The sequence below is a fragment of the Manduca sexta genome, chromosome 15 (genome assembly GCF_014839805.1).
Source record: "Manduca sexta isolate Smith_Timp_Sample1 chromosome 15, JHU_Msex_v1.0, whole genome shotgun sequence".
In the NCBI taxonomy this organism is placed as follows: Eukaryota; Metazoa; Arthropoda; class Insecta; order Lepidoptera; family Sphingidae; genus Manduca; species Manduca sexta.
The window spans coordinates 11,267,151-11,336,846 of NC_051129.1; the positions used below are offsets into that span (position 1 = coordinate 11,267,151).

The 69,696-nt window shown below is 36.0% G+C and overlaps 4 protein-coding genes across 5 annotated transcripts in view; 2 read left to right on the plus strand and 2 right to left on the minus strand.

Moving 5' to 3' along the window:
- The window catches only part of LOC115450106 (F-box only protein 32), a 62,566-nt gene extending 54,610 nt beyond the window's left edge, over positions 1-7,956 (minus strand). The window contains exons 1-2 of one of the 2 annotated variants that reach the window (XM_037438996.1): positions 7,689-7,954; positions 7,471-7,524 (exon numbers count right to left, since the gene is read on the minus strand). In XM_037438996.1, the coding sequence (XP_037294893.1) occupies positions 7,471-7,524; positions 7,689-7,789 (155 nt within the window). In that variant the 5' untranslated portion in view covers positions 7,790-7,954. Of the gene's footprint in view, positions 1-7,470; positions 7,525-7,688 lie in introns of both variants that reach the window. The other variant, XM_037438997.1, reaches the window with a different exon arrangement.
- Positions 7,957-8,358: 402 nt separating this feature from the next.
- Positions 8,359-8,871, plus strand: LOC115450093 (cytochrome c oxidase assembly factor 3, mitochondrial). The gene has a single exon (XM_030178067.2). The coding sequence runs from the start codon at positions 8,442-8,444 to the stop codon at positions 8,703-8,705; it is 264 nt and encodes an 87-aa protein (XP_030033927.1). The 5' UTR covers positions 8,359-8,441; the 3' UTR covers positions 8,706-8,871.
- LOC115450092 (dimethyladenosine transferase 1, mitochondrial) lies at positions 8,596-9,795 on the plus strand. The gene has a single exon (XM_030178066.1). The coding sequence runs from the start codon at positions 8,705-8,707 to the stop codon at positions 9,743-9,745; it is 1,041 nt and encodes a 346-aa protein (XP_030033926.1). The 5' UTR covers positions 8,596-8,704; the 3' UTR covers positions 9,746-9,795.
- Positions 9,796-16,545: 6,750 nt separating this feature from the next.
- Positions 16,546-60,370, minus strand: LOC115450099 (tRNA dimethylallyltransferase; the record flags this gene model as incomplete). Its single annotated transcript, XM_037439026.1, is given in 4 exon segments — positions 16,546-17,682; positions 20,044-20,254; positions 26,780-26,895; positions 60,247-60,370. Coding segments are annotated over 4 exon segments (760 nt in total), but the record flags the coding sequence as incomplete, so codon positions are not given.
- Positions 60,371-69,696: the final 9,326 nt, after the last annotated feature.

Sequence of the window (69,696 nt, forward strand, 5' to 3'; positions counted from 1 at the left end):
CCTATCGACTTTCATGAATGTTGCGATGCAATATTTAAAAAAAATAACAAAACAACGAAAATATAAAACTACTCATAAAAGACGATAAATTCGAGGGTATAAACGACATTTAAAAACAAAACGCAAAGATCAGTGTAAACAGAAATAAGTTACGAATGACATTTCCTCCGAGATGACAGGAATGCGATTAGAAAATATTTTGGTCCTTCCTGTAGCATGTTTTGGGCTTTTAAGTCATCACTTCAAAGTCGCGAGGGGACAGAGGAATAGTATACTTTATTTGGTAGTTTGAGGACGCTCGAGCGTCGGATTAGCGTTCCGTTTTACGTTACAAATGCTTTTGTTTACCAAAAGCTATGAATTAATGGTTTATAATTATGGAAGGAATTTAAATTCGAGGCTACTTTAAATTTAAAAAGAAAATATAAATTATCGTTGTGTTTACATTTTATAGAGATTTATCTTAAGATTACAATTCACAAACTAACGTCATAAGCATGTGGCGTACTCTGAATAGACATGACCCAAGATTATGACGATTTCGGACTCACCACACCACCATTGGATCAGACTGGTGGGCAATACCCTTAATAATGACTGTGAGAATTTACATTGGCACATTTGGTTTAGGACAAAAACATTATTCTCCTTGATTTCTAATCTAGGCAGTAAAGAGGTTCTCGATTATTATTTTCATATTTGATTTCTGTTATAGTACCTACTAAGACGTAAGCGTTGTTAACAATGATAATGCATAATTATATTGATGATTCTGGAAACAGATAACGAGATAACGTAACAAGTTCAGTGGGGCAAGAGATATACTAATTTCTCGGTCTATATCAACCATATCAATTACATGATGCACACATGCCCGCAAGATATCAACAAAACAAAAAGAACTTAACAGCAATTCTAAATTTAATTTAAAAACGTTTTCTTCTTTTAAATATTTATTTTATGCCATATATATTTTGTTTTTCGAATCGAGACTTCACTATATGGAAAAAGAAAAAAGTTTATTCCATTTTTGAAAAATTTCCAACACGGAACATGAAACCAACAGTAATTTATTGAAATGTGTCAAGCAAACAGATTGCCTATTCCTCGCCGAGTAAGCACTTTGGGGTAGAGCTTCATCACGATTCAGCCTGACCTAGATACGGGGAAAATGAAATTTATTTTTATTTTATTTAAAACCTCACATTCATACCCTTGAAGGGGTAAAATATTGGACAAAATATTTGTAAATTCATTTTGTATAAATCCTATTGAAATAAATGAATATAGTGATATTTGATTTGGTTTCCGTTTGCACATTCAGAGGTATTTTAGAAATAAATCAATTCTCAAAATATATTTTTTTATGCTCTTTAGTATCAAGGTAATATTAAGGTTTAAAATGGGTTGTTAAAATTTTCTCACTCTTCGCTTCATAAGAACCATCCGGCTTCTATTCTACAAGGAGTCGTCAGTATCTCCCTCCTGAGAGTCCCTTGTTAAAGGCACTAACGTTGAAAAACTACACCTTAAGTTTGCCAAGACCTTGGAAAAACCTATCGCAATATTACTGCCAATTCAATCCTTGTATAATATTCAATTTGTGTACAACCTGATTACCTACACTGTTAGATGTTTTACAACTTATTTGTTTTGCTTCTAGACAACGTATGATATATATATGCCTATAAACTTTGCTTAGTATTGTATGAGTAAGTTAATATTAATTTGCGGCTATCGAAGCGAGTAAACTACGCAAATACGAAACACAAGCATCATTCATTTGAAAAGAGAAACCCAATTAATAAAGAATTGGCATAAATTTGCAATTCAGGAGCAAATATTTATTTTGAGATAAAAAGAAAAATAATTTAAATTTATATTTAGTACAATTTAAAATTTACCCACTATTTCTTTACAAATCATAATTACGAAGCCAACACTGCATCTTATAAAGTATGAATGTTAAAAGTTTAAAATTCAGCGGGTTCTTAACGAAGTAAATATACTCTGCTAAAGATTTTACCAAAATCCGCCACTAAGGAGGTGAAATATACTTTATACTAAATATACTTTTTATTCAGCCTGGAAATTCAAGCAGGCAGCGCCGCAAACTATAGAAACAATGAAATTAATTTCAAGTTTCAATGTGTGCACATGGAAAAGTGATTAACTCCTGAACTTTCGTGAGAGTTTCATTATATTAAGATGTTCTTTATATATAGCAATAGTTTCTACTATTATCGTTATACAGAATCCTAATAATCCAATACCTAGATAATATACTACTTTATTTTAAATACTAATGCGTCGCTAGAGATATCTTTTTCGAAGTGTTAACTTGTATTATCACTATCTCACAGAAGACCGACGCCCGAGGAACGCGGCGTAGTCCGTTTTTGTTTCTATAAGGGCACGACAAATGACGACGACGAACCCTATTGCACCTGATAGTAAGCCAGATAGAATATCGACTGACATAGAGATGACATAGAGGTCATCCTTCACCAGTCGACGCAATTATGCCGGCCACAATAAAACCGGATATAATAATAATAATAATCCGTCCTGTATTATATACTTGCCCACTGCTGAGCACGGGCCTCCTCTACTACTGAGAAGGATTAGGCTTTAGTCCACCACGCTGGCCTAGTGTGGTTTGGTAGACTTCACACACCTTTCGAAATTTCTATAGAGAACTTCTCAGATGTGCAGGTTTCCTCACGATGTTTTCCTTCACCGTTAAAGCGAACGATAAATTCACAAAGAATACACACATGATTTTAGAAAAGTCAGAGGTGTGTGCCCTTGGGATTTGAACCTGCGGACATTCGTCTTGGCAGTCCGTTCCACACCCAACTAAGCTATCGCCGCATTAAAAACGGATATACTGATCTTTTATTCCATATAATTGTTCTACCATCAGTAGTTTTGTCCTAATCGTTGATGTCTCATCTTCCAGAGGCCGTCCTGAGCCGAGGTCAGTAGTGGGTTGCCCTCAACATGGTCGCTTAACTTTCAAGGGTTGCGAGTGTAGGCGCTCGCCCAAAGGTCTGTAAAGGTGTGTATAAACCGACCTTTGTCAGGCTTACGAACATAACTGGTTAGAAATCCTCGCCGAGGGAATTCTTGTGCGCTCGGTCTTCACACCGAATGCACGCCCATGTACGGGGGAACATTATGCCGCGATTCTAGGCACATAGTGTAATGTGTATACCTCTTGGTTGCCAAATACACATTGAGGCCTATAAGGGTTCGCGAACATCTCCCATCCCTCTCCCTTTCAACCATCGTAACAAACTCCTACTCCTTCCTCTTCTTTTCCTTCCCTCTATCCCCCCCTACTTCCTCCCGGGCCCCGCGACAGAATAGCTGCGGGTTGCCAGCGTACCGTCCGCTGGCATCCTCAGTGATAGCGATAGGGCGCACCAAATCTTCATTGGGACTGCCGTGGTTGCTAAGCCGGGGGATCGCTTGTACACCGATAGCAGGGTACCCCAGGTGATAACCGCGGCAGTTCAAAGAAAAACTGGTTAGAAATAAAGTAGCTTTGTTGCTGCATGGTAAGTGAAATGATTGAAAGGATTGCAAACTGTTTCACTTCGCACTTTATTTTACGTGACCACAGGCGGTTTAATTGCAGGAAAAAACTCAATTTACTCTTTCCTTACACATGTAAATTACTCAGCACAATACACTTACAGGTTCGTAGGTACCTATTACCTATTTTGGATTTTCCTTTCATACACATCGAAGACAAAAGTTTCCATCGTGGGTGTCAACTACGAGTGACTTGGAGTTTGTTCACACGACCTTTTCAAACAAGCTGACGACGCGCTTCATACGCAGCTACAACGCGCAGTTAACGCGATGTATAAATAAAATTAAAAAAATAAAATACTTTATTTATCACGTAGGCGAACAAAGTTGCACTTATGATACGTCAAAACAAAGAATAAGAATAATTATTATTTCTAAACAACTATTAAAATCACTTATATAACTATGGAGATTTTAAATTAGGGATAAAGTTTATACAAAAGACTAGGTACAAAAGTACGAAGTAACCAGCTCGGGCTGGCAAGTAGGGGGACATAGAAGGGTAACGCGTCGCGATCCTCACCGGTGAGGACATGAGCCCTAGCCTAGCTAACCTACCAGCCTTTCACTAGCTACCTAATTGATGACTACCCGAAGAAGAAAGGCAGAAAGAAACTCCGGGCTTTCTTTTTTGTCATCAATTGTTCAGTACATCTTTTGTTTTTTTTCCAAGTCTTTCTTGTACATAGTCACAATAGTTATATAAGCTAATGCACGCACATCACCGTTAACATGGGATAAGATGAAATCCAATCGACTAAACCTGGAGCGGCATAAAATAAAATTAGCGATAGCAAATAAAAGAGAACATAGATTCATACTTAAATAACGGCGTACAGCGTGCATTCGCCTACATTTACAATCATAGTTTTCAATCATGAGAAAAGAAAAAAAAATAGTGATATTGAACAGGCAAACACAACATGATCGGGTGGTCGTCTTTCAAAAATTACATTTCATTAAGATATGATATGATTATGTCAAATTAGAACTATAGAAATGTCATTATTACAAAAAAAAAAGCATGTGAGACATGTAACAAAGACATTTTAGGCAGTTAATTAATTACTAATGTGTGCTAACATGGTGGGTCATTGTGTGCAGGACAAACTTTCCAAACCGTCTTATCATTAAGGTAATCAGATACAGTATAGTATCCTTTACACATTAATTCACGCTTAACATAACACTTGAATTTTTGTTCGGTCAAATTGGTAATTTCGAAGGGAAGTTTATTATAGAACTTAATGCTATTAACTAAGAAAGATTTATTGGTTTTACAGAGCCTATGATTAGGGACAACCAATTTATTTTTATTTCTGGTATTTAGACTATGCAAGTCACTGTTTTTAATAAAAGTACTAAGGTTTTTACGTACGTACATTATATTCTGAAAAATATATTCGGCCGGCAAAGTCAGTATATTCACCTCCTTAAACATTTGCCTAAGGGAATCATGAGAGCGAAGGTTGTAAATAGCTCTAATCGCTCGTTTCTGCAAGATAAAAATGGTCTGCAGATCTGCAGAAGAGCCCCACAGAAGAATACAATAGGACATAATGCTGTGGAAGTATGCAAAATACACTAGCCTTGCCGTAGCCACGTCAGTTAATTGTCTAATCTTTCTAATAGCAAACACGGCAGAGCTCAGTTTACTAGAATTTTTTTGGAATATGGGGGCCCCATTGCAATTTACTATCGATTGAAACCCCGAGGAAGACCGTTGAGGGAACTAATTCTAATTTATCCCCATCTAAATCAATATTTAGTTCCTTTTTTTATTCAGTAACGAAAATCTGACACATTTCGTTTTTGCGGCATTTAAAAGTAAATTATTAGAAGAGAACCAGTCAGAAATCAAACTAAGTACTTTATGTGGCTCACCGAGATTCTCATCCCTTCTATTTAACTTAAAAATAATCGAAGTGTCGTCAGCGAACAATACTACATCTGCCATATTATCAACCATGTAAGGCAGGTCATTTATGTAAACTAAGAATAGGAATGGACCCAATATGGAACCCTGGGGAACCCCAATTCTAACTGCGGACCCGGCAGAGGAGACGTTGTCGATAAATACTTTTGATTTCGACCTGATAAATATGAAGATATTAGTTTAAGTCCAATTCCTCTAATACCATAATAATGAAGCTTTAAAATGAGGGTTTTGTGATCGACGCAATCGAATGCCTTGGAAAGATCACAAAAGACCCCCAGTGCATCCTGGGATCCCTCCCAAGCATCTAACACAGCTTTGACTAAAGCACGTCCAGCATCTTGCGTGGATCTGCCTGTGATGTACTTATGAACTGTGTGGCTTGACATAAATTTGTGTGTCGAAAACGCGCTCACAGCGCGCGTACCAAAACCGCGTCATCAGCAGTTAGTAAACGCCGTTAGCATAGATTTTTTGATATCACCCCATTCTGTTCCGGGATTAAGAAGTGGTTAGATATTTGAAGGCAATGGTTCAATTTGTTAAACAGCATCTATAAATAAACATAAATTTGAGAGAATTTTTCCATTCCAAAACAATACTAGATACCTCAGTCTTTAACTATGGTTGGGGGACCCGTTCTGTCTATGGTGAAATTCGTCTTTGCAATTACGAGATTTCTAATCGAAGGACAGCTTTGATAGTTGTTTAGGTAAATAGGGATTTTTTTGACTCTTAAGTAAACGCCTGTTATTGGAAAAAGACGGATTCCCTCCGTTGACGAAATAGGGCTCCACGTACGTATGTAGGTATACACTAAGCACGATGAAACGGAAATAAACAGTAGATATTTAAAGATCTGACTACAGTTACGGGCAAAGAATGTTGTCCCGGGAAATATTTATTTTACAGGGTGACAGTTGTAAAGTTCAACGAACTTTTAAGTCTCATTTGTAAAGATAAAAATAGAAAGAAACAAACTGAACACCATCTTGGAGTCTTACTTTTCTTTTAAAAGAGAACAATACGCACTTTTTCCTCCAAACAGAATAAAAGGACTAGGATGTGTTTAATAAACATCCTCGTATTTATGTTGTTTTTTTTTTTAATATTTTCATCCGACTCCAAAGAAGGTTTATATTCTTAGTGTTGGTGATAATTTATTTCCTCGTGGTCCGAATAAATTATTAATTTTAGCATCGATTTCGTGTAGGAGTGGCCCCATTTTAATTTCATTGGTATACTTAAGCTTTGTACTTTTAGCTGCAGATTTGATCTGCCCAAAATAAAATAGGACTTTGATGCATCTTTGATGGGTTCAATAACACCTTTAAGAAATTACCATATTAAAACAAAAAACACGCCAAAACCTACAACCCTTTTTTTTTACTTTACATGCAGTTTTATTATAAAATATTAAAACACAAGCAATGTGATCTTTCGAATTCATGTTAGTATGATTGTATACGCATTTAAATATTACTTGGAGTAAAAAAATGTTTTATGTTACACTCAATATAAGTCAACAACGTTCGATAAAAATATGAACTATTGTGAGTTGCTAGTGATTTGCTGTTTTTTAAGATGCTAGCTAATTCATTTTCTTACTTGAATATATTTTACGTTTGGTTTTTTTATGGATTGGATTTAATACAAAGAATTGTGCCAAAGGGATCAAGTCCCCATATTTTCCCTATCTTTACATAATAATGAAAATTCATTATATACCATACGCAACAAAAGTACCAACCACTAAAAGATTAACTTTCATGCATCAACATAACACAAGCACGCAACATTTCCACGTCGTTGACTCGGCGACGAGTGGCGACAGGGCGACCGCGAAGGACTTACACACACATGCACGCGGAAAATCAATAACATTGTAACAACAGTAACAGCTGATCATAGCGCATAACATAACAACAACTCACCAAGACTTCTGCGTGCTCTCCTCACTGTTATTAAAGTTAGTTATAGCGGGGTATCTGCAATACAAAACACAAAAAACTATATCAACACACACAAAAATCATTCCAAACAAGCTGGCTTAGGTCCGATGAGTGTTAGTAAGAAAATTAACGTAGGAAATGGTCCGTGGCGTTAGACGACGCGAACAAAGGATCGCGGTTTATTTTGCAACACTACTCACCGTTGCGCCGTACACTCTAAAACTTTTTTCTTTTCCCATCCCTCTTGAGTTTTCACCCATTCTTCGCCAGGAGAACGCCAGTCTTTTGAAATAAAAGGCATGTTTTTAATTACAAAACACAACAAAGTTACGCGTAAAGTGCGTGAACCAACCAACGCACGAGCGAACGGTGGCAACGCGAGATGAAGTTTGACGTCCTCGGCAAGCAGCTGCGCTGTTGCGAGCTAGAACGTTGCAATACTTGCAAAGGTGACAGACAAGGAAGTCTTGTTTAGAAAGGATCGGCTGCGCGCATGGCATTTGTTTTGTTGTTCAACAAATGTCATAAACAGCTGTTTCGTTTATTCTGTTTGCAGCATCGCGCAAACTTAGATGAAGAATTTTTACCAAATCTTTGTATCTATAATTTTATATTATGTCAAACTAACACAATATAATGTATCAAAATGATTATATACCATGCATAATAAAAATATTTTATGTAAATTCCTGTTTTTGTAATGAAACTATTTTAAAACGTCAAATTACAGTAAAAAAATATCAGAATTACAAATACTTTTATGCAAATAATGATGCTTTTCTTATTTGGAACGTTACGGCATTTCTCTATGGCTTTCAATTATTTTCATTTAATTTTCGCTATTCTGTGGTTGCAATGTCATTTAAAATTATCATTCGTTCAATACCTGAGACTGCTTCAGTGACAGCGAGAATTTTAGGTTAGATTGGCGAAAAAAAAGTTGTATTTTCGTAATGGGTGACTCCGATTACAAGCCGAAGATTAGCGGCACTAAGCAAGATCCAGTCTTGAAAGAGGCAGAACTAGCTTACATGAGAATAATTGAACAAAAAAATCGTGAGCGAGTTCAAAAACTGCAAACAATTGCCAGGAAAAATCGCATCACTGGTTTTACTATTGCCGGAGGAGTCTTTGGTGTTTACTTATATTCCATCTTCGCAGTAAAGCAGGAGACATTCCTTGACGATTTTGACGAACCAGTAAAAGTACAGCAATAATGGCTGCAGCCAAAAAAGCTCTTCAAATAAGATTGCCTCCTCTGCCGAGTATAAAAGATGTTATTCGTTTGTACAAATTGCGTGCTCTTAGAGAATTATCACAAAATTTTCTTATGGAACCTCGTTTGATTGACAAGATAGTGCGTGCAGCTGGCAACATCGAAAATCATGTGGTGTGCGAAGTGGGGCCCGGCCCTGGCGGAATTACCAGGTCGATAGTGCACCAAGCTCCGCGGAAGCTAATTCTAATCGAGAAAGACCGACGTTTCGTTCCAACCCTAGAACTCGTAGCCGACGCGTGTCGAAATAAGATCGATGTCGACATTATTACTGGTGATATTTTGAAAACAGACATGACTCAGTACATACCATCAGACGCAAAGGTTGGTTGGACTGACCCACCCCCTCCACTCCATCTCATAGGCAACTTGCCATTCAGTGTGTCTACAATATTGATTATAAGGTGGCTAGAAATGATATCAAAACAACAGGGGCCGTGGGCATTTGGTCGAGCCAGAATGACACTGACTTTTCAAAAAGAAGTAGCAGAGAGAATGGCAGCACCCATTTTAAACGACCAGCGCTGCAGGCTTTCAGTCATGTGCCAGACTTGGTGTAATGTGAAGTACAAGTTTGATATATCTGGACAGGCTTTTGTACCAAAGCCAGATGTTGATGTAGGTGTGGTGACACTGACTCCTCACAAAACTCCCATAATCAAGCTGCCATTTAAACTTGTTGAGAAAGTTGTTCGTCAAATATTTTCAATGAGGAGAAAATATTCAATCAGAGGAGCTCAGACTCTGTTTCCAGAGGATGTGAGGGAAGACATGGCTTTAAGAATGTACAATATGGCAGATATAGACCCTGTGACTCGGCCTTACCAAATCACAAATATGGAATTTGCCAGAATATGTGAGGCGTACAATGAAATAATTAAGAAACATCCCGAGCTTGAGAGCTATGATTACAGAGCACCGAAAAATAAACCTAGTTATGTTGCAGAGGAAAAGAATGAAGATGCATACAATGAACTTTAAGTTATAGTTTGTAGGTAGATGTATTTAATAAAAGTTGTTTAGTTTCAAAATATCTTTTATTATTATCACAAAGTAAGGATTATTTACATGATATTTATTTGTAAATACAAGTATTGTTCAATGGCAAAAAGAAAAATTATTCAGCTAATGAATAGGTTCCATTTACAGGTCTATCTGGTTTAAGAATTAGTGTTTATTATTTTAACTATTTTGAATATTTTTCCATGATTGTATTGCCACCACTTGATTTTTCAGAACTTCATTGTTGTCAATGTCTCATCAGTAATATGCAATTAAAACGGAAGATGGTTGGTTTCTTTAGGGTCTTGTGAAAATCAATCTATACTTCGTACTATTGAGAAGGTTTACATGTTTCTTTTTTATAGTTTTGGTAAATTAAAAACACATACTCAAATTCTTGGACTATTATTAATATTTTTTTTCACTAAAATCTGGTTCCTCATACTTTTCTGGATTTGATTCCTGGCTTTTTGATTTGCTGTCCTCTATAAAAAATAAGGCACAATAAACCAATATTTTAAGTTGTAATTGTATTTAATATTCAGGTACTTTTAATCTGAAGAATTAGGTGATATGTTCTCTATTCAATTTAAAGTTATGTTTCTATGAGATGTAGAAGTCATTTGATCAGTAACCTCTTCAACATCATTATCATCACCATCATAAATCCAAACTTTCTGGTTAGTCCCTGTTTTCCTCCACTTGAAGCCTAACTTATTAATAATACGGCGAAGGCTACATTCAGAAACTTTGAAATTGATCTCTTCTCGTAACTTGTCTTGTAGCTTTGCGATAGTAAGTTTTTCACTTGTGAGTTGGTATTCGTGAATACACCTTTTAATAATCTCCTGGTCAGAAATGCTGACGCCCGTGACAGGACGCACACTTCGCCTTTTTTTTCCTGGTGTTTCAAATACGACATTAAATTCTGAATTTCTAGCATATTTAACGATGCGCTGTACAGTCGCTATTGAGGTGTTAGTAGCCTCCGCCGTGTCTTTATAAATCATCCACGTACTTCTGTTAGGCCCCAACTCCGCTTTGTTTTTTATAAAACAATACACAGAATACACTATACCTCTTGCTTGTCCAGTATAAACTGTGTGGCTTTTCTTTGACATTTTAAAGTGTTGTTGTCTGTGTTTAACAGTGTAACAAAAATATGAAACAAATACAATAAACAAAAATAAACTAATTAAACATTTTTCTTAAACTGAATGAATGGGTCACTAAAAAGACACGCAGGCAGGTGTACGGGAGTCGATTTACACGTCCAACTTCCAAGTCAAGTAGTCCAAAGAGCACTTATAAAACAACGGAACCCCAAAAAAAAAAAGAATAATTTATAATACTAAAAACCGAAATCAAACCATAAGTAGTATTTCATACTTGAGCATCAACTAAGTTAAGATTTAGGATTCTTTTTTTTTTATTTATTTATTACGGCTCTGGAGACAAGTCCATTGAGCCCATTTATGTTATTTATATATACCAAGGTTCTGTGAATGGCATACGCTTCGGCTGTAAAGATGCTACAAAATACTATGTATTAATTTTATAATTCATCGATTTTTAGTCTGGGCATCATAAAATGCAGAACACACACATTCATACTTTTTGACCCGTCAGTATTTAGGAGCCTAGTGCTGCCAACTCCAATAAATCGATGATATTACGTTCCTAGTTCAATATCAAAAGTCGCTATTCGACTGGTGCCGCTGTGGCACAAGGTATTTTAAGACATACATAAAAGTCCTCATTTCTATTAAAATTTAGAATGTTTAAAGTTGGGAGCATGTTATAAAATAATTAAATCTTTTGGATCTATTTTATTATTTATTTCCAAGTAAGGCACAGTTACAGGGGTTATTTTATAATATCTAGCAGCATATGGACACTTAACCTCAACAACAGTATCTTTACCCAATATACCGTCTAGAGAAGCAGCCAGAAAAGGATATTCAAATGATATAATTAATACACTTTTTGTTACTTTTAGTACATCTTTCACATTTGGGAATATTTCGTGGATTTTACAATGCACAACTGCCTTAGTATGCACAGCTTACTATTTTTCAGCAAGTATTTTTGGTATGTGTTTTACTGTAGCACACTAAATGAAACATACTGGCAGTAATCCTGCATGATCTGTACCATTTCATGTACACCATCCAACAATACAGAGACATGTTTGCAACATACTTGAGTACCACTGCCTGCAGCACAATCGCAATGGCATACTTCAATTACTTCATCTTTACTTAATTTTATATCCACAAAGTATGTACCACTTTTTTCATGCTGGCTTTGCATTGTCCTCGCAAGTAGGTATAAATGCCATCTGTGGAATAGCGGGCAGTAACAAGATGTCGAAATTCGTAGAGGAGTTGTCCTTTAGGCTGAGCATTACTTATATCTGCAAAAAAACAAGAATAATGTAGTAAGTAAATATAATATAATGTTATTAAGACATCATGATATATGAGGGTATATCAATTTAAATAAGTATTATTTTCTCCTTAATGCTATATGTATATTGGGAGAAAATAATAATATACATCACTGCCCTAAAATACGTAAATAGTTTTATTTTAATATTTCTAAGACAAAAAAAACAAACAATACATAATAAAAATAACATGTATGGAGCTTTCAATTAAATAATGAATAATTGCACGAAAGGCAGATATTTTTTTTATATAAATACCTCATACCAAAGTCTGTTTTACAACAATAAATCTAATAAAATAAAATTTCACTCAACGGTCGTGTTATATACGGCCAAATTGAATAGCCGCTTTTTCATTATAAGAACAGTACATTACAACCACCTCCGTGACTTGTGACGGTCATTGCATTCAAGGCTCTTACAAAAACATGACGTTACACGTGATTAAAAAATGACCTTATGTAGTGGGTGTAAGGTCGAATTTGTGTTTAGTCAATCAATACTTATGATTTTCTGTTTCATCTTTTGTTTCGATTTATCGACGACGCAAATTTTTGTTGTCACATTTCGAATTCGCAAGGAGTTTAGTATTATAATTCTCTTTGGAGTTTAGTTCGGCCTTTAGGATTCGATACAAGATACACGTGGTATACCAACATTTCGGTATGAAGCTCCGTCATGCACCGTCAGTGCTAGCATAACTAAAGCTGCGGTGGAACCCGAACTAACCAATTGATCCCAACCTGATACCGATGCCTATCTACTATCTGTAGACATTATTTGTAGTAACAAACTGCAGTTGATATTTGGATAACTGATTGTGGACTCAAAGCACGTAAAACATACTCAGGTTATTGTTTTCAAATTCAATATGCCAGTGAAAAACAAAAGATTTTCATAGTCTACATTTTAATCCAGCAAGGGTGATGAAATTTGGCACATTGGTACTGAAAGAGACAATACAAACACATGCTTTTTGTGGACAACCATAACTGCTTGCAGATATTATACTCAAGTGGCTCATATGATAATCTTTATGGACTTACCAAATATGGGAGGTATTATATCTCTTGCAATTGAAAAAAACGACAATACATGGGACAAATAATTGACTGAGGAAATAAAGAAACCTGGTGACCAAGATAGATTTATTGCCATTGTAAAAAGGTATATATTAGATGCTACTCTATATATTACTGTTTACATGGAAGGGGAATATTTAATCTTAGTCATATCAGATGGGAGTATGCATATAAAGAATATTTGCAGCCAGCTTTTGTTCCAGCATGGCTCTAACTGCGTGCAAAAGTTTTCTACTGTCCTTTCCAGGGCTTGAAACTAGTTTCCTTTCATATGTCAGTGCTTTAGCTGTAAAAGCAAACCATACCATATTTTTTATGTAATATTTTTCATAATGCATTCTCTAAAATTGCAGCACATAAAACATATAAAAAAGATTTTGCTTGCTATTGGGATATAACTATGGTCAAGCCAAGGTACAGTCGATATTGCGCCCCTGTCGTAATAAAAAGTTAATGATTCTTCTCATTTTTATTTTCTATTTTTCCCATTATAAAATTATTTTAACTTAAATTTAAAAGGTACATCATATTTGATGTGGTTTTAAATGATACATGTATATACTACTACAATATATCCAATGTGAAAAGAATAAGTAACGCCCCCTCACGGTTATTTTGATGCGACAGCGTTGATTATTTATATATAGTTCTTATTTGTGCTGCTATACTCAGTCAGCCATCACTCACAGTAACAAATTATCTTGCCGAAATATCCATGAATATTAATCATTGTTACATTTTTCTTTCAACTGCGAGAAGTAATCACTAACTAGACATGAATTTAAATTCTTTATTTATCAATACTTGTTTAGTTACCCAGATTAAGGATGAAACAAAAGAGAGCTTGGACCTTAAATCTGTTGTATCCAGCTTGTATATTGGTGGAATCTGAAATAAATAAAATAATGCAGTTTTCTGACAAATATATATATTATCATAATTTGGAAAGGTTTCATTGTTGCATTTTTAGTACAAGAAATAAAAATGTGTTGGTAAAAGTTGTTTAGTTTCAATATATCTTTAATTACTATCACAAAGTAAGAATTATTTACAACATGGACATTTATTTATAAATGCAAGTATTATTTAATGGCAAAATGAGAAATGATTCAGCTAATGAATAGGTTCCATTTACAGATCTATCTGGTTTAAGGAATTAGTGTTTATTATTTTAACTATTTTTAATATTTTTCCATGATTGTATTGCCGCCACTTGATTTTTCAGAACTTCATTGTTGTCAATGTCTCATCAGTAATATGCCATTAAAACGGAAGATGGTTGGTTTCTTTAGGGTCTTGTGAAAATCAATCTATAATTCGTACTATTGAGAAGGTTTACATGTTTCTTTTTTATAGTTTTGGTAAATTAAATACACATACTCAAATTCTTGGACTATCATTAATATTTTTTTCACTAAAATCTGGTTCCTCATACTTTTCTGGATTTGATTCCTGGCTTTTTGATATGCTTTCTTTTATAAAAAAACAAGGCACAATAAACCAATATTTTTAATTCCAATTGTATTTAATAATCAGGTACTTTTAATCTGAAGAATTAGGTGATATGCGTTCCATTAAATTTAAGGTTACGTTTCTATGAGATGTAGAAGTCACTTGATCAGTAACCTCTTCAACATCATCACTATCATCGCTATCATTGCCATCATCGCCATCATCATCATTAATCCAATTTATCTGGTAATTACCCGATTTTTTCCACTTGAAGCCTAACTTTTTAATAATACGGCGAAGGCTACATTCAGACCCTTTGAAATTAATCTCTTCTCGTAACTTGTCTTGTAGTTTCGCGATCGTAATTTTTTCATTTGTGAGTTGGTATTCGTGAATACACCTTTTAATAATCTCCTGGTCAGAAGTGCTCACCCTCGTGACCCTTTGCCTGGTTTTTTCTGGTGTTCGAAATACGACATTATTTCCTGAATCTCTAGCATATTTAACGATTTTCTCTACAGTCGATATTGAGGTGTTAGTAGCCTCCGCCGTGTCTTTATAAATCTTCCACGTACTTCTGTTAGGCCCCAACTCTGCTTTGTTTTTTATAAAACAATACACAGAATACACCATACGTCTTGATTGTCCATTATAAGCTATGTTGCTTTTCTTAGGCATTTTAAAGTTTTATAGTCTTTGTTTACCAATGCAACAAAAATAAGAAACAAATACAATAAACAAAAATAAACTAATTTAACATTTTTCTTAAACAGAATGAATGGGTCACTAAAAAGGCACGCAGTCGATTTACATGTTCAACTTCCAAGTCCATTAGTCCAAAGAGCACTTATAAAACAAAGGAACCCCAGAAAAAAAGAATAATTTATAATACTAAAAACCGAAATCAAATCATGAGTAGAATTTGAGCATCAACTAACAAATCAACTAAGTTAAGATTTAGGTTTTTTTTTTTAATTATTTAATACGGCTCTAGAGACAAGTCTATTGAGCCCGTCTATGTTATTTATATATACCAAGGTTCTGTGAATGGCATACGCTTCGGATGTAAAGATGCTACAAATACTATGTATTAATTTTATAATTCATCTATTTTTAGTCTGGGCATCATAAAATGCTGAACACACAACATTCATACTTTTTGTCCCGTTAGTATTTAGGAGCCTAATGCTGCCAACTCCAATAAATCGATGATATTACGTTCCTAGTGCAATATCAAAAGTCGACATTCGACTGGTGCCGCTGTGGCACAAGTTTTTTTTATTACATACACAAAAGTCCTCATTTCTATTAAAATTTAGGATTTTAAGTTGTAGGGAGCATGTTATAAAATAATTAAATCTTTTGGATATATTTTATTTAAGTCGATAACTTATAATCTGTGGTAAGAAGTTTTACTATTACGTCAGTTGTACCATGTATGTTCTATCCAATAACTAAATATAAAGAGGACAGGCCTCAAAAGTTAGCTATATGAATAAGTAATATTTATGTTAGGGAAATCGACGCAGAATTGTCAATATATATGTCTATCTCTTTTACTCAAAGCTTATTTGGAACGCAACAAATATTGCTTTCTTCGAATATGGCACTATTTCGTTAACTTCAACACACTGGGACCGCATTGCGGCAGAAACGCCATTTATTGCAGCCCAGTCAGCAAGTACATGTAGTGTCAGACGATGTAAACAAATCTTCATAAATATTGAATTTAAAGTAATTTTTTTGGGATTGTTTGTCTTTCTTTTAATTCTTCGATGTCGATACAAAATTTTCGGTACTAGCATATCACTATTGTAAGGGGCGGAGTCGGCGCCATTTTATGCATTAAATGTGCTGCATGTCACGTGACCATATCACTCATCCTCTATACTCTTTTATTATTGGTTCTATCGTGTAAAGTAGACTTCTTATCAATATTTCTGAGTTAAAGTGTACCTATATAAGGGAAAAATTTGATAAACGTTAAGAACAGAAATTAATCAAGTACCCAATCTAAACCCCTTTCTTTCCAAAATAAAATATTATAGAATCCAAATGAAATGTCTCAAAGCTGCTCCGTTCTATCGAGATCCTTTTTTTATAATTCATAGAATCAGCACTAGGTTTCGTTGGCAACATTTGTGCATTTACAGTTATTAAACTGCCCCGTCGAATTACAAACTCGAGTATACATTACACCGTTTTATAGTACGAAACTTTATAATACGGCTGTCGTAGAGCGCGTCCTAAACTTTACAAAGAGTAGTCCCAAAGTGGCAACATTTAGCGACTTTAGTGGTGGTAGGTCTCTCATATGTGAGAGCCCGCCTGGGTAGGTATCCCCGCAATGTCTATTTCTGCGCCAAGCAGCATTGTGTAGTCACTGTTGTGTTCCGGTTTGAAGGACATTGTAGCCACATAATAAGATTTAACATCTCATGTCTCAGGATGTCGAGTGCAGTGGAGTACCAAACAATATTTTGTTATTCAAGGTGTTGGATGGTGTTTCTTCTCTTTATGGGCGGTCGTCTTCTATTTAAAATGGATATATATACATGCAATGAAAAGAAGTTATGTCTGTAAAGTAAAAAAATCTGGTAAGTGGGTACATTCATTTCCAGTAGTTATTCCAAATTGTCCGCAGCAAGGCTTGGTTGTATTTGTTTTTTTTTCTTCAGTACTCTCATATGCCTGAACGATTTCAAATGTATTGCATATACATTGTCTCCTATCATAACTCTATTGCATACTTCACAGTAATTGTAAGAATTTCCGTCGATTTTCTTTTTTTCTTCGTCTATCGTCACCGTGGCCGTTGTATAATCACAAGGAGTGCCGTTCATATAGCTATCTATGATGTGGATAGCTTTCTTTGTTACGAGTTCGTCCCATAGAGTTAAATCTGTCGTATCCAGCTCGTAGATTGGTGGAATCTGAAATAAATAAAATAATGCATTTATGAGACAAATATATATTATCTTAACTTTGGAAAGATTGCATCGTTGCATTTTTAATATAAGAAATAAAAATATTGGTAAAAGTTGATTACAGCGCCATCTATTCTATTAAGGAAATAACATTTGCATATTTGTTTAAATATAAATCTTTAAAATATTACCACAAAATGAAACCGCTACTCGACAACAGATGTCACTATATTTAGCTCTTGGAGTTACAGTGGCGCCACAACGGAAACTTTTTAAACGTTTCCCATGTTTCCCATCAAATTAATCATAAATCAATAATGACTCTTCGCAATATAGGCACATAATGACAAGAAGATATATAATTACGAATGAACAATAAAAACTTGGAGTACCATGTGAAACGTTCACTTTTATTACGATTTACGAACGTAACATAAAATATATGCGCAATAAACTAATAACACGCAATACTGTGATCTGATATCGCTCATTTGATCTATCGACTGTTTGCGTATGGAGGACGGTGAATTATGGAGGTTTTTATGTCTTATAGCTCTTTTTGTCTCGATATATTTCTGTTCGCAACGTTGATACATAAAAATATTGGATCATTCGTTATATGCTTTAGTTTTTATCGCTGCAATATATCTTGGGCAACGTTTCTTTAAATTGCAATTAATTGAAGATGGAAAATGGAAAGTAATTTTATAACCAATATGAGGATACAATTAATTTTATCACTTGAAATATTGACTACTTATTACATAAATATGAAACAATCCTGCAATATATCGAAAGATAATCATAATTTACATTAAACTATAATAAAACAATATAAGCATGGGATAATATTATAAGTCCTATATTTAACTATATTACAGTGGTTAAACCATTTTTTCTTACATCTTTTCCGATATATTTCATTTGAATTCATGAGAACTATTTTTAAAAGGGTCTGGTTTTTAATCACGATTTTGTCTATTTCGGTCGTTACGTACAGGTGTGCACCGCTGTGTTTTAGTTAGAACATTATCTAATATCTATACTAATATAACAGAAAACATTTGTAACTTTATTTGTTTGTAGTGGCTAATCTCTGGAACTACTGAACCGATTTAGAAAATTCTTTCACTAATAGGAAGCTACATTACTCTTTATGCCATAGACTACTTTTTATCTCAGGAAAATATTTATCCCGGCAAAATGTTATCACGCGGGCGGAGCCGCGGGCAAAAGCTAGTAGACAATATAATCGCTGGGAATTAAGAGATTTAACAAATGCAGCTCCTAGTGTGGAATAGGACTTTGTAATTCAAATTTCTGTATATTGCTTCTGTTACGGGCAGCCGCGTCGCTGACCACCAGGCTAGCATCATATTCATGCGATGGATAAAATTAATCCGATTAGAATAAAAATAGGCTGCTTATTAAAAGGTGGACACACATCTGCCTCAGATCTTACGTTAGAGTATTGTATCTTTATTGATATCGTGTTGAGTAATCTCATATTAAGTATTTAATGCACATTAAACGCATACTTGGAATGAATTTAAGCCTTTAAAACTAAGCAGCTAGTTAATCGATACAATAATGTTGCTTTATACTGTAAGAATTACGATTGTATCATTTTTGTTTAGAACTGACCTCACACAACGGTGTGGTATCTACTTGATACTTTGGGTCCAATTCAGACTTGAAATATATACAGATCATACAAAGAATTAATTTGTTTCTGTTAACGGTGCGGGTTGTTCGAGACCGTGATCGTTGGTGCGTACTTTGGGAGGCCTACGTTCAGCAGTGGGTGGCGACAGGCTGACTGATTGAACCCCGGTGTTAGGTATCCGGAACCTTCCAGAAAGCGACTACCGCAAGAATTTGGTCCATGTGCCGATGTACTCGGCCCGGCGATTGTGCGATGGTTCGAGCTCTTTATAATCTGTACGACTTACCGCTGATTTATAAGACCAGTGATGGCAAACCAAATTCGCATTAAAACAAGCAAGGATTAATATCTTATGCCCCCCTTTTCGAGGCAATTCTTGTGCGGTCGGTCTTCACACCGAGTGCTCGCCCATGAAAAGGGGGGACATTTGTCGCGGCCCCAGGCACACAGTTAAATGTGTATACGTCATTGTTGCCAATTCACATTGCGGCCTGTAAGAGCTCGCGAACAGTTCGTAGCCTTCTGCCCTCATCCCATCTAGGAGATTTCCTTATCCTTCACACTTCCTTCCCAGCTATCCTCTCCCATCTTTCCATCAGGACTTTGCAGTCGCTAAGCCAGGGGATTTTAGTATCCCATTCGCGGGTTTTCCCCGGTGGTGATTGCAGGGTTCGAAATCCAAAAAAAAGTTTTTAACTTACTTCTCTCGCGGGGTGTTCCAAAAACCTTCCTCGAACCATTTTGGTCTGTCGTCTCGCGTACCGCCTTGTAGCTAGCTTCATACATTTTATGCTCTGTTCCAATAACTTCTGACCTGTCTCGCTGTTTCTTTCTTCTTCGGAAAGCATGAGGTAGTTGTGAAATTCTTTGAATCCTAGAGTTTGGAATATGCCCTTTGTGTAGTCCGGTGGCCTGTAAAAGATTATTTGGTGAATTAGACTGGTTTGATAGTTATAGCATAATAAGAATGTGGTTAGTTTCGTATAAGTATTATCTTCACTGATAGAAAATACAGAGTTAGAATTAAAGGTTCATTGCCGACTTAGCAAAGGCATGTGTCCCGTCGTCCCATTGGTAATACAAATCTTTTTCAGTAACTATAAATAAGTTTTTTGTGGGGGAGTACATTACTCCCGAGTGCCAGAACCATTATTTTATTCGGGAAACGTACTTTTAGCTCCGGAACAGACCTTTAGCTCCATAAAGGCTTTATCCCAGGAATGGCCCTTATAGCAGACTGATCCGCAAATGAACCTGGTTCAACATAATTCAAACGGGCCGATATTTGACTATAGGAGTTGTAATCGCCGCCAGTTTTTGCCCCTACGGTTAGTCGTGGAGTACACTTACATAACGAGATCGGTTCGTTTACCTCTTGATACGTCGGTTTTATATAAAAAAGCTTTATCCATGTACAAATAGCAACTAAGGATGAGTCTCATATTGTTTTCGGGGTTCAAGAAGGTGGTAACATCAAATTTATAAAACTGCACGTCCGATTTAAACTTTTCTATACTAATATATAAGGCTGAGGTTTGTGTGCTTGAACGCGCTAAACTCACTACTAACCGATATTGATTTTTTTCACTAATAGAAAGCTACATTACTCCTGTGTGGTATTGGCTACATTTTATCCCGGGAAAATATAAATCGGTGGTTTTATCCTGGAAATACTTGTCCACGTGGGAGCCGCGACCAAAATTTTGTAGGATAAATTTTGGAAAATGTTTTTAGTACACAGAGTTTATTTACAAAATTTCGTACTTCCAGATTTGTTAGCAGATGGTGGTAGGTCTTTCGTATGCGAGACTGTATTGTGTTTACCATCAGGCCATCGACATGAATGTGTCGTCATTTAACTTCAATTAAAAATATCTCACACTTGTCAGCGAGGGTAAACGACTTCATTAGGTCGAAAATTGCTCTGGCACTAATAAACATGACGAATGAAAGTCAAGAATGCCGAAAATGCCTCATAACAGTCCTTACGCTGTACTTCGAGCTTAAAAATATAAGTCAACTCCAACATAAACACTTATAAATTAGACACAGTATGTAGGTACTTATTTATTTTTTAACACATCTCTCTTTCCAAATTATAATATCATCAATGCCTAACAAAAGTGATTACTGGTTACATTATCTTATTTTATATGCGACCTATCATTACAAATCCGTATTAACATGCACACAGCGCGGCCGACAATCTTCACGATCCTGTTAATATAGTCCAATTATCTCTTAGCAAATTATCATCAAAATCAGTTTATGTAATACGTGATTGTGTTACAAACGGACATTGACGCCCTACCCTCCATATTTATGTGTGTGTGTGACACGGGAGTACGCTGCGGTCGGCAATAGCTACCGGGCTGCGCATGCGCTCTCTTTCAAAACATACGCGATCGAGGTGTCTTGATACTTAAAATTATTGTCCTTTACGGAACGGATGATAAAGCTGGCCTTTACACTAATTAAAAAAATATTATTTAGATTTGGATTTTTCTTGTTCGATTTGCCCGATATGCTTTATGGTTCCTGGTACCCAAGACTCCTCTTAATGAGGGAATAGGACCATGGGAGTGTAAGTTGACTTCATTTATAATTAGTTAGGAAGTAGATGTACTTTTTTCTTAATTAAATATACAGGTATGTTAATTCAAGTGAGCAAAACTAATTGACATTCTGTCGTATTAGTTGTACATGAATTTCCTTTTTGAACTTGACACGAAATATTATAATACAAAAAAATGATTTCCGTTTGTTTACCACTAACTAATTTGCTAATCAATGCGTTTTTTATATGTAAAATTTCTAGATTATTACATCTGCTTACCCTTCAGGGAATTAGTATTATATAGATAAAGGTAAGTAGTAAGTTGCGTATTGACTCGTAATTTCTCTGGATACTAGATGGAGATGGTTGTTGAACTAATAAGACTGCCGGTGGCATCTAAATCATATTTCAGATGTAGCTTTCGTGAGGCTACTTCTCAAGCTTGTACTGCTATCACCAGCTGCTAATTTTTCCTTTTTTTGTAAAGTACATCGTTGCCAACAAGCAAGTGGGTCTTTTATTGCTACCGAAGGTAGACGAGCTAACGGCCCACCTGATGGTAAGTGGTTACCGTTGCCGATGGTCATCGGCAGTGCCAGCCAAGCCGCTGCCTACCGTTAAAACCTTTTTTAAACCTCGTTTGAAGAAGGATAAGCCATAACGCCGAGGAAACACCGTGGGAGATAGTTCTTAATTCAGCAAGTTCTTCAGTTCTTCCATGTGATGGTAAGTGATTATTGCTGTCCATAGAAATCCATTATACCAAACGATTCGTCGACGCGTTGCCGGCATTTTTTGGAACAAATGTTAGGAGAACGTTGATGTTAATCGACATTGTTTAGGATTATTTGGTGTATATCAAACTGTGATTTTAATGAAGCAGACTTTGGTTATGATGATTGTTTGCAGTAGAGTAGAGTCTGATTGTAATCACAGGCAGTTTTTATAGAGTTTACATATTTCTACATTTGCAATGAATTAACAAATGTTAACACAAGACTAATCTATTGAATTCACTCTTTAAATAAAGACTATCCCCCTTATTCATAAACGTTTTTTATCTTAGGACGGAGTAAAGCTGTGATAACAAGCCTGTTTCTCAGTGCCCAACGGCACCGAGAAATAGACATAGGGCCGTTGTGATTGGTTATTATTGTTGTATTTCAATATTAGCCAATCACAATGGCCCTATGTCTACGCACTGCGAAGACTGCCATGCCGTCAGCACTGAGAAACAGACTTGTTATCACAGCCTTACTCGGTCGTTAGATAAAAAACGTCTATGAATAAGGGGGTAAGTCTTTTCAAATATTTTTCAAGTCTCATGAGCTTTAAGACGCTTATGAGGATTAAAAGGAGGATTTAACTTATACATTTTGTGTAGCAAAAGGTTAATAAACGATTGAACCAGATAATAATTAGTCATTGTCCATGAACATTTAGAATGTCAGACGATGAGACGCTTCCTATCCGCAACCAACCGCCAGGGGGTGAGAAATGAGGGCGTCTCTTTTATAAATTGCTGAAACTCATTTAAGTTTCTATTCATTTTTCCCGAAATAAATAGAATAATTTGTGTAGAGTTTATAAAACAATTCTGTGCCGTTTAGAGAATAAAATAAAAAAATGACAATAATTGACAAAATAATTTTGTTTTCGAATGTGTTTTGTTGATTTATTTATTATTATTGACTGAATACGTCCATTAAGGGAAATCAGTGAATCAAATTCCACCCTGTATAGAATCAGGTCTATTCTCTTTGCAGGGGTAGGCACAATTTCTCAAACTCCCCTTAATCTGAAATCTTTAATTATTCTCACTTCGACTTTTACTGTCTTAAAAGCCTCAAGAGTGCCACAGAAAAGCCAATTTGAGACCACGCGACTATCAATCCGATATAAAGTATACACCAATCTCGGTGTCAGGACAGTGTTTTACAGCAAATTCCCAGGAGAATCGAGTCTATGACACCCTCGACAGTGCGTGGGGCATTGGTTGCCAAACTTGTGGGGACGAATGCTAAAAAAATATTTTGTAGCGAATATGTGCATTGTGGTAACGTGAAAAAACTGATCTGAATTGGGTGTTGGATTCCTTATGCAAGCAATAATAACTAGCTTATCTAGTTGTAAACGTCCCTATCCTTGAGGTTAAATCGCCTCCTTACATCATGATTTTGTCACCCGCATTGCTCTGGAGGGAAGTGGACAATTAATATTCCCAACTCCTCCCTATCTTTCTATTTGACTAATTTCGTTGCGGGATAATGACATAGTAGTTTTCCCTGAGACTCGCCGAGCTTCACCGCTCGGTGTCATAGAATGCGTGCCACTGCTGATCCTGGCTTACTGGAGTTGTAGTGGTGGGTGTGAGGGCGGGAAAGTCTCGTAATGTCTTGTCCTCTTCCTACAACACTATTTTAGGTTAAGTATTAGCTAAGAATGTTTATAAACATCATAGCATATTTCTCGCCGCGGTATTAAGTATCAGGGTCTTGGAAGTTTGTTTTGTCTTGTTTTTACGACGGATGCGAAAATAATGACTATATTAATCAAATTGTTGCATCTATCAATCTTGAGCCACCTTTACCCTGTAGTAATTAATACATGACCTGTTTTTTACCTTTTTCGAAATAGTATTTTTAGAACCGCTGATGCGTGGCACGGGAATTAACTTCCAGACCCCGTAGAGGAACATCTTTTTGGGAACCAATGTATAGGAAGATGAAAGTGACCCGAGCGCATTATTTATTCAAGACGCGACGTCTTAGAGGGTGTAAATAATAATTAAGGAGGGATGTTGACCCCTCACAGGTGCTGTTTGCATACTAAGCAGGTGACACCCGTCACGGCTCCTGTACGTTCACTCTTTATTTACAAATCTTTCAATGAATTTGTCAAGTCGAAGGTGTTTGAGATTAGTATAAATGCGAGGTTCGATATCTGTAGTTGTGCTATTTGGAAGTATCGGGATTCTCTTTAATTATACGTTAGTAATTTATTGTGTATACATTTGGAGATAAATTAAAGTGACAAATTTATGCTTTTATGTTATATATTGTAGGGATAAAAAAAAATTGTGAGGGTATTTGTGACAATTTTTATAATAAAAACAATGAGCGTTTGACAGATCGAGGCAGTTGTTCGGTGTTAGTCGTACCGGTCGGATGGTTGGTGAAATATTTGTGAAAGTTTTTCGGTAGTCAGTGATATAGTTCTTTTTATTTTTAATTAAAATCGCTTTAGATACTAACAATATATAAATTTTAAATTTCTTAATTGGTGAAAATATCTTATTTTTTTTAAAGATTTCCTAAAAGACACTGATGGTAATGTTATCATAAGTTAAAAAAATGTCTGAATCAAGCATTCTTTTTTTTATCGACCAAATAGATACCTTGAATTCCAAAGGCCGTTATAATTTAAAACATCATTGGCCACCAATAAAAACACGAATCAATGAAAAAGATGCAGTAAATAATAATAATTAAAAGAAAATAATGAAGTACCAAAGACAACGGGAGCATAGATGTAATAGAGTGGGGTGCGCGTGTAACTCGAGAGCATAGACAACCGCAGCTCCAAAGCAGATGCCACTAGCGCGGCCGTTGCCCGCTACCGCGCGCCATTTTGTTTTTGTGCAATTTTTTATTGTAAACGTATTTTTTTGTCCGCTCCAGCGTTCCGCCGGTAATTAGGTAAAACGGCGCATCGATTGTTCATTAACTTTGTTTAGGTTTGATTAGCCAATTAGCTGTGAGATAATGGTGCGCTGTCTCAATTCACTGTTCCAGTAAAGGATTATCTAGCGAATAAAATGTTTGATGCATAATGCTCGTTGCTTAATTATAGCGAATAAGGGTTTTTATAAAAAGGAATGACGAATTAAAAACAACAATTAATCAATAAAAAAAAAATAACAAAAAAAAAAACGCTAAGCGCGACAAATTTCTGAACTGAGCCCTTGACCTCTCATTTTTTATTTAAATGTTCGACAGTGTATAGGGACCTCATTGTGTCCTTTTCTTGTTACCTAGTTTTACAACAAACAAGACATCAGCGGACGCCCACCAATCATTCCATCCAATATCTAGAAATAGTACTACCCTCAAATAGAGACGAGAGATTAAAAAATGTACCTATACAGAACCGACACAGCCTAATTATCACTTCGCGCCGGTGTTTTCCCCGACAAAGCGTGGTACAATTGTGCACGGGACGGACGGCGCGCTTCGCGACCGAAACATTTCGTTAACTCAGTTTCATTTCACGCATAATTTGTGTGGATCGAATGCCCTTTGTTTCGCGAAAATTAACTATCGATCCACGGCACGGCGTCTGTCCGAATGGTATCTTAAATCGGCCTCAATGCCGTTCTGTTTATTTACGATGGAAAAAAATAACAACAATTAACTATAATCTGTTTGATTCCGCGCAACTGGTTTGTTGTGTTTTTTTATTGGTTTTGTGAATCAGCTGGACTGTCGGTTTTTATTGAACTACTAGCTTTTGCTCGGAGGTTTGCTGGCGGGTTCGTTCTTTATATTGCTTCGTTATCGATGCACACTTAACTCAATGTACAAGCGTTTTATGTCGATGTTGCTTAATTAATTAATTATGCTCAGTTTATACGAGAGGTTTAATGCCTAACTTATCCCCATCCCAAGTATTCAACCTCAAATAAATTGTATTAGGAATACCCACAGAAAAAAAACCCGATCTTTAACTCCAATGTTTACAACTGTCAAACTCCATTCAAACAAGATTGTTTTTCACTTGAAAATGAAGTGGTGACCAGATAGAGCATCGCTTGAAGGGAGATGGTCACCCCTCACCAGTCGACAATTATGCCTGAAGAACGATTGAACCTATGTACTTACTTGCCATCCTCAATCCTTTGCTTGTTATGTCTCGCGTGGAAGTCCAGGAGTTCTTTGATAAGCCCTTCTTCTATCATCGTGTCTACTCTCTTGTCCAACCGCTCGTGGTGCACATTCTGAAACAATGACACTGTTTGTTAGTTCATTAAAACTAATGGCAGATATTGAGGACTCGGATAGCCAATATGGCGTGATTGAACATGTGAAGTGGTACCTATCCAGGAGGGTACAGGTTACTATTCTATAATTTTAGGTGTGATGTTTGTATGTAGGTATAAGGTAAATAAACATTAGGATACATTTGCAAATACTCAAAGATCATCATTCAGCTACGTGAAATCAACCGCTGAACAGGCCATCCCTAAAGAATCTCAGACGGACTGCCGAAAGCGGTCTGCATCCAGCTTGTTCCAGCGACCTTTACTAAGTCGTCTGTCCTCCTTGCCTCAAAGATATCTACACCTAATCCTGGATTAACACGTAGCATATACAAATAAGGTTTATTTCTGAAAAGTGCAATCTTTTATAAATGAACATATAAGCAAGAGACGCAAGTAGTTAGTGAATTTGCAGTTTTATCCAATGCATCATTCCTTATCATACCCCACACGGCGCTGTGACTCACGCAGTATTGGAACGTCCGCAATGTGTATAGTACGCCCTCTTCCACTGACCTAGACGGCGACGGATTATCAGCCATACAGCCACAATAAATATTATGTTTCGGTTTGTTGGTTGAGTATTAAAAGGATTCTATTAGTGGTGCGTCATGTTACTTCGAGTATACTAGGTGGCGCTCGCGGCATCGTCCGCGTGAAGGAATTCTCGGTATAAAGTCTCAACATAATCCTAGTTTATGTATGACTTGCAATGACTGAATTTTAAGGCTTATAATCGTATGATCAAGGATTCTGGCGCAGTCCACTGGCATACCTTTGAAATTTAAAGTTACAACATCATCGGCAGGTTTTACCTAGAGTGTATTACTGAATCACATACACATCACTGCATTGTATTGATCTATCAGCCGATTTCCTAGCGCCATGTTCATAAACTTCCACCAGCCGATACTAGGTGGCGCTAGTTAGAATAATTCTTGTATAGAATAGTTCATAAGTTGACCGCACGTACACGTTTTGGAACGAATGCAGAGACGAATCTAGGTTTAAGGGGGAAAAATTTAAAGTCCATGAAACGTTAAAGATCAATGGAAACTGTCTTTAATTGGAACTCACTTGTTCCGCAGATTTATGTCATCTTTGGTTGGTTTGAATTTATCTGTATTTACAAGAGTTCCATTTATTATATTCACATAACTATAGCTTCTTCATTTTACTATCAAAACAATAATTATCTAAGTCAGTACTTTATAGGTCCATATACCCCCGAATCACACAGCCCAATGCGGTCCTGTCATATTGATATCCTAGTACCCTTGTCCTCCTTAGTGTATGATAATTTCGTCTCGTGTACAATTAGCTATGATTTGTGTAGGTACGTACGGGCGTTCATAATTCATGCACACGACTATCGATTCAATTACTTGCGACCATTTGTGATGAAGCACGAATGTCTGGTCATGACTTCTATAATTAATACTTTATATTATTTAATCGAAGCTAATTTAATAGCTGGCGAAATGTATTACATTTCTGTCTACCCCCGTAGAAAGAAAAGGTTTGATGCTTTGCATCACGTGAATTTCGGGCAAACATTTTTAATTCTGTATAAGTCGCCACGAAAGTAAATAGATCACCCGAAATGGGTGAAGTTGATACAAAAAAATCATGGAAATTAAGTGAGAATGAAATGAAATGAAATAATTTATTTAAACCTGTAAAATGTTATAAATTATTTACATTCTGTCAATTTAAACTCTACGACCAGTTCAGAAAGCAGTTCTCACTAGAGAAGAACGGGCAAGTAACTCTAATGTTGCTCTTTTCAAAATCAGTCTAAGGTATAAACAAACAAAACAGTATATGATACAGAGAAAAAAAAAAATTGTTTCTTTTTTATTGATGTTTAGTGCAAAACAGATAATAAATGAATTTTAAATTTTCATACAAGTGCACAAACCTCTCAGGTATCATGAAATATAATTTTATTAAGTTATTGATTGGGCAATAAGCAGTGGTTTTAATGCCACTGTACATATAACATATATGAGTTGCTCAGCGCCAAATGTTTGCACGAATTACTGCGTACAGCGCCCTCAACTAACTTTTAGCTCGTAACAATAAAATTATAAATTTTACGATAGTATCGCGCCCGACGGCTAATAACTTTATGGAATAGGCATTTTGTACAATGACTGTACGTTTATTATAATATAATGCTGCCCTAAAACGTCCCAGGGGTGTAAAAAAATTTGCCGACACAAATTTAATTATTTGTTTGCATGTGTGCTAATGATGTGGGCGAAATGGCGGGAACGCGACAACTTCATTTAATAAGTTTTTAGTTCGAGTCGATGGTGGACCATGGATTCAGTATGAAAGGATATTTTTGAAGTATTATTTTTCATCATCATCATCATTATCAGTGACGTAAAGTTCACTGCTGAATATAGTCTCAACTAAAGATTTCGAGACCAGTTAGAAGCAGCTTGGATTTATTACGTTTTTTATCACGTCGCCTGTCCATCTATTTTATTACAACTAATATACTATTTATCTGCAATGAATATTACATATATTGTAATTACGATATTTATAATTTGGATGTTATAAACGTAGAAACAACTGAATCAGTTATAGAAATAAATAATATTTTATTAAAGCATCTACTAGTTAACAAAAGTATATAAAACAAAAAGAAAACTGTGATAGATCGCTACACAGACGAGATGATTTTATCTTCATGAATTCGGTAAGAATAGAATTCAGATGTAGGTGGTCATAGAGACGCTTTCAGACTTGCACCCACGGGTACGAGTTACGCACACTACTGGTTGCTAACCAATACCAAATATATGTCAAGACATATATTTGATATTGGTATATCCCTTACTAGCGACCCGCTCTGGCTTCGCACGGGTATAACATAACAAAATAACATTATTTCTCCACGATTTAATGGATGTTATTATACATATAAACCTTCCTCTTGAATCACTCTATCTATTAAAAAAAAACACATCAAAATCCGTTGCGTATTTTTAAAGACTCAAGCATACAAAGGGACATAGGGACAGAGAAAGCGACTTTGTTTTATACTATGTAGTGATAGTAATATAAATTAACCTGCAAATTGCAAAAGTAAAATTAAAAACTTGTAATGTAAAATTTTGTTAAAACTGGGAAAATTTGTTCCTCTTCAGAGCTTCCGTTCTCTGGGTAAGTTGTTAAAATTACGCAACAAATTTATATGACTGAATGGTTCCTCTTAAAAAGTTCTAAAACATATTGTTACATGCCGCTATCCTAGCCGATGACATCGGGCGTTTCCGGAAGTATTCGGCTGCACGGGCAGGCTGGCAGAAGAGAAGATGGCGATTATTCTATTATTCTCTCTGGTTGGACGTAGTCAAAAAAAATGTCTAAAATTGTATTCTGTAATTATTTTGCTAATATAATGTTTACTGTAAAAAGAGTGTTTAACAATATATTATAAAAACAAAATACCCGCCGCATCTGTCAGCATTTCTGAGTGCTATGAACTCAACAACACCACGGATTTCGATTAAATTTGGTATGGAGATAGTTTAGAACTCCAGGAAGGACATAGGCTACTTTCTATCCTAGAAAAAATATAGCGGGACTTTTATCACAGAAAACTCTTTCACGCGTGCGGACCGCAATACTATGCATAAAGCCAAAAGAATTATATACTTATAATTCTTTTGGCTTTATGCTGAAGAATGGTTAAGGTCACTAAATTAAAGAACGAATCGTTCCTAGCTAAATTTCGACCATGGTGGCCAATCTCAACTGAAATCAGCCAGGTACGTAGAAGATATTACAGTGCACAAGTGTGTGCAAAATACACACGCACTCTGTTCTTTCACTCTCATAGTCCGGTGAGACGACAATCCGACATAACCGGAGAGAGATCAGGCGCAGCACCAACGTCTTTACATACTAAATATCAATAGCATGGCCCAGTTATATTTCCAGCTTTTCCATTTAAAACCTTAAAATGACGTAATCATTCCGTTTTCGATAGTCGTAAACTGATATACGTGGTGAAATAATCTCATGACTCAATGTGATGGGCGTCCATCTGACTAAACTTATCAACAGATTTCATAAGAGTTACCTTTAATGGAAATTGTTGGAAGACCGATAGTGCTACCTACATAATTTAGCAAGCTAAGGAATTAATTATGTAGGTTAAGATAAATGAAGGAGGCGGCTTTTCTAAGCCGCCTCCTCCGCATAGTATACGGAATATGATTGATGTCTTGGATTCCTTTTTATCAACTCCTGGAATAAGGTAGGGCCAATGCTACGACCAGTGTTGTGTGAGAGAAACACTACTTTTCAGTAACTGAAGGAAAGATTCAGATTCGTTTCAAAACCACGTGCTTCCTGAACGGGTAAGTTAAGGTGGATTATGGTTAAGTGTAACCAGGGCACAGCGCTTTTCCTCTGTGTTCTCCGTCTCATGATGTGATAGGGGGCTATAATATCACCATATCAGGTACAAATTCCAGACACACTGCAAAAATATATAGCAGAAAAATCCAATACCCCTTTACTCGACCTAGGATTCGAACCCAGCACTTAGTATCGTACTGCGTACGCAATACAACTATGCCATCGAGGCAGTCAATATCTTTCCTATAATAGGGTTTCCTCCCCAATTACCCCAGGGAACCCTGATCAGACCCCAATCAAAGCAAATAAAACCCAATCATTGTAATCACAGATTATATCTTGCTAATGAAACACATGTTATGTCTAGGCATTTGGCGCCAGCACGTGACTGGGCGGCATGGTCGCTGGTAAATGGTAATTACTTGGAAATACGCCCGTGGTGCGTGCTGCGGTGATTTATTGGCCGACAAGTTGACGGATATGTTGGCGAACATGTTGGCGGATTAGTTCGTTAATAATTGTAGGTTTGATCACGAGTGAGAGCAGCCTGAATGTGATGCGAATATGAAGAAGTTTTAGCCTTCTCTAAGGAGAAGGATGTTTGGATTCTTTAACAGAAATTTTACTGCGTATCTTGTTGGGTGTATGGGGTGACCAAGATATGAGTCGCTATGTCGTTTTTCACTACGTTGGTATATTAAGGAAGATAAAATCGGATAACATATTCTGAGTTAATATCTTCAAGTGGTCGCTACAGACTTTCTGTATATTATATTCAATGTCATGATACTAGTTTTTGCCCGCGGCTACGCCCGTGTGAAAGGTTTTCTGGGATAAATATTTTCCCAGGATGAAAATAAGACACCGTTGCAGCAAAACCCTACACAATTAGCATGGACAATTAAACAAGTGAGAATTAGGTACTGTTAACATTTATCGACTATTAATTAACTACAGTAACTCGGGTAGCCAGGATAGGATACGGCAAGCGTCGCGCTAGGCAGCTAGGAAATACTATTGTTGTTGTTTTAAAAGACAAAACTGTGTTTTCGCAGACATGTGAAATTAATTGACTAGAACAACCGATTGTTTTGTGCTAAATAAAGGTTGTCAGCCAATCCATCTAAACATTAATTGTTGCATGAAACATTAAGGTCCACATTAAAACAGATGAAAGGAATGTCGTCTCCTACAATTTATCGAAACTGACGCGTAACCAATTCTTAACCCACCAGCTTAAGTAACGCGTAGGCCCTCGGTTAAACGTTTGTAATATGTATTCAATTGTTCACATAAATTACACGGTATTTCATTCAGGCCGAAACAAGGGACTTCCTTTCACCGGGCCGCCGTAAGTGACACCCACATGCAAAGGCAGAGAGATGATCTGTCGTATAGAGCTTTCTTGGTATGGACAAGTCCTTTTTTTGACTGGGAGTTGATTTTGCTAGTAGTATAAAATAAAATAAAATAAAAAAATAAAATGGTTTATTCATCACGTAGGCGAACATAGTTGCACTTATGATAAGTCACGGTACATGAGAATATTTAATTATTACGTAATTAAATTAGCTTATATAAACAAAGACAATTTATATTGAAAATAAAATAAATGGAAAATATAGTAAACAAAGAAGCCAGCTCAGACTGGCAGGAAAGAAGAAATAAAATTATGTATATATGTATTTTTGAATAGGCAATAAGGGAGAAACGCGTCGCGATCCTCACCGGTGAGGACAATAAAAGCCTTAACCTAGCTAACCTACCAGTAGTCGTGATTAAATACGTAGTTCAATGTCGTGAATATTTGAACTGTTTTGTTCTGTATGATTTGTGTCATTGTAATTGCGTGGACGATACTAGCGCTGTTTGCAATCTAAAAAACGAATTTGCGATTTTACTTCAAATAGAAAGAGGTAACTTTAGAACAATACTGCTTCAAACCGGCATCATTCTAGTTACGACAGGACACAACTCTCGTTTTTCGGCGGTAGACATTCAACTTGTGGTTCATTACCATTATAATACAAAGAAAACTTTTCTAATAGTTCGGGCCCGCGACGAATACGGTAATGGTTGGATTGTTAGTTCTCTACGACTACGCGTATCCGTAATTGTCAATGTCTCATTCTCTCCCAGTGACCGTCCTGAGCCGAGGTTCGTAACTAGTGAGTTGTTCTCAGCATGGTCGCTTAATTTTCAAGGGTTGCAAATGCCTAAAGCGCTCACTCAAAATTCCGGTGTGTTTGTATTAGCCGACCTTTTGGGTAACAAACGTAGTATCAGGTAAAAAAAAAACTGTGTAAATTAAATGTTTTCCGGAGTCTATGACTCCCGGCCTACATCCATTACCAATGTTACAAAAACGATAACAAACTCGTTCGAGTGTCACGGCCGCGATTACGATGCGACTTTATCGACCCGACCGACCGGTTTTTCAGTCGATTTTCATTTTGTATTCAAGTAATAAAATCATTCTACACGAAGTGAAACCATTGATAGTGTAGGTGACGTGGCCGCTGAATAAAACGTCAATTAAAAGTTTAATCACCCAAGGTTTGCGACCTTGGAAGGGACCACGGCCATTTTGTAATTTTGTGGCGTTAATTACGTGTACATGGCATTCAGTTGTTTAGGTATGTTTAAGTGATTTCTGAATTTGATTTTTTTTTTTCAATCATTATAAACAATTTAAGCACTTTCGGTAGACAAGATTGAAAACGAAATAAAAAATTATTTGACATTTTACAGGGTTAATAAAATTGCAATGGTATTTTGTTAGTCAATAGCATCGAGAAACCAATTAGGTTTATATTGATGCTATCAGAGTTGACATAGTAGGTAATAAAATGTGTTAGTAATATAATGACAATGAAAAAAAACGACAACTGATTACTTATTGAATTAGACACATGAAGAGAAAAAAAAATTACTAGTTACTCGCGCGTCATACGTAATGCCAGTGAGAATATTTGTAAGGAGACAAATTAATAAAAATTAATAAAAATAAAATTTTAACGTGTTGCTACAAAAATAATTTCATGAAGCCCTACATTATCGTGACGTTTACAACCATCATAACTTACACCTACGAACTTTCTTATTTCGTAAAAGACAATAAAATTAATTCTAAATTCGCTACTACATGTCACAATATCGAATGTAATTGAGGAAAACGCGTAATCACGGAAACACGCACGACAATCGTGTTCGTTAACTTTTAATATAACAATTTTCTAACGCATGCTACTATCGCGGATATATTGTGTCGAATGTTGATCGATTACTCTTGGTAACGCCCAACATTCCGGTTTATGTAACTTATTGTCTATATCGATGCATAATGTCGTATGTTAAACGTGTCTGCAAGTTGAATAATTAAAACATTCAATAACGTAAATTAATGCATTTTGATAAATATATTCACCAATTTCATTGTCTTTACTTGTATTGCACGCAATTTACGCAGTGGATATTCTGCTTTTTGTATGTATTTAGAAGCTTACCATTATGTTGGAGATTAGCGGCGTAAGTCAGTTATGTTTGATGTCAATACTTTTATAGCTTTAACTCTAGTTCGCGATTTCACCCGCGTATAAAAAATAAACCCGATCCCGGAAAGTATGCACCAGCATTGAGGAATACCATAGCTTCTGTCACTAAAAGATTTCTCAACATCGTCTCAAAAATGTTAAGAAAAGCAAAATCCACCTTTTTTGTTTCAATGCACATAGCGCACCCGTTCTTGGTCGGAGCATCAACTGTGGTATATAGGGTGGGACAAAAAGAGACAGCGTAGTCGCCTACATAGCTTAAACTAAAAAATTACCATAGATTCGTGGTATTTTTTCGTTATACGATCTTACCCCGTATCCGATCTTACCCGAACGCACCTTAACTCTAGTTCGCGGTTTCACCCGCGTATAAAAAATAAATCCGATCCCGGAAATTATGCAGCAGCATTAAGGAATAACATAGATTCTATCACTAAAAGATTTCTCAACATCTGGATGAGTTCCAGATATAAGCGCATTTGAAAATTTCACTATTTATATGAATACATTAAAAATCGTTAGACAATCCATTCACATGAAACAGCGAAACTGTGCGCGAACGTATACCGAATTATAATATAATGATAGACCGAACTGCACACAAGCTGACCCGTGACCAAATTTGGGTGTAACCGGTGTCTTGAAGTTGGTGCGAGGATGCTGAATCCATTGGATGCGGTTGCCATTAGTGGCATATTTAGCTCAAAAGTTATAAAGCATGTTATTATGGGTTTTGCCATAAAATTGTGTCGATAGATGCTCGCAGTCACGTTATGCAATGGATGTATGCGAAAAGGTGCATTATTTAAACCTAAGCTAGTGTGTTTTATTTGGAATATATAATGTTATTCAACGGCCAATTTTGTTTTGGATGGGTCAATTTTTCCGAATTGTTTTGGGTCAAAATGTCCACTTACATTGAAGACTTACTTGAGCGCTATTTATTTTTACCATGGATAAAAAGATTGCCTTTATTATTATTAAGAACGATAAATCTCATGTTAATCGCAGATTTTTCTAAGGATTAATATTTCTCGTAGTAAGAAACGTTGGGTAAGCGAAACAGCATTTCCCCTTACAATATTTTTCCTTCTTAATTGAAGGTAAATTAAATTAAATTTTCTCCCTTTGCCTTATTTTATCCTTTATAATTGAATTAATTAAATTATGGGAAACAAACAAGTTTATAAGACTTAATAATATTCATATTAAGGTTTTTCTCATAATATCAGTTTTTTTTTTTTATAAAATACTAAACAACAAAGAGAGTTTGCAGTCCTAGTAAGAGTTCCGTTGGCTATATTCGGGTTTCCTCTGAAACACTACGAAACTATAAACTCTGTAATATGGCTCCTCACGATTCTATTATTAAAAATACCATCACGACTTTTTCTTCTTTAGGACTAGCTGATTTGTAACCCACCTATTTTTCCAGCTATGACGTCTCATATAACAGGGGAATTAGAAAAGAAATTAGGATAAGGCACTTCTAAAAATACAAAAGCCGCATCAAACAAGGGTTTTATACATCGTTGTGAATTCGCAAGCGCCGGTGGGCGGTTCTGTCGGTGAGTAACCACGCCGGCATGTGCCGAAAGTGCAGTGCATTGAACTGCACCGCAATGAAACTAGATGAAAAATTTACGATGGTTGTACTTGCTTGATCACGGCGTGTCCGGGGTTTTACTGCCCTTGGTTTAAAGCGGGCTGTTCATACGTCTAATTAGTCGCAGTATTGTAAATGAAAAATTGTAATACTTAGACCAGTAACTCTCACCAGGTCTCCCATATGATAGAGTTCGCCTGGGTAGGTACCACTGCAATGTTTAGTTCTACCGATAAGCAGCAGTGTGTAGTCACTGTTGTGTTCTGGTTTTAACAACATTGTAGCCAGTGTAACTACTGGACATAATACTTAACATCTTCTTTCTCAGGATGACGAGCGGAGTGGAATACCAAACAATACTTTGTTATTCAATGTGTTTATACTGTTAATGGGCGGTCGTATCACTTACCATTAACCGAAAAGCAAGCTGTTCTCGTCATTCAAATCAGTCAAAATAATAACAATAATAATTATTATGTTTTGATAATTATTGTATAGTTAAGTTTAATTTGGTTGCAGTGAACTATTTTCACAACAAGAATATAACAAAAAAAAGGAAATGCCGAAAAGTATTATATCACCACGATATTAAAGGCGACGGAGAGAGTTATAAGCTTTCAATGAAACAGAGTGTAAATGTCTTGAAATTTATTTTCTATATATTTAGTAACCAGAACAGAACAATAAATGTTACTCCAGATAATCATAGGTCAGGGTAGAGATAAAACATTTGTTTAACAAAATATTTCACACTCGCATTTCCCGCTTCAAATATTACTAAGATAAATGCACTGACGTCACATAACAAAAGATATTTACGCGCTCATTACATAACGCAGTAAATAAAAATGTCATCGGAGTCGCAAAACCGTTTCATCTCACATATTCCCGTGCGCACGCGCGTGGGCAGCTTTAGTTGAATAAATCGAACTATTGTAACAATGTCGTAAAAACTAGGTGATGTTAATGTCACCTTGTGTACCCTTGCAGGAATATTGAGTGGTCTAACATAGACCGCATTATTTCGCCCGTTGTCAACCTAAATAACCACCCGGATGATATCACGGACGTAGGAGTGGTGTCTCATTACGGACACCGTGGTATATTTACGCCGCGAATGCTTCGGTGATGTACCAGAAATCATTTTTAAAATACTGTTCTGCAGTGGCGACGAGTGAAAATATTTCTAAAGGTAACCCGAGGTAAAAAAAATGCTTTAGTTTACATTTCGCAGCCCATTTGAATACAAAAACTAAGACATACGTAAAAAAACCTGAAAGGGAAGCGGGTAGGAATTGGGTTGTATTGACGCTTCGCCACTGGTGTTCTGGTATCGATATAAGAAAAGCTGTGTCTGTGGATTAATAAGATCTGTTTAAAAATACCCTCTAAGCTAAATATATTGCTATATACTCAAGCCCATAGGGAAAAGCAGATGGGTTAAAAGCAACGCTGCTTGGCGCGTTAAGTGTTCGACACCTTTTCAGACGGAGTCTTTTTGATTTTATGGCAAAATTATCTCATTTTTAAATGGCAGACACATGGGCCATTCCTTCATTTGATAAGTGATATACTTACCAACTTTAGAAAACTAAAGGGATGGTGCTATCGACTTTTAAAAGAAACAAAAATAATTTGACATTCCATGATGCGCAATGCTAAATTCCGTCCACAAATTCCAAGTCCGAGTAAATTACTTTATTAATCTGAACACTGTATGTCCTCGGAAAGACATTGAATATCGTGTTTCAAAACCCATAAACCAATACAAAATCAAAAGAAATTCAGATCCATTGACGTATATTCTATAGACACGAACGTCCATATAAACTATTTGTTCAAAATGTGAACTAAAATGGCAACCAAAACGTCACTGTTATAACCAATGTATTCGCTTGAACAACAAATAATATTACTTATTTGACTAATATTTTATTGAACTCCAGGTTTACACTTAGACTAGGGTTTTTATATTATATTGACACCATACTAAAATCAGTTTAGATGGATGACAGTTCAATTCAGTTGAACACAGTGAATGTTCAGAATGCCAAATAGTACGTAGTACATATATATATCGATGTTCAAATCTAAACTAATTAAAGACAAACCCACTTCCTCTTCCACTGCCATATCCATATTGAAGTTAGGTTCCGAGAAATTACATCAAATTATAATAATAACTAGATACGGTTGTAATTAATTTTTACCGACTAATAAATCACGTAATAAATCCACGTATACAGAGTTGATGTTATCTGTTGCAACAATAAAACAAAAGACCGAAGACTAGTTGGAATGGACTTTTTTATCTGTGGGGTACTTATATCCTGGTTAAATTAAACATGGCGTCGCTTTATTGACATTGGCGTAGCAACACAGTGTTTGTAGCCATATAGTTATAAATAAAAACACAAAAAAAAACATTCACGTCGAATTGATAACCTCCTCCTTTTTTGAAGTCGGTTAAAAACGGCGACGAACTTCTACGACAATGCATTGACGATTGATTCATGTGTGTAGAAGAATAAATGGTTTAAATCAATTCGGAAACCGATAAATGGTGAATGAGTGCAATGGGTGAGAAGGAACGAAATCCTATCTTACTTTTTATTGAATGCGAAAGTTTGTGAAAATGTTTTGAGGTTTGTTAGAAGTAAACGCATAAGCCACTGAACGGGTTTGGGTAAAATTTGATACACACATAGACCAAGTCCTGGATTAACATATATCCTAACTTTATCCCGGTAATTTGTTCCCGTAATAAAAATAATTTTTAAATATTTATTTTTAGATGTCGCTGGCGTCGGATAGATGGCGTTATGTGTCTGTATGATGTAATTTAGGGTCTATTGTATCGTTGTATTACATCAAGTTTAAAATAAATAATTAATAATCAAATGATTACATTATCTGTCTAATACTTATAGCAAATAATAATGAGGTACTCGAAAAACGTGAAAGAGGCCCTAAAATTCCTAATACTCAGTAAATATATCCTTGAAAACGTCACATAATCTTGAAGTTGGCGTTACAAATAAATGTATATTAAGTAGTAACAGCTATAAATCTTGTATTTTATGTGCATGTCATGTTTATTGCGTTACGTGTGGTTATGTGCGTACGTAAGTTATTAGAAGAATGTTCTGAACGACCGAACACGTACTAATAGCTGTTGTATATAGTATTTAGAACTAAAGAAAATTGTTGTAGGACATGCGAATAAACTAAATAGTTATGAGTTTTGACCCTAAATTGTGTAACAGTAAGGGTCCATATAGCCCGATTCGTACCGGCTTTTCTTTATGTAGAATCTAATTATCATCAGAACGATTTGCAGATCGCATTTATGTATGTAAATAACAACGACACAAGTAAAAGAGAGGTGGATCAGTGACAGACTGCCATTGGCGAAGGGTCTCTACCTGATTCCTGTCCGCTTCCCTTTCTTTAGATTTTATGGAGAACCTAATTATCATCAGAAAGATTTGTAGACCGCATTTATGCATACTACCTATATGTTGTGTCGGGTTCTATTTGAGAAAATTTCACTCCTTCCTGCTGTGTAAGACTGGAGAACTATGAGTGTCTTCGAACTCGGAACTCCCCAATTAAAAATGTTTTTAGATACTAATATTTTGGTCAGTTGAAGAACTTTCATTTAGTATAGCCAACTCAGTTCCCACTTAGCCACGGAGGCTGTCAGCACTACTATTTCAAACCCGTTAAGCGGTCTTTGTTTTTACTTCTAACATTCAAATACCGAGGGGATAGAGGTATGTATCTAATGGCGGAACCTCGTCCCCCCTCCATTACAACTGATCAAAACCACTTTACTCGTCTGTACTTAAATATATAATAACATGTGTCAATTACTGGAAAAAAACTTTCAAACAACCGTACAAAAATTCACATTATTATTTTGATAATTAACGTAAAGTACTCACTTGTGCTCACGGCTTTGCCGGCGTGAAGGAGTTTTCCGGGATAAAAGTCCCGCTATATATTTTCTCGGGATAGAAAATAGCCTATAACCTTCCCACGGTCTTAAACTATCTCCATACCAAATTTCATAAAAATTCGTTCAGTAGATTTTGAGAAAATCGATCACATACAGACAGAAAAGGGAACTTTGTTTATAATATGTATAGATTATAGTGTCTAATACGTTGCGTAATTGGACACTTCACACTTTCACCTGTCTATATTGTTGTCCATTACCCATGATTTTATTTTCGGACCCCATAAATTCTCAATCTGTTGTATCCAAACCCGGTTGACCTCCGAATTCCCCTCGTTTTCTATCCCCTCTATACTTGTAGACGGTAAAATAACATTTAAATTAGCTTATTAGTTTTGTGTTTATTGTGCAGCGACATAGGGAAAGATGGAAGATTGGAATATGCATTGAGCATCTTATTTCTTAGAGCTTAATGCCACGCAGTACTGACAATATTGGGTAAACTTTTTTAATATTATATTTCTATTATTTTTATTATATTCTGCCGCTGAACAGCAGCGTGTAGTCACTTTTGTGGTCCGGTTTGAAGAACATTGTAGTCAGTGTAACTAATGGACATAATAAGACTTAACATCTCATGTCTCAGGACGGCGAGCGTAGTGGAATACCAAACAACACTTTATAATTCAAGGTGTTGGATGGTGTTTCTACTGTTTATGGGCGGCCATATCGCTTACCATCAGGCGAACGGCAAGTTCATCTCGTCATTCAAAGCAAAAAACCAAAAAATAGACTAATACCTGGCGGCCACCATCTAAGTGATTGACAGTAGTCATTAGTGAAGTGGTGTTAAATCTAGTAGATCCTGTATTGAGCTTACAGAAGCATGAATCAACCCTAAAGACCCAACCCCGGTAGAACATACCCAGAGCGTTATACAAAAAGTTTTTTACGTAATCACAAATTCATTTCCCCGACCGCTGACGGACGGTCGGTCACGGCATATAAATTTACTTAAATAATGAAATGAATTAATGTCGAGCGAGCATTAAAAAGTTCAAATTGTACGTAACGTCTGGCCTTGAGACGCGCGGGGGCCCTACTGTGAATGTACAGTGTGAGAACTAGTTATGGCCGGCCGGTTCATTCATAGCGGGGGATTTCAGAATTTTGAAGATAAATAGAAAATGCCCGATATGGCGATAGGCTCGCCCCCTATCACATCATGGGACGGAACATATTTGGCGAAAAGTGGGTGCCCTAGTTGCGCCTCTGCATACCCCTTCGGGGATAAATGCGTGATGTTATGTATGTATGTATGTATGTAGAAAATGGTTTTGGGCATTTGGAGAGGATGGATAGGAGACTGATAAAGAGGATATGTAAGGCGAATGCGGATGGAAGAGCCGGTAGGGATCGACTGCACCGAACCCTCGAATGTCAGATATCTGAAAGGCCAGGACATAAGTACTCTGACCCGGCGGGAATGCATGGAAAGATTGTTGAAGGTGGAGAAAGCAAGAGAAGTGTGCGAGAATCGTGCAAAGCGATAATCCATAATCTCTGCCTACCCCTATGGGAATGAGGTGTGTTATGATGTATGTATGTAAATAGAAAAAGGCGTTGTCTGTTCATCAGTGTCGTACTATTAAATTCCTGACCATTTTCTAGAAAAGGGGGAACCGATTGTACTTTGACAGACAGACGAAACACAACAGCCGTTATTGCTCTGGTTTTCTATGACTGATCTCGTTCTAGTCTAGTTTATTTGATTCTAAATCAGCGTCCATCCCTATTTTAAACTTTGAGAACAGGAATAAACAATTGAATGAAGTTCGAAATTTTTTAAGTGCTTTAGCATAAGTACTTCTATTTTAATAACAATATTATTATTTTATTTTTTAATGCCACTATTTCGAAAACCTGCAAAAAGGAAATATACAAATTATAAGATGACAACGTTTTATTACTGCGTGAAGTCTCATAATAATTCAGTTATTTTGTTTATTTCATACTTTCGCACTAGATGTTAACCATTTTTTATGCCAGTAATTCCTTTACATTGAATATTACAAATAGTAGGCATTTTATATTCATTACGTTATTGCTCCTTAGTCCTTAATATAGTCGTTTTTAACTTTTGTCGCTAGCTGTCGCTTTTCGGTATAACCACCCAATTCTTAAGAAACAGAGTCGTTTCATTTCACACAGAATGACGTATGGACAGTAACGTTTTCATTCCGCCGTATTCCTCCTGACCAAATTAGGAAATCTAACCAGCTGACACCGATGCAAGTTCACGGACAGATATTAACCCACGCAAATTACATAACATTACAATTGTAATAAACTTTGCCACGTTCGAAACTGTTTAATTAATTCCAAACATTTTCAAATTACAATGACTCGGAATTAATTTCTTGTGAATGAAAATGAATGGAATATTCAAATAGTTTTTTTTTCCACTGCGTCTCACAGACCGTGGAGTGTGCGCCATTTTAAAATATTTTGAATTTGAAATGTCGAGTATGAAAACATTGTTGATAACAATACCACACGTCTAATTATATTGTTAATTTATGTTAACTAGAAGTGTAAGGACCGGTACAGTCAGCCACAAAAAGAGCTGAACAAATAAGTACAAACCTTTATAAATAAAATAAAATAAATAAAACACCGAGTTCATAATTTACAGCGCTTTTAATATCACTTACTCGTCATATTTTTAAAACCTAGTTTTTGAATCGAGTACCTAGCGGCTCGCTGCCAGAATTCAGAAATCAGAATTAATCCAGAATTTCTAAGAAAACATACATTTTTCATTTGAATACATTATTGATAAGAAGCGAAAGTAAAAGGAACGTTCTTTTGTTATTATAAACGAATGAAGGTAAGAACGAAAGTAAACCTCCGCTTGCCTCCTCCTTTTTATTTAAAAAATCCTTTTAAATGTATTTTAATTTTAGTGTGTGGACTACGACTTAAATCCTCTCAGTAGTAGAATCGTGAGACAGTATATAATACAGGGTTGGTATTTCCAGTATATAAATATATAGGTATACAATAAAAATATCTAATCGCATACTTATATTATCAATGCCGAATGATGACACAACCAGTACGGCTTTCGTTACTACAAATCTAGTAATAACAAAAATTACAGTCTGATGCAACGGCGACGTGTGTTGAGTGTTGACATTTGTGAAGTTGACAATATGCGCCGTTCCAAATGTAAATGTCTAACTTTAGATACCTGTCAAAACATTGTCGCGTCTGAGAGGCCGACACGCTTCCGTGAGTTTATTCCCAAAAAATGTAAGTTTTTTTCAACAAACGCCGCATAGTTACCGTCGTCTGTTCGAGTGACCTCGAGCGCGGTCGTAAAACTAGTATAGCGAGGTAGTTTTGGATTCGGGCAGGTATTAAAATTCAGTAGGAAGCCAGCTGCCGCCCGGTGACCGCCCTTGACTTAGTACGCGACGCCGAAACTCGCTAATTGTCTAACTAGACGCGCCTCCGTCGCTTGGCGGCTACAAACATTTTTTATATAGCCTCTTTCGTGTAAGAGTAAAAGCGTTTGTGACTGGCCGGTTGTGATCGATGCCAGTTTTATGAAAAAAAAAAGCATAACAAAAGAGCGGGAATTTAAGCAGGGTTGACACTGCGGCGCGTGTGTGCGTATCTCGCCACGTACACGCGTCCGCCATATTTAGTTACCTGTCCGAGGCCGATCACCTCGAGTTTTAAATTCAGAATACTTAAAAGAGTTATAAAAGTTATTTTTAATTAAATTGCGTAGGTAATTGATCATAGACATTTGATGAAACACGTCGTAAAAGCTCGTGGAATGAACAATAAACCCGGGCCTCATTCAGTGTGCACACAAAAGAAACGTTATAATTTATATAGAAACTTTATAGTACGATTAAATCATCAGTCGTTTTATAATACTTGTTGGCATCATTAAAAATATATATTTCATGCTGAATGAAATATGCTAATTACTTATTTGGACTTGTCCTTTTGTCGGTTAACATTCCTTATTAAGATCTTGTTTATTTAATACGTATCTGAATGTTTAACGAAGTAAAATGGACATTTACCTGCGGATATTTTATTTTCATTTCATATTAACTACTTAAGAATCCCACATATTTTCAAGGCCTTAAACAATTGTTCAAATGATTAATCATTTAAGTATATACTAATAAATAGCAATCAATATTCATAGCTATTAAAAAAAAAATCTAGTGTACAACGATCTTAACACATCGGCATGTCCGAAAGCAACGTTTCACACATTTTATAGGCATTTTTAATGGAGTTTGCAAATCGATTCTAACAATGAAAATCGATCGTTCGCGTGTTTTGGATTTTTGCGTAATCTTAAAAGAGCTATATCCATTTTACGATGATTCACGTGATGAATGACTTATCTATTTTTGATGTTTGGAAAATAACCGCCATTGTTAACCCGAAAACGCATTGTCTACGTAATAGTCGTTTGGTTGTTAGTTTGGCTAGTGACGAAATGTATAAGCTAATGCCTACAATCACGGATTAGTGTTGTTTAGATTATGTAAGATTCTAGAAAGTTCGCTCTAAGATGATAGTAGATTTTTCGGAACGAAAGTTCCACTATGATAGTACCTACAATCTACATGATATAAAATTAATTCACGATATACTTAGTATAGGTCATTTTGACATTGCGTTACTAAACAAAACCATATACATATCTACTTGAAAATAACAGTTTACAATAAGTTACTCGAACCGTAAATGTAAAATAAAAAGTGTAATTTTTGAACAAAATAAAAGGGTAATTTTAATATTACACGCTTTATTACTTAGACAATTCGTTGGAGCGATAATATCACATGTTCAGTCAAAAATACAATTTACGCATAAGCCATTTTCGCACTAAAATGGTACAACAATCTAAAAATGAATACAGGAATTTTAAGGGAAAACATTCATTATTTATAGATGGATTTGGTACGATCGAAGCAAAAGGTAAAGGTTTCATTTGGTAACGCAATGTCAAAATGACACTATATATGACAAAATATTTTTTTGTTCTGATGATTCTACGCTTTCTTCTAATAAATCGACATCATTATCATCGGCTACAGGAAATTCACTGCTAAATATGGAGCTCCCCTAAAGATTTCTAAACAGGCCTGTCATAAGCAGACAGCATCCAGCGTGTTCCTACGACGTTATATTTACGCATTTGTGGCTCTAAAATTATATTTTAACTACAACGCCAATAATTCCATTTTCTAAATTACTATTAGCACATAACTCGAAACAAAAAGTAAATTAACTTAAAGTAAACAGAGCAGTTTGTAAAAAATGAAACTTTATAATTATTATTATGATACTAAAACCACATGAAGTAAAATAACTATATAAATGTATGCTTTGTAATTTGTATCTTATGTTTGTTTTTATATTGCTTGAATGACGAGACGAGCTTGCAGTTCGCCTGATAGTAAGCGATACGACCCCCCATAAACAGTAGAAACAATACCTTCAATTATAACATATATTTATATGTCTTTATATTATAATTTATTTATTTGTTTTAATATACCAATAATTGGTATTCCACTGCGCTCACCATCCTGTGACATGAGAAGTTAAGTCTTATTATGTCCGGTTGTTACATTAGCTACAAACCAGAACACAACAGTGACTATACACTGCTGCTTGGCGGTAGAAATAGACATCACGGTGGTACCCATCCAGATGGACTCTCACGTATGAAAAGTATATAGATCTGCGCTTTGGCCAAGTCTGTGAGCATGGGCTAGATCAACTGAAACAGAAGTATTAGTCACAAAATTATAACGCTTTGATTTTGTTCGATCGATGAAATTATAACTGAACCATGCCTAACACCGCCTTTACTTCCTACTTCATACAAAAGGTTATTTGAGGTATCATTTGTATTCAAGGACGACTGTGATAATTTATAAATTGTTAGGGGATTTTTTAATCTTTTTACAGTCTTTTAACTGATATCAAATGCATCAGGAATATTGTTGTTTGCTAGTTTTTCATTAGACCATCACCACCCCAATCGGGTCTTTCACATTATAATTTTGCTATATTAAATTATTATTTGGTTAAATAAGATTCATGGTATTCAGGGCTTGTTTCATAAGTTTCAAGTATACCTAGTCTTGCCATAAATATTGTAATAAAGAAAAAAGAAAATTGTTAACTGCAAATAACATTTATTACTTTTACAGTGTGTCAGTTTAATACATAAATATAAAACAATTAAAAATATAAAAAGCTTATTCGAAGTGGTCTCCATTGGCTGCAATACAGTCCTTTAAACGATGAGGCCAGTTATCAATAGAAGCACGCACTCTTTCCATGGGAAAATTCTTCACTGCCAATCGTATAGATTGTTTTAGGGACTCCAAATTATCATGGCGTTTAGAGCAAGCTGTACTCTCTAAAACTGACCACAAATCATAATCCAGCGGATTAAGATCGGGACTAGACGACGGCCAGTCTTCAGCTCTGATGAAGTCCGAAACGTTCGATTCCAACCAAGACTGCGTGGACCGAGCTTTATGACCCGGCGCCGAGTCTTGCTGGAAGGACCATACTTGGTTATTGAACATGGTGATGTTAAGGGGCTTAACTACCTTCTCAAGAATGGTATCTTGATACACTTGTGCCGATGTTTTGATACCTTTTTCACAAAAATATGGCTCAGTCACTCCTTCATAGCTAACACCCCACCAAACCATCACTGAAGTCGGATAATGTCCACGTTGCACTCTGTCGACTAATTGGGAAGCTTCCTTAGAGCTTTGAGCATAAATACGGTCATTTTGTTTGTTAAAATGTTGCTCAATTGTAAAAATTTTCTCATCCGTAAACAAAATTTTTCTGTGACCTCCCTTTGCGTACCGCTTCAGTAGTTGTTTCGATTTTACCACCCTATTCTTCTTTAAATTATCAGTTAAGAAATGGCCAGTGCGTCTCTTATAGGCTGCAAGTCCTAAGTCATCTTTTAAAATACGCGACATGGTTCTAGGTGCTATCTTCATTTCCCGAGATAAAATCTTTTGCTTTCGGACAGGATTTCTTCGAATTCTTTCCCTTACTGCTTTGACCACCTTTTTCGTACGAACACTACGTGGACGGCCAGATCTTTTTCTGTCACAAACAGAGGAGGTCTCATTGTACCTATTAATAGCCCGGTACACAAACATTTTACTAATACCAAGTGTATGGAGAGTTTTAAAAATTGCATTTGGCTCCATACCTACTTTGTGTAATGCTATCACAGCGATTCGGTTCTCTTTATCACCCCACACCATTTTAATATCGCAAAATATTTTACAATGTATTGGCGCCAAAATGAGAAAACACAATGAACAATCGTATAAAAATGACAGATTCGAAATTCAAATGTAATATTTTTTTATAATTAAGTGTAACAGTATTTATGGCCAGACTAAGTATTTATGACAGTTACCGATCAAACAGCTAATGTAGGTAGTACTCATTTTATTACTATTTATTGGCGAATATAGATTAGAGTGTGACTTTTGTATTTGGTCAGCTTATACGTTTAATGTCTATGTGACGAATAACATTTACTCAGACGTGAAACCCCTTAGTAACTGTTTTTACTATTAGCATTAGATCTCATAACGATGCTAAATCCAAGATGTCAATAAACACAAACAAAGCAACGCAAATCCACAAGTCACCGTTCCGGCAATCGTTATGCTCATTCCGAGCCGATCTACATTATTGTTTTTTTTTTTCACCGTACAAACCTTTTTATCACGTCGTGATGCCATTAAATGGCTATCATTGATGCGTGCTGCTCTATGCTTTTTGTTCTAATAAAAAACACGCATAGACAACTGACGCGTTCGCGCCAAAACTAAAAGACGTTGGCACCGGAGTCGGTACAAAAAGAATCTGTATTATTATTATGTTATTATTATAATTTCAATTGATAGTATTAAGAACATTTTGCACGCAAGTAGGTTTCTTTCCGCGTTATTTTAATAAAAAATACGTAAATACATCTATTATCTTGTTAGAAATATTTGAAAAACTAATGATAGATTTTTGAGAAAATATTCATAATGAAAGTAAAGTGTTTTTTTATTGTTTAAATATTTTCGTTAAACAGATAAAATAAAATAATTAATTATTAAGCGCGGGTAAATAGTTACTAACGTAAACTTATATTGACATACTTTTCCTTTATTATTGATTAATTATAAAAATCAATATTAAGTATCGTTAATATCACTACCGATTTTTTCCTCTACTATGTTAGCATGAAATAAAAAAGATGAGAGCATATCAAACGGTTCATGACTTCCATTAAAATGGCGTATAATAATGATTTGGCGTCGTTAATAAAATCACGATGTGTGTACAATTAGACGGTAACCGATTACTGATTACTGGCTAATGACGTCACTAGCCATGTTATTTCACTTAATTGAAACTAAGTTTTTTACTGCTTTTATAATTATGCATGATAATATATAAAATAAAAATTGTAATTGAGTCTGGAATATACTATTTGGACTTATTTAGTTGTTCAATTATATATAGTGAAGTTTTATACGATGTTCAAATAAAGTTCTAAACTACGGCTTTTGTGGTTCATCATCATCCGCCCATACAAGAAAATTCAAAGCAAATATTCCACACAAAACTGTGTATCACCAACATTCATATTATTCTATATAGGAATAATATAGTTATATTTCACTTTATGGATAGTAAAATACGAATATAAGTATCAAGAAACATCAAAGGAGCTTGTTAAAGTCAAATCAAACGCGAAATGGAAGCTGATCACTGTCAGACTGTCAGAAAAATATGCTCTTAAATGTATCACGTTTGTTAATAACAATACCGCCGCATTTTATACGTCTTAAGAGGTAAAGATTTATTAGGTATAGCTTTCACAAAAGAAAAAGCAGTCCGTGTTACTTAGAGTTAATAATATAATTTTTTTAAATATTATTTAGAATCTGCATTTTTTACTAACTGTTTATAACTCTACTATGTATTGTTTATGTTGGTTCTATTTTCACACTTATTATTTACATATTAAGATATATCATTCCAATACGATATGCGGCATGGCCCGTTCCCTGCCTCTCCATCATCACCGATGATAATATTCCGATGGCACTCAACCAAGTGTCAGTTTGAAAATTTTGAATTTAGAATACAAATCATACGATACGATTTTATGACGTAAAAAATAATTTTGATAACGACATTTGTTAAATATTTTTTTTTCATTCGAAATTTAAAAAGGCGATTTGTGGAACTAACTACATACAAATTTCCTTTTAAAATCTAAAATGACATACTGTATTACAGTGCTACGAACAAAAGCAAAAGAAACTATAATCGTTCAAGCGGACGTCTCTAGTGCCAAAATCGTTTGGCGCGCATTTTTTACGCGGTCTGTTTACAAGCGTGTTTTGTTATTGTCCGTGAAGGTCTATGAACCTGAAGCCAACCTGTCGGTGTCTGTAGACTCGTGGGAGTCTGATGGCGGCGCAGGCACGGATTTGGATGCAGCTGAGGGAGGTCAATTGATATTCATCAAATTTTTTATTGCATTTTACGTTATGTAATTGGAATGTCTTTTATTATTGTTTGTAAACCCACATTCATCAATGTTTAGAGTGTAGAGTTATAATTTGAATTGAATTGGGGTAGCTAAGGTGGAAATGAAATAAGATTTAGAAGGGAAAATTAGAGTCGAAACGTTACTCTAAGACGCGTGTATAGAGAAGATGGTGCAAAAACAATTACTCGTAATTTGTACATCATAGGCGTTTAGTGAGCCGAGAGTCTTCAATTTTAGTCATATATTTGGTTAAAGTAGATCTTTAATAAATTACGGCTACACAAGAATATTATATAACAACCTGAAAATGAAATTTTTTACAAAAAATATTTTATTCAGCCAACGACCCACACAAAAGCACGCCAAGTCCGGCCCAGACCATTCATCTACGACTGTCAGTCGGTACTCGTAACGCAGTGCTATCGACAATTTTGACGTGACGTGATTGAGAGCCGTTGAGTCCGTGTGAAGCCATACTTTATAATCGACACCTCGTTTGATACGCTTAAGGTATGGTTCCGAACGTGACGACAGCGATCTGTCGCAAATATTTGATGTAATTATGAGTACTAGGAGTGCAATCACAGGGGCAGTAGACAACATAGTTTTTACAATCGTTAACTACAATCACTACATAGTATAAAACAAAGTCGCTTTCTCTGTCCCTATGTGTGCTTAAATCTTTAAAACTACGCAACGGATTTTGATGCGGTTTTATTTAATAGATAGAGTGATTCAAGAGGAAGGTATATATGTATAATAATAATAACATCCATTAAATAGTCAGCATTGCACCCGTGCGAAGCCGGGGCGGGTCGCTAGTAAATAATAAAATATCTTTAGTTATATAAGTGACTTAAGTAATAATTAAATATTTTCATATAACTTGACTTATCATAAGTGGAATTAGTTTCACTTACGTGATGAATAAAGCATTTTATTTATTTATGATAAAAAATGTACGAGAATGAATGATATATGATTCCCATACATTTTCCAGAGAAAGGCATGTTGTTCACGGCCCCAGACGATGTAACAATTAGATTTAGACTTTGGAAACCAGTAATCGCTTTATTGTTCTATTAGTGAGGCCCATAAGTTAAACTAATGGGCAGCCATGTACCTATAATTTGATTCTCAGATTATCAAAGTTGTTAAGAAGCCTGCAATATGATAAAAATGGTATCACCGTATTGGAGACTATTTATTGTATCATTATGTGACGAAAACGTGTTAGACTGACCGACTATATACTATACTGACTGACTTGTAAATGTCACTTCATCAGGAACAAAACAGTTTTTTTAAATGTAACCAAACATTGATCCATTTACATTTTTTTTATACGGGCACTTCGAATTGATCCCACTGCACCAGATCGTAAGTGGAGTGGGGTCTAAAGGAATGCCGAGTGACGAGAGATTACCCCTCGACAGTCGCCACAATTATGCCGGCCTGTTGGAACCGAATATACAGATGCTATGGCAACGCGATACACTTATGTGGGCCACTATGGCGGGTTTTAACACCTTGTGTACTTGGTCGCTATCCGAGCGGATATAAAACATATCCTACCAGCAAAACATTGAGCCACAGCAAAGAACATTCTACCATCGGTAAAAAATTTGCGACAGCAATCTACATGCAGTTATCCGCCGCAGTCATGTTCGGAACCGTACCTTTACCGTTCTGACAGCTCACTTGACTGCATTGGTCTTTTTTACTTAAAAAATGGGGTCGTGATTCGTGACCCGGTTGGTCAGGGCATTGCATCATGACTTTTAGCCGGCCCAATTAGCTCCAGAGTGGGAGTGCACGCCTGAGAGCGTGGTTCTGAGTTAGATTCACTGTAATTTGCAGCGTTTTTAATATACTGATATATTTTTTATGACTGGTTATTGCAAATTATATCTTATAATCGTGAAGTTTGTGACATGTCCGGATGTTTGCCAGAAGAAAACTCAGTAATGGCTAAATCGATTTGGATGAAATTTAATCACCGGACCGTGTCCTGGATTAGTCTTTTATCCCGGTAATTTGATCGTGTGGGAAAGATTTGAATTTAAATCAGGTTTTAAATCGATGGCGTTCATGTCGTTCTGGTAGTGTTATGGATCACTACAATGATTTAAAGGTTTTAGTAGCGAGAAACGCCTTTCACGCGGGCGAACTAGGCAACTCCTAATGTACAAAAATATTTAAAAGTACAACTAGACATCCTTTACAAAGTGCAAAAATGTGGCGCAATGACCGACGTTTCACTATTCAGTCTGTCTATGAGACAACGTTTAAATTTCGAATACAAATTCGAATTAATTATCCGCAATAAAGCATATCAATTACAATCGAAGAATTAAGCGACACAGCAAAAGTCAACGTTTAGTTAATAAGTTTAAAATTTTGAAAAGTAATTTCAAATTTCGAACACTAATGAAAATTTCTTCTAAAAGTTCCGCGAATCTAGTCTGGTCATTGGTCAAATTACTGCTGATTAGCATTTAGAAATAGGTACAATTCGTATTTTAATTTGTCTGACATTTTGATATAAATTGACGAATATTTCTTGATGGACATAATAAATTGGGCAATCTAATTATTAACTTAATGATGTCTACAAAAATGTTTAATTTAAAATATCTTTGTATCGACCATCGATTTTATATTTCGAACAATTTATTCATTATATAATTCACCATTCCAAATGATTTTAAAAAGATAATTATATTGTTTGTTTTTTTTTAAGAATATCAATTATCTGTGTACACTAATTTATTCTGGTTTCTTATTTGCAGATATGATAAATTATTTCTATGAATCGATTAACGTTTGGTAACCTAATATTTACATGTGCGCAATTAAGCCTTCAAATAAATTATCTGTTTTTATTTGTCAATATAATGTTTTTATTTGAGACTGAAACAATAAATTTTTCTTGATAGTAAGTGATCTGTGTTAGTTTGCACAGCGTAGCTCACACTAAAACAGAAGTTAAATCTCATTTCTATGAGTTTATTACACAAAGATCAATATAACCTTTTTTGTTCATACCGTATCGCTTAAATCTTTCTCTCCGATGACTTAATTCATTAGATTCAACCCGAGTACATTTAGAAGTTGTTGACCCCATCGCTTACACGATTTGCAGACATCACGAAATATATCGCAGCAGGCGTCGTGCGGTTCCGTTGTTATACACATCCGGTTAAAGGTTAAATATGTTGTCGTATGACCTACCGTAATATGCGGCCGGTTATAGTTACCGGCTCGGGTGAAGGATGGGGTAACAAAGAAAAAAACAACGGGACGGCAGGTGCGCCACCGACATAATACAGGCTGGTGCAAATAATTTTTTTGTTTAAAAGAAAAAACGTTTGAATTTTTAAAAATGGAATCAGTTTTTTAATTATTTTTTTTTTATTTACTCATGCATTTACTAGGTAACATACCTACGTCTATTTACATTATTTTTATAGTCTTTTTATTACGTACTGTCTTGTGCTTTTTTAATAAGCTGAAGTTTTTTCAAGTCACGATATCAATCCGAATGTAAAAAATTCTATAATAATATTATGTATATTTTAATCGGAACGGAACCAATATACTAGTAATGATCGATTTCTAACATTACACGAAATACCTTTAATTACAAAATCGCCTAAGTGAAGAGAAAGTTCCGATGCATGTAATACGTCGTAAAAACTAATCGGTCATTTACACGATTTTACTTATTTTACGACTTTTTTGGTGAGAATTTTTTTTATACTTACATCAAATATGCGGTTTTACTTTTTATGTTGATGTCAATTTAGTGGCATAGGGGCCATCCATAAATTACGTCACACTAGGGAGGGGGGGAGTCTCACAAATGTGACCAGCCGCGACAAATGAAATTCGTGTGACTTAATTTATGGATGACCCCATAGGAAGTAAAAAAAATTGTGTTACCAAAATATACATGGAGGTGTTTAAAAAAAAAACTTTGTTAAGTAATAAAGTGGTTTTTTTTTTGTGTGGCGAATGAATCCATTTTGGTAAAAATAATAAACTACTAAGAACTCAAAAAGAAAAATACCCTTTTCTCTGAAAAGCGCCGTTGACTACTCTGTTATTGCAGATTTTCGTGTGGGTGTTAAATTTAATTGTTACCATTTTTTATAAAACGATAGGCTTAAATTTAAAATATGTAATTACATTAACAAAATCTGAGCTTTAAAAATACAAAAACATATTTATACTTAAAAGCAAATTCCTTGGCCTCACGTCACTGTTAATTAACAATTTGGAATCTCCAATTTGTTTTGTGGTCTCTGGAGTTATATCTGAGAATGGTACCAAAATAGCGTTGCACCTGTCACGGTCCTTCAAAGCTTTAGCTGCACACCGCCGTGCACAGGGCCGTGGCAGTGACATTTTCTGTGAATATTGTTTGACACTGACTGACATTGTGTGACAGGTGATAATGTGGGGGCGCGTTAAAGTCTATTCACAAGTATGTTGTATGTTTGTTGCTTCAAGGCCTGTATACTAGTAGCCAGGACTAGAAGGCTGTATGGCTAAACTATTAGACTAGAAGATGGCGATGCCTCATCTAGCAATTTTTATTTAAATCAATAAATATTTTTTTTAGTTTGGTATGTCTTATTTTTCTAAATCAGTATTATTTTAGTAAATCGAGCACATACAATGTACTAGAGTTGACCAATCTAAATCAGTTAATTAATCTAGTATTTTATCGAGACCACCCTTTATATAGGAGGGTGCGTCCCGGGAACAGGTGGGATGCGTACCCCACGCGCCGTTCGCGTGTCCCGCCGCCGCTAAATTCCCGCCGATTTCATTCCCCTGCCTTAATATCAATATTTGTGTTTTGGAGCGTCCTTTTTGTTTTCAATTTTGTGTTCCAATTTTGAAATCGCGTGTTGCCCAAGAAGAAAAATGTGATACGGACCTTTTTGTTCATTGGCAGCGTGCTTCGAGAATTCAGTGTAAATTGAATTCGATATTTGCGGTAAGAAAAAAAACAACGTAAGCTGCGCAGGATTAGCCTTAGAACTCGATACTCCGAAATGACCGCTGCTTTATATCACGAAGTTATTTTCCTACGCCTAGATGAGTATTTACAAAAACTCACGATTGCATTATTTCTGTGCATTTTTAATGATTTCGGGGTTCTATAATAAATCTATATTGGTGTTAGGTGAGCTATGTATCAAATAGCAGAACCTCAGCACTCCGATGACCCATGATTATAAATAATCCACTGTGAATTATAATCACCATCATCATCATCGGACGCAGGATGTCCACTGCTGATCTTGGGCCTTCCCCAAAGATATCCTAGTCGATCTATTGGAAGCGACCCGCATCCAGCGACCTCCTGTAACTTTTATTAGGTCATCATCTATCCACCTCGTGGGTAGACGTCCGACGCTGCGTTAGCTAGTTCGTGAATTATAATAAAGCTTACTTTGTGAATTGTTAAAAAAACTGCTGAAGTCGCATAGTTTTGGTTTTCCGTCCCTCTTCTACAATACCTTGACCTCCAAAATACTTCATCACTGATGTTAATTTCATCCGAGAATCAGACTAGCAAGGTGTAAACACAGATAGCATTCCTGCCTAATTGGATCAAGCGTTGTCCATTCCGAATGGTCCGACACGTTGATGGTGGCACGCGCTCACCACCTGCTGTTATAAATGTTTTTGTACGTTATAATGAGCATTACCACCCATTGGTCTAGTTGTGTACATGAGCTCGAAGAGGGACTGGGTTCGATTTTTGGATTAGTTACTGAATTTTATTTCGTACGATATTACTGTTCGATGTTAGAATTCATGCTTGATATGTTCTATATCACGAGACGGATATGGGAACTCGATGAGTGGTGGAGATATACTGAGGGCAAAGACGTCTGAGCTATAATTATGAAACAACCCTATCACTATTCCAGCCAAAAACCCATACACATCGATATATATGTACTACGTATTAGATTTGGCGTTCCGAACATTCACTGTGTTCAACTGAATTGAATTGCAATCTATTGAAACTGAATTTAGTATGGTTAACATTGGCAGCTTGTGGTTGTGTACCGAGTGGCGCTCATGATATAAAAACTCGAGTCTAAGTCTAAACCTGGATTTGAATAAAAAATATTAGTCAAAAAAGTAAAATTATTTGTTGTTCAAGCGAATAAATTGGTTATAACAGTGAAGTTTTGGTTGCCATTTTAGTTCAGATTTTGAACAAATAGTTTATATGGACGTTCGTGTCTGTAGAATATAAGTCAATGCCCATACACTAACGTTTAAAAAAGCCTTAACTCTACCCAAGTTTGAATCGAAGACATAAGCTGCATTGGATGCAGCGACACGTTTACGTAACATCCTAACTCGGACGATTGATACGAGAGCCGACGGCTATTTATGTTCGGCACCTGCTCCCTCTAAATGGGAATAAATTATTATAATCAACATCTGCTTAGAACACGAGTAAAAAGTGTTCTCACTGTATCGGGGAACGTCATATGCCGTTTTGTTCGGGACCGATGTGATGGTACTGTCGCAGTGTGGACAATGATGGTGTGCGAAATTTTTTTTTATGTTTTTGGGTATCGGTTTCCGCAGTCAACACTGGAAGAAACCAGCGAATGGGATTATTGAATCTGGACTTTAGGGACCTGGTGGAAAGTTGGCAGGGGTTATCTGTGGAAGGGAAGTGTGGGGAAAGGATAACCCTCTTAGGATGGGAGGAGTGAAGAAGGCTAGGAAATGTTCGCGAGTCTGGACTGTGTACCTATGGCCGCGGCAAACGTCCTCCCATGCATGGATGTGCATCGGTGTGGAGACCGAGCGTAGAAGAATTGGCTTGAGGTGCGATGTAAGTATTGCTATATCAATTTCTTTATCTAAGTCGATATCGTTACTAAAAGTTGTATGATAGTAAAAAAATATACGTGGGATAAAATTTTTCAGTTTCTTGAAAACGTCTAACAATAATTTTAAGTTTGTTAGCATTGAAAAGATATATTTTTTAATAAATAAGATGAGTGTTTCCTTGAAAACATCTGACAATAACTTTTAGCTGTTAGCATTTATTTATAATATAATGCGTGCGTTCTCGGTATAGCGTCTCTGTGGGTAGTCAGACTGTAATCTAGCTTGGGGCGTCATTCCGTGAATTTTAAATAAACATACTAAATACGTCTGGGTACATTCAAAATAAAGATATTGTTAGTATATTTGTTAGCTCACAATGTGCGCGCGATTTGACCGCAGTCGTAATGTTCTCGAGTTATAATAAACGTTGTTTATCCATCGACCTTACTATTAGCAGTTATTTATCAAGTTATTTGTAAATTTCACATTACCAACTTCAATGGCTGAGAGCATATTAATTTATTAGCACTTGTTTGGCGCGTTCTTATTATGTCAGCATTTTAAAGCTATAAAGAGACATTATTGTCAATGGTCATGAACTCACCGTGAACTAAGAGCCATGGTGTCTGTAATTTTTTAATGCTTGTTGCTGTTTCTTGTTGTCTCCCTAATATCAGGGAAGTCAATGTGAAAAATTATCCAAGATTGGTAAAATGGGCTTACTGCATTTGACTAATTGTCAGGGATGGTACAACGCAGCGTAACCAGCGCTGGTAAATACTGCTCTGGTGAAAAAATTTATGCAGAGTTAACTGTATGTGTCGAATAATTTGTATTTTATGTATATCAATTTGGCTTTTTTCGTCACTTACATGGTATTTGTACCAGATCCGCGATGTTCTTCTATCCCCGACTGAAAAGTACTTTCCCCGACTGAAGCTACTTTTGCACATAAGATTCATACAGAAACCTATACATCGAAACCGAGACGTAGCATTTCAAAGCAAAAGCCAAATCATTATCAACCGTTGGGTCTAGATCTTAAGGCACTAATCGAACCTGCCCGACTCCCTTCGCCACCTACGCGATTACCCGTAACGAGATATGTTAAAATTAATAGCAAAACAAAAACAACTATTCCTTATTCACCCTTCATTAACGCCGTACGAACTACCGCAGCGGTTCGCGTGATAGGGTAATAGCCTACGGTTAAAAGTCGACTGTCTTCTTATTGTAATAAAGGTGTCGCGCGCGGTGCGCTTTGTGTTTTTTGCTATGCATAGATTAAGCGATGTTAAGAATAATATTCGATCTTAAATGCCTTGTTGGCTTTGTAATGAGAGACTACTCATGAAGTTTCGCATTCGACCCTCAGGTCGGGTAAAATAATATTGATCAGGTTATCAACAGATTAACTCTTACTACGGGACGTAACACTGGATTTAGGATATTTAAATGAAATATATTTCTGAGTGCACTCTCGTATCCGTATACTGTTTTTATATCTCTCCTGTCCCCATAAAAAAGTAATAAACTCAAAACAGTAACTGGTAGTATAAGATAGGTTAAAAACTGTAACAACTGCCAGCTCTACCTGAGTTGATCCTTTTTTGTTAGTCATGAGCAGATGTTCAGTTTTGAAAGTTGAAACTACTGACAGCATTGATTCCTTTGAAACGTTTCAATTAACGCTATATACTTTTGTGTTCCCTTTATTGTAATAATATAATAATGATTACCTGATGGATAGCACAATACAGTTATGTATTGTCGATTGTTGAGAAGTTTCTCGTGGTCGTTGGTATTATGCCGGCCTGTCTTAATGGATATGATGTGTTAATTTTAAGGCAAATGTTTCTAACCGTTGAAAGTAAGTACCAATTGTCTCATTCGTTTATCCGATTAACATAAAATACATTTATCATATTAAAAAGTATTTAGTTGAAAGATGTTAATTAAATATTAGCCAACATTGAAAAACTTGGTACACAGTATTGCTAAACAAAACACTTACAATATCTAGCACAAAAATAATATCGATCAACTGGTAAGAAAAAAATCGAACTAAAAATTAAATTAAATTCACCAATAATTACCGAACATTATACACGCGCATACGCGCCGCCATCTTGCGCTATGGATGCACAAAAAACGTAAACAAGCCTGTTCACCTGCGCGCTGTGATTGCCAGGTGCCTGGCAGAGCATCTGCGCACGTTTTTAAACCAAACTGCACCTTTGAGCCGATGCAACAATTTTATAATGCATGTTTTATTTTAATTGCTGATAGTTTTAAACGCGTAGGAAGCCTAGATAAGACTTTTGACATTATCGCTGCGGTATTTAAACACCGCTATATTTTAAGAACTTTCTCGAAATAGACTATTCCATATAGAATTTTAGGTTTATTCGGGTCTTGTTGTTTATGAACAGTGATGATTGTCACCAGAAACCGACGGTTTTAATGCCAACTCTTTCATAAATAATAGTTCTAAATTTGAATTTTAGTCTTTCCAAGGCCTAATGTAGAACGTGCATGATTAGGTTTTTCTCAAAATTAATACTCACCTTTAGCTCTTTCTCAAGAGGTCAATGTTGTGTATATAATAATGAATAGTAAATTGGATGCTAATCAACAAATTAATACGTGCGGTAAAAAAACCGCGCGCCCCCGCCCACTAATACATCAATCACTAACCCGCGCATTAATGTACCGTTTTTGAAAATGTCGTGCTACGAGCAAATTACAAACAAATGAGTGGATATTAAACGTGTCCGTAATTCTTGTTCGATTAGTTGTTACGACGTCACCTGTCCGTTTAGCATTTCGGGGAAAAGTGACCCCTATTTGCAAGTAACGTTAAAATAGTACAGTTATGTTTTGCACCTATTTCAAACATAATATTTATGTAAATTAAGTTTTTACACCTTATTTATTGCGATAATTGACGCTACGCATTAACTTTAGTGTGGCCTCAGATTAACAGTATTACAAAATAAACACTACAGAATATTGTTTTTAATAACTAATGCAAAGACAGTAGTTATTAAATGGCATGTATTAATATCTGAACAAAATTTTAGTATTTCGAACATATGTGCCTGCCACCATGCACTAGCCCTGCGTAGTGGACTAAGGCCTAAACCCTCTCAGTCGTAGAGCAGCCCGTTTACAGTAGTAGTATAGTACATAATATACAGCTCGTGCTACTCTAATATTACCTGTTGAATAGCAGTAAGATAGTATGATATACAGCTGTTGTTATTAATATTACCTGTTCACACTTGAGCCAGAGTATGACGGTGGATCCAGGTTTCCGCAGCTGTCCTTCGGTCTGTTTCTGCTGCTCCAGGATCTCGCTGTGCCGCTTGCCAGTCTTCAACCACACCTCTATAGCCCTGAGGACAATATAATAATATGAACAAATTTATGCTTGGTTGACTGCGTTAGTGGCGTATTTTTTTTTATTGCTTTGAATGACGAGCTGAGCTTGCCGTTCGCCTGATGGTAAGCGATACGACCGCCCAGAAACACCATTCAACATCTTGAATTACAAAATATTATTGGTATTCCACTGCGCTCGCCATCCTAAAACATGAGGTGTTAAGTCTTATTATGTCCAGTAGTTACGCTGGTTACAATGTCCTTCACACCGGAACACAACAGTGACTACACACTGCTGCTTGGCAGACAGGATAGACATTGCGGTGGTAAACCACCCAGGCGGACTCTCACATATGAGAGACCTACCACCATTATTAGTAGTATTAGTAGTTGTATTGCGTACGCCCTATAAATTTTGCTCGGACATTTCAGATTCGAATCCCCGTTCGGATTAATTGATATTGGGTATGCTCAGTATTAGCCTAGAGTTCGTAATCGTGTCCGTTAAATAGCAGAACGCTTGCTTCTATTGTATGGGAATAGACATAGTTGTCAAAAAGTGACTATTATGATACTTCCACGGGCGCAGCTACCGCTGTATCAGTCGCATTAGTGATACGGGGCTCTCGAGCTTTGGGGCCCCTCTTGGGCCATACCTACTTTAAACTAAGCAGGAGCCCAAAAGTTCGCACTGCCCTGAAGGGACCCAACAAATTAAAATACATAACAAAAAAATGTTGTTATGTATCAGTGGTGAAGCGTCCACACAACCTGATTCATACCGCCTTCCCTTCTAAGTTTATTTACGTCCGTCTTAGTTATTGTTTTCTGTTAAAATGGCAGCGATGTGTTAACTAAGGCAATTCCTTTTTTGCATCGGGTTAATTTTGAAAAATTTCACCCTTCATTGCTATGTATTTAATACGTTCGCTTCCAACATCAAACTATCAATCACGGATAGTAACAAAGCTATTATAGTAACTAGTTTTTACTCAAAATTCAATCTACGCGTATCGTATGGCTTTGACATAATCGCAGTGTACATTTCAATACACAGATGCCTTATAAATGCAAGATTGCGGTGAGATCCTTAGAGAACTAGTTTCGGTGAGTGTGCGTCGCGGATCGAACATCACCGCGTTGGAACTCAGATCAATTACACTATTGTATAAGTTACAATAAGGATATTAAGGTGCTGTTTCACATTCTGAATTAATGCAACTCGTCACATAAACCGACTAAATACAAAAGTTATACTTTAATTTATACTCCCAAATAAACGGTAATAGCGAAGCTGATGATAGCTATATTATAGCCAAGAATTTCGATCAAATCAGCTTTGAAAATAAAGCCCACATCAAAATCGGTCCTTTCGTTAAGGATAGGTAAGACGTACGGTACATCGTAAACTAAAAACAGCCTTCTTTTCCGTCGGACTTTATAAATGATAATTGTCAAAAATTACACGAAACTTGTAAAACAAGCATTAAGAGTTGAGAATAGTTCTTATTCTGAGTTTTGCGTTGAGTATATTCCTGGAGTCATAGCTTTTACCCGGCGCTTTGTCTATTTCTTTAATTAGTCTAAAAGTAACCAAAGTAAAATACAGCTGATACTATTGTTGATAGATGGTTTATTTTTTTAAAATCGTTCCAATCGTTTTGAGCAAAGCTCGCATAATCAAACTGAAAAATTATAATATATTTGTAAATTCTCAAATATTAGTATAGAAAACGCTTCAGACTTGGTGGTTATTTAAAAAAAAGGTTTAAGTAACGACTTAAAATTATTTTTTAACCGACTTCAAACAAGGAGGAGATTATTAATTCGACGTGTTTTTTGTTTGTTATTCATATAATAATGGCATCAACAAATATAGCAACGTTTGCTGTTTTTTCTAAAGGTCGTGTGATCTTATACGTACATATATTTCTACGTATGTACGTTATATTCATTCATTAGCATCGTATTTTGCAGGGTATAAGCCGTGTGTGCACTGTAAACAGGGCAAATCAACATAAGGTAAGTTTCACACCTGCGTTAGATTGAGTAATATAGAATTAAATACGCATACCAATAACTTTACATTATTCCAGGCCCATAAGTTATTGTAAATGGAATTATTCCAACTGGAAACTACAGTTGCAGCTGGAAAGCTTTTATATGTTTTTCTTACTTGGATGTCAAGAATAAATTATAATATTATATTATATACGACAAAAATGTATGAAAAATATACAAAATAATTGAATTTATTTTTAATGTAATTTTTTCTTATACGATACGTCAAAGTTACACTGCACCCGATAGTAAGTGGAGTGGTGTCCAAGTCTATACATATTATATTGTATAGTACAAGTGAAAATTTTGTTTTCATTTTAAGTTAAATCATCAAATACAAACTATTTTTAACATTATAAACACTGTGTTAATTTGAAAAAATTGCATCATCCATATAGCTTCGTAGTTCGTACCTGGTAAACAAGGATACTCTTTTACTACATCACACCTATACCGAAATCTGATCATTTCACACTTCTGCCTATCCTTGAAAAGTCCATTTGTGTTACTTTGAATTACAATAATTGGCATAATATTCCGAGCCATCACGCTCAGACGAATAATGACTGATTGTTGAGTGTAGTGTCAATGGATGTCGTAATGTTCCCACGACACCTCTATAACGCGATGTAAACAATGTAATGGCTCTTGTGACAGTCTCCGGTTACTTAACAATTTCGTGATGGCCCACAAAAAGTAAGACATATCCTCCGAATGCTGTCGAAAGTTTGGGCCGCGTTTAGTACTTGAGTGGCAAGTGGAGTACTGTCCTGTTTTTTTTAAATCTTGCTTGTAGCTTGGTCGTTATTTCATGACTATGTCGCTTCGTAAGTCCACTTTTACCCGTGCCTACTAGCTTTTGATGATATCAAAATATTTTTTTAATAAAGCCCTAGCCTCTTCCGATACAGGAACGGACAAAAAACTATTTATACTGCCCACATTATAGCTCAAAATATGAGATCCACTCCGCACAATTGTCTCGTTTAATAGACTAGTGTCACTTCTAAGTCCTCGTATTTTTAATGACTTTTCAGATAACCTTAACATTTGCAGTGAGTATTATTGGTTTATATTGTATCTTCCATCACTACAACTTCTGTAAGCCAGGATCGGCAGTGGCACGCATTTTATGACACCGAGCGATGATGCTCGGCGAGTCACAGGGAAAACTAATTTGTCATTATCCCTCAACGAAATTAATCAAATAGAAAGGTAGAGAGGAGTTGGAAATATTAATTGATCACTTCTCTCTATATCGGGAGACAAAATAATGAACTAAGGAGGTATTTTAGGTATAGAAACGTATACAAAAGCCAGTTGTAAAGCACCACGGTTAAAAAATAAACAGATAAGAATTAAATTATACAGTTAACTTTCAAATGCATACATTAAATGATAAAAAATACTAGGGTTTTAAGTCGTGAAAGTACAATGCTTTATACGCTCTAATAAAGGCCAAATATCGAATAAAGTTGTCCACGGTTTGTTGGTGGCTACAATGTTGTACCAAACATAAGACATCGGTAATGGAATGCGGGATTGTTAACAGGTTATGATAGAGCGTGGTGCTATAAAATGTACGCGCTAACGGCTTCTCCATTATGTACTAACCGTTCAATTAAACGTGTAGTCAATGTTCCCATTGAAATGTATTACACTAATTGTTTAAACAATTACCCCTTTATTCATAGACATAGGGCCATTGTGATTGGCTAATATTGAGATACAACAATATTAGCCAATCACAACGGCACTATGGCTACGCACTGAAAAGCTGCTATGCCGTCAGCACCGAGAAACAGACTTGTTATCACAGCTTTAATCCGTCCTTAGATAAAAAACGTATATGATTAAGGAGGTAAGTGTTTTTTTTAGCAATTGGAATTAAATTTTGCAAATGATTAATATTAAATAATTCACGCGCTACTATCACGGGCAAGTTGAACTAAACGGCAAGTGAAAAGCCCAACCAAACGCACCACCGAAATTTCCGTGCGCCACCAGGAGTCTTAGCATAGAGACATTAAGTTCGGCCTTCTATCGTCATAATGGCCACTTAAAAACTCGTAAAACAGAATCCCGCTCGGTCCAGTAGAGTGCAATCATCTAAGATCACGCTCAGATAGCACCGGGAGCGGCAGAGAGATGCCGCGCTTTACGACCGCATGCAGCTTATCGCAAGCTCTTTGTGCTGTGGTAATAAAACCAGAAAGTGGGTGGCTGTTGAAAAATCAAAGTGTATGCACAACAATATTTATTTTTATTTGCGTTTGAAATAGACGCGCTTCCGCCGCTGACCGTGCAGTGGTGCAAAATACGGAGTTGCTAAAGAAATGAAATATTTCAAATCTTTGCCGTCGGAATTTTTATTGTGATTCAAGAATATTTGATAGTTTTACGATAGAATAGGGAGGAAATAGAAACGAATAAGTGGGTTACCTGGATTTAAAGGCAGATAGGAAGCTAACATTCAAGTGTTTCAATAACACACTCTATTTGTGTATCCGATCTTGGATCAAATAATTTATTCAGACAGAATATAATTAAACAGACTGATTGATTTCAGTTTTGTCAAGAGCTTGAAGGGTCGTTCCACCTAATTATTTTTTCCGCACTTTGACATTTTTTAATATTGTATTCGATAGTAAAATTTTCATCAGATCAGTTTCTTAGGGTTTTTTACACCGATTCTTCTGTACAGTGATAATATGTTACGAAGTGGCGGTATCTATTTAAATAAAAAAATATATTGAATTTGAAGTCACTGTCGCAGACGACTTGTATGCAGTTGTTTTCACTATTACGTTTTATGCAAGTAATATGAATACTGGAGAATAACTTTCCCCCTTTTAAACCCCACTAGAAGTTCTACATTGCACTCAAAATCACACCCACTTTCTTCCAAATCTGGCTATAAAACATCAAAAACCTTATTTATGTTTATACTTCAATCATTCCATTCAACGTCACTCGATAAAATCATTTTTCAAAGAGCTTCACGCGAGAAGACTATACATCATGCACCGAACTACGTGGAAACACTTCGGAATCTTCGCACAGCGTCGAAGATCGATTTCTTACGACAAACCCCGCTTTTATCTCTCCTAAGCAGTTTTTTAAACTTTAAATCTCCGCGGTTTAGACGTTCTCGAGTTTTTCAACGTTTTATTTTTGTATGCAGGCTTTCAGACGACTTTTGTTGGGGTAGATACTTTGTTGTGAATTGAAATATTTTGTTATTGATATGTTTATGTTACAGTTTACGTAATATAGGTTTTGGGTATGTATGCGAGTGTATAGGAACTACAAAAATTAGATGTTCGGTCTCTTGAAGGTCTGAGCTGTCTACGCTTCGTATATACGAACTACATTAAATAGGTCTTTGGAAGTCTGAGGTGTTAATGCTTTGTCTAATTGCTGCCAGGCGTCAATATGCGATATGTTGTGGTCGAGGTAAACTCTGGGCCTCATTGTATTCCTTCCTTGAAATTACTAAATTGATTCTAATCTAAAATTATAGTTAATTTACTTTTGGAGTATTTCTTACGCGAGCGGAGATGCACTTGTGTTTATTAAGATGTACATACACATCACGCATTTAACCCTTAAGAGGTATGCAGAGGCGCAATCAGAGCACCCACTTTTCGCCAACTGTGTTGCGTCCCATGAGGTGATAGGGGCTAGCCTAACGTCATATCGAGCACGAATTCCAAACTCCGGGTTGATACTGAGCCGAAAATCCCAAATATCACTTTTCCCAATCCGGGATAAGATATGCTGGCCCTAACTACATTAGCACGACTTATAAATCAATGTCAATTACCATAATATGGTTGGAAATAATAATTACATTTATGTCTAAAATATCCGATCATTAAAGTAGGGACAAAATTCTTAGCATTCAGGAGTAACTTTGATAGTATTATTTATCGTTTTATGTGCCTTCTTTTGTATAGTGTAAGCGTGGCTGTGGGTCGGGAGGCTCTGGGTTCGAATTCCAGGGTGGGTATCACGGGGACTAGCCCAGGAACTGGACTACGTAGAAGGGCTTTACATTAACCGCTGGTCGTAAAAACGAAGACTTTTCAGCAATATGAATACATTAGAATAGGCTGCAAAAAGGCTGGTGGAAGAGCAGTAGCATTGAATCAACTTTCCTACTATCTCGAGCTAACTACCTTAGTGGTTAGGTTATCCTAACATAGTCATGTCACGGCCGACATCCAGACATGAGCCAAATCAATGTCGCAATCAGATAAAATTCCATTGCTATTAAATTTATTTAGCAACAGTTCATAAGTTTTGATATATCTTATCCAGGATCTAAACTTTAGATTTTTTGCGTGACTAGATTCGAAAGTCGTGGCTTTAATGCAATTCTATACCAGACGTGGATCGTGACGTTTTGTCTAATCAAATTGTATTTCATTTTTATTTAAATTGGTAATGGTTAAGTTCGTTGTAAATTCATTATGCTATAATGACTTTTTTTATTGCTTTGAATGACGAGACGAGCTTGCCGTTCGCCTGATGGTAAGCGATACGACCGCCATAAACAGTAAAAACACCATCCAACACCTTGAATTACAAAGTATTGTTTGGTATTCCACTGCGCTCGCTTTTGAGACGTATGATGTTAAGTTTTATTATGTCCAGTAGTTACATTAGCTACAATGTTCTTCAAACCGAAACACTACAGTGATTACACACTGCTGCTTGGCGGTAGAAATATACTTTGTTAAATATTGCTCCTATATTCATTTTTCTCGTTTAATTCAAGCAATTAGCCCCTTTTCTAACTGACATAATACGACAGGCAACCTAATTAAAGGCTACATACGTCTGGCTAAATTGGGTGGATGGTATATTGGGATATATTTAGCCCCGCAATTTCAGGTAACGCCTAGAGTTTTTGAGCAAAGCAGCCGCTCTTGTTAGACAATTTATCATTATAACTTTGAGCGCAGTGGCATACCAAACAATACTTTGTAATTCAAGGTGTTGGATGGTGTTTCTACTGTTTATGGGCGGTCGTATCGCTTACCATTAAGCGAACGGCAAGCTCGTCTCGTCATTCAAAGCAATAAAAAAACTCGGCGAGCTATTGAGACTTAATGTGCACTTTTATAAAAACGTTTCCATAGTTAATATGGCACTACTAATATCAATGTCAAATTTAGATACCAAAAGAAAACAAACATTCCAAAAATGCATACAGATGAAAACACTACAGATATTTACATTTCCACAAACGAGAAAGTAAAAACCAACTCAAAAACCAATCATCTTAAACTTTTACTTTGCATTCCTGCGCGCGCCCGATATTGCTGCCTCTCTTTCTTCCCTCATTTAGGAAACAGAGACAAAAACCGGCCAGCTCAGGCGGCGATGGCACAAGAACAAACGAGAAACACTACTTACGGCGAGCATTAAATCAATAACAAGCAAAAAGCTTGTAGGTACTTCATAATAGACTAATGTTTATGTAAAAAATGCATATTAAATAACAGGTGTGAGGTCGTCGACCCGCTTACGTCATGACCGCTGTTTCGGTGATTTACATTAGCACTATGAAATTATAATTACAAATAGAACATAATGTTTCAGTTTCGAATTATTGTTTTGTTTTACATCCGTGTGTGACCGAAAGTTTATGATACCTATTTATTAAGATTTAGTAGTTTTGCATATAATTATGCAAAGCTGACCTTTTTACGTGTACTTAGTATTTTGAAATGTATAGGACTTGGTAGTTAGGTATATCGTCGGGAATCGTGTTAACTTAGTATACATATTGTGGACTCTATTGCCTATCAGAAAGACTTTGGTAATGTACCAGCATTAGATCAAAGTGACGGACTTTTATACTTAAATGATATTAAGAGTTTGAACGAATTTCTTTTTAGCTCTGGGACATTTAGACTTGTAAGAGAAGTGAAATTCACCTTGCCCGTGTCAAACTGTGTTTAACAAGGAAATTTCTTGAATTCCTACCAAGACGTCGTAAAAGGCGACTGAGGAATTTTTATGTATATCTATATAATCCAGTTATTGATTCGATCCAGAATAACAGGTAAGACTTATTAAAAATTGTTTTAATAGCTCTACTAAAATAGTAAAAGAACGTTATAATTTTGCGTCGAGATGCAAATTTGAAATATTGTTTGAGTAGTTATGCCACGAATTAAATACACAATTACTTGATACACGCATACGCGGTTTATTGCACCATGCAACCCATTTGACTCGACATGCAAACTTTAACTCGCCATGCACAGCCATGCAAGGCCATGCAAACATTGTCTTTGTACTTTTTACGTCCGGGTGCGAATTTTTCCACCAATTCCGCACTTTACTCCGACACGCTTATAAATTACTAACCAGTCACGTTTAGGACATCAATTTATTACAGGAAACGACATGTAACCAGTTCTGGCTGTTTCCGGGAGTTGGTCCAATAAAAAAATATTGTTCGCATCGTTTGGAGGTCTGATTTGTGTAATGAATACCATAAGTAATATGCATTAATTAAAACCAATTTTTGGGTCCTGACTCAATAGAATACTGAAATTTATTTTCTGTTTAATTTCTCCTTTACAAACCCTTTTTTTTGTTTTGAATGACGAGACGAGCTTGCCGTTTGCCTGATGGTAAGCGATACGACCGCCCATAAAATGTAGTAACACTATCCCACACAATGTATTACAAAGTATTGTTTGGCATTCCACTGCGTTCGCCATCTTGAGATATGAGATGTATTGTGTCCAATAGTTACATTGGCTACTCTTAATGCTGGGGCCTTATTCTCTATCCCGCATGTTATTTTAACAGTGCGTAACAAGCACGTAACACAACGCATCATGTTTAGGACTATAGAAATTTGCCTTATAGAATACCATTCAACGCACATTTTCGAAGATAACATGACACGGCCGCGTTACGCGTTTACACTATCATACAGAATAAGGACCCTGATATGTTAAAAACATCTACATATGTATATAGATATATTTCTGTATATTTCTAATATAGTCATTGCGAATAAATTGTTTTAGCGCGTTTTTTGAAATCGAAGAATTTTCTTGTGTCAATCCTTCGTTCCCACAAACCTTATATCTTCTTAATCTTAGAGAAAAGATAAGTAACACATTTATAAATTTGGTTAAAGAGAACAGTTTTTTTCCCATCGTCCAATGCGGTGCCATTAGCGACAGTTCATATAAATTCGTTTTGCGAATTCGAGTGCACCTGTGATGACATCATCTGATTTTGCGGG

Coding starts and splice junctions, on each gene's coding strand:
- LOC115450093 (XM_030178067.2), top strand. CDS start 8,442: ATGGGTGACTCCGATTACAAGCCGAAGATTAGCGGCACTAAGCAAGAT.
- LOC115450092 (XM_030178066.1), top strand. CDS start 8,705: ATGGCTGCAGCCAAAAAAGCTCTTCAAATAAGATTGCCTCCTCTGCCG.